Raw genomic sequence first — 72,089 nt, 5'->3', positions numbered from 1 at the left:
AAATAATATCCCTGTGACTTTTGTGTCAAAAATGTATATTCTGAATCTATTCATGAGAAAAAAAATCAGACAAACCCAAATTGAGAGACATTCTACAAAATAGCAGCACTCCTTGAAAAGTGTCAAAACCATAAAAGATAAAGACTGAAGAAATGTAATCTATTGGAGAAGGCTAAGATATCAACTAAATACCATGTGGGTTTTGGGATTGGATACTGAAAGAAAGACGGACATTAGTAGAAAACTGGTAAAATATAAATAGGGTCTACAGCATAGTTGACATTTTCTACAAATACTAATTTTTGAGTTTGAATAATTGTACTATGGTAATATAAGATGTAACATTAGGGGAAACAATGAATTATATAAGGTGCTCGCTGTTCTAGTTTTAGAAATTTTCTGAGTCTAAAATTAGTTTATAGTTATAAATTAAAACAATTAACACACATATTACAAGTAACTGAATATGTAAACTGTATAAATCTGAGGGCTTCAGTTCATGCCAACTTAAAAGCAAGTTAAAAGCATAATTAGAGGTTTATATGTCCAAAACACCATGATAGGTGCCCAAAGAGGGGCTAGAGAAGGAACAAAGATTAGTAAGGCATAAGACCTGTCTTTAAGCTGTTTAGGGTGGAGTGACACAAGAAACAGTCACATACTCCAATATTTTCATTGCAATCTCAGAAGTGATAATATAGTGGTATGCTCCAGGCATCAGGGAAGCACAGAATCAAAGCTCTTACTTTAAGCTGGGTGTCTGAAGAATACTCATTGGAATAAATGATTTTTGAGCTGAATGTTTTTGGAGAAATATGAGTTATTCTGAAAAAACATAGCATATGCTTAATTTTAAAATACTTGTCTTTATATTTGCCCATTCATTAATTAATCTCTTCATATTGTCTTATAGACTTTCAGATAATTTTATGAGTTTAGTGAAAATATCAAAATATCAAAGAAAATGTAGGTTTTTCAAGTGCTTTTGGCTTTACCTATGCAAGCTACCTACATAACCTCTGGTAAAGTAGTTGGCCCTTCTTTGTAATTGATTTCAAGTTCTGGGCTGAATTGATTAAATGGTGATCCACAAAAATCAACAACATTGTACAAACAAACATTTCAGTATTTGTGCTCTATCTGATCATACTTTTTGTCAAGGTAGAGTCAGACTACGAAATCATTTCTCTCCTAGTCAGTCTCCCACTCTCCCCCAAATTTGCCATACCAATTGCTACTTTCATATCAAGTCGCAACCAACAGTGATTTAACTCACATATCTCTTTAACTTCAATGATTATGCTTGCTTGTTAGATCAGCAGCTGTGTACACACTTTATATACTTAACACTTGCCACAAAGAGAGCCCAACAAGGTTAGCGGATAATTACCAGTCTTGTCACACATGTCAGCTCTACAATTATCTTTAATTAACTGGAACCTTGATGCAATCACCAGCAGTAATCAGCAGTAATCATTCTGAACTGTTCTCCTTTGACTCCCCCATAGAGCCAACATTGGAGTATTACTTGATTTTAAGCAAGTAACTATGAATACAAGAGTCTGGAATGCTGTTTAGTAATTGATGTAAAATAATTTCTCATCAATTGCTTTCATCAATTTTTTTCTAGTGGTTAGCATTTTTTAGAACATTTAAGTGGCCATGGTGTAGAGAGAGTGTATAAGATGCCGGAAGATGTTAGCAAAGGTTTTGACAAAGCATTTTCACTTTGTGATAAATACAGTAATCACCTATAGAAATACAAATAAAATAGTTAAAAAGTTTATGCTGTATTAGACATAACTGTACTTGAATGCTAAGTGGCTTAATTGAGGTGTTGTAGATAGACACAGTTGCTTAGAAAAGGGGCAACTGAATGACATTATTAAAAGAAAGCAGACAGAATTGATCACATGCAAGTGATAGTTCATTGTCATGGACAGAACAGAGGGTGCATTGTCAATGTAACAAAACAATGGCTAAGCAATGGATTTTGGAGAACATGGTGAGATCAAAATCAAAGATCATTGATTGCTTTAAAAATAATAAAGTGGCATGATCTTTAAAGGAGGGTCATAAGTTTAAAACAACACATGAAAACAAATATTACCTTTGTCAGGAAAATGTAAAAAGGGAGGTAGTCATGAGAAAGATTATTTCAATTATTCAAGGTCAAGGAGAACAAGAGAGAAAGACAATACTAAAGCATCAGTAAAAGGGAATAGACGAGAAACTGTAGTGCAGCCTGTGATACTGTCCTGTTCAACATCGGGAGGTGATCTGTGGGTCGCGGGATGACTGCACCAGCTAGGAGTGTGGTCAGCTCAAAGTCATGGAACCCCTCCAAACCAGTGGCTTAACAAGTAGTTTATTTCCTTTTTGTTTACCACATGTAATAATGATGATGATGATGATGATAAAAACTTGGAGTAGGCAATCAGTCTATAGCTGGTATAACTGTTCAACACTATTGTCAAGGAAATATGCTCTTTATATATGAGGGGAGACCCAAGAAACTGAATTATCTTCTGGAAGGCAGGTGCCTTGTACATGCCTTGTACATGCTTCCCCTATTACTGAGTGTTCTAGGGACCCATCCAAAACTAGCTGGTGTTGTTGTGAGAGGTTGTGTTCAACTTCGGTGAATTTATTTTGAAGACTTTTTCAACACCTTTACCCACTTCATGGTGGGTGGTTTACAAGCACACCTGCCTACACCATGCTGAGTGTTCAGCAGTTTTTGACCAAAAACAGCATGACCTCCATTCCCCACCCTTCCTACTCACCTTATCTTGCTCCAGAGCAACTTTTTTTTGTTTTCCCGACCAAAAAAAATTCTTAAAGGGAAACGTTTCGCTGATTTTGAAGAGGCAAAACAAAAACAACAACAACAAAAACAGCATAAGCACTAAAAGGCATCAACTTCGACAAGTTCAAACACTTTTGAGCTGTGGGAAAAACATCACGATAGGTGTATTGCATCAAATGGAGAGCGCTTTGAAGGTGACTAAAGATTAAACATGTAAGAATGAATGTACAGTTTGTAATAAATGAATTCTGATTTTGGGGTTCCCCATCCTATTTCTGCTGTGTTTGTTTTCCATTGCTGCTTTGACAATACCACAAATTTAATGGCTCAAAACAACACAAATCATTTATTCTCTTAGACATCCAGCTGTCCACATTCCAAAATGAAAGCTATGGAGCTAAAATCAAGTTGTTTTTTCTTTCTTTTTTCTTTTTTTTGTAGGCTCTAGGGGAGAATCTGCTTCTGGCTTCTTTGAAATTCTAGTGTCTGTTGGCATATTTTGGCCGGGGGAGGAATCCATGTTTCAAACTACCCCATCTTCTCTGCTATTCTAAACATGTACCCTTGGTCTTTGATATTGCTGCACCTTCAGGTATTGCAGGAAAATGAAGAAGGAGGTCACTAAGGAAATGGTGGTGGAGTGATTCTTAACAAAACTTTCACCAAAATTTCCTCCCAAACTTCCATTTTTATTTTACTTACCAAAACGATGTTGCATGGCTAGTCCCAGATGCAAGGAAATTGGTGAGCAAGTCAAGCAGGAGTATTTTGCATTTTGTTGGAGTCCCAACATATATGTGTATACCTGTGGGAATGTATATACACGCACACAAGGCATATTCCATCCTCAGTTTATGGCATTTTCTAGTTTTTATGTCCATAGACTAGGAAGTGAGATGAAATGGAGTTAGAAAAATGAGTCAGAAAAAATGGGTATAGAGGTGAAAACTGTCCCCGCCTTTCCTTCTAGGTTCTCAGGCTGGTCTAGTAAGCCAGCCTTAACATAAGCCAGACTCACAGAAGAAGAACATATTTTATACATACAAGAAACACATACAAACATGAGATGCCTTGATGGTCAGGCTTATATACCAGCTGAGCTAAGGAGAAGGGGTTAGGGGTCTGGGGCTTCAAAGTCAAGGGAGACAATTGACAGGGAAATGAGAGAAGCAAATATTCATTTACTGTGCAGATGAGTCTTTCCAATGTAAAAGAAAGTCTCTGGTAATAGCTCTCTATCTGGCCCAGGCCCCTACCTAAATGCTTTTAAGGCAGTTAACGGGGAGGTAAAAAGATCTTTCTGAGTTTACTGAGCCCCAACTGTCTTCTGCTAGAAACATTCCACATGCCACAACTGGCACATTGTAGGGTGGCATATTCTCCTCCCCCCTTAGAAAGTATGACTATAGTAGTAATAGGAAAAGAAGAGCCATATCAATAAATTATTAATTCGTGGGTGTGTTGCAACCATTCAAAGCTGGACAGGTTTACAGAATTCAAGCAGATGAAAGAATATCATGGAGCTGTGGGATGTCTGACATGCCTTTATTTAAGGGTGGGCCATCCTCACACCCTGCAAGCTGCTTGTCCCCCCTGCATGTTGCTGCATGTCCCCTGTCCCCCTGTGTGACAACTGTTATCCTGCATGGTGCTGTGTATCTCTTGTCCCCCCTGCATGGCACACAGCAGGTAGTCCCAGCTCCCTTGTATACTAAATGCACACAAAGCCATCAGGGTGACAACTGATATTATGCAAGAGAGCTTCATACTACATATGCAGTCCACTCAAGGCTATGAGAACTGTTTACTGGACCCAGTCTCATGGCTATGAGAACGCTGCTTATAAGGACCATTCTCAAAGTTATGGAAAACTGCTTCCCTTGGTTGCCCAGACATCTGGGTGAGGAAGCCTAACTGCCTCCATTTACCTTACAGTGGGCTGTTGAAATTCCATTGCACCCAATATCTGATATTAAAAATATTGCAAGTTCCTAAGAAATATAAATTGAGTTCTTTTGCAAAATATTTTATGTAAATTTAAAAAGAATAGCTCTTTCTCAACTTTAATATTTTGTTAGTTTTGGCTTAGAAAATTTGTCTCTAGAAAAAGCTATATTGGATAACAAACAAATACACATATTTGTTGGCCATTCATCCTACACAGTAGAAATGTTAACTAAATTACCATATAAATGCTTTTTTTCTACTTACTTTCTTCTATAAAACAAACACATTTAGGACAAAAAACAATAAAAAGTGATGATTTACTGGGATTTAGACACGAAGCTTTACACATTTAAAATTCAATGGCATAGGTAAGCTCTTAGTATTTGACTCTGGAATCATTATGTATTGAGGACAAGATCTTATTTTTCCAGCTTCAAATTTATATGTTAACAAATATATGTTTTATATCATTTTTACTCTTGTTGATTCTTGTTTAAATTTCTAGTTGAAAGGAAAATCATTTGCTCTTGTCAGCGTAGTGCAGAATCTGATTTTCTTTTTCAATATGCATTTCTGATTCTCATGGTCTCTCTAGAAAGTCAAATCATAGAAAACAAAACATGTGACAATTTAACTGTTACTGCTGGGTAACTATGAAATAGTAACTTTAGTACTTTAAAAAATTACAGCTGTCAGAAATTTGGAAAACACGGTCTATACGGAACAGCAGCTGTTTGGTAATTCTTAAGACAATTTATCTGAACGCTTAAAGCAGAAGAGAGAACTATATCATGTATTTCTTGGGAATTGGTTGATTCTTAACAAATGAAGTTTGTATATCATTATAATACCATTAACATACATCCCATTTTGTTACTCTACAATGTGGTATTATATTTATGTTAAATATAGTAGACATACTAACAAAAGGTTCTTATACTAAGAAACCAGATGATTTGATAAATCTGGGGATTTTACTGGTGTCTATGAAGACTTCTTAGCTTTCGGTCCTTATTTGAAAAGTGGCCATATATTCATGTCCCATTAAAATGTTTCCTAACCTTTTAAAGAACTTTTTATTTTCAAAAAATTTTACACCTAATTTCAGGGACTATGCAATGAATCCCTTAAGACAAGCTTCTTGCCCTAGCTGGTGTAGCTCAGTGGATTGAGCACAGGCCTGTGAAGCAAAGGGTGGCCGGTTCGATTCCCAGTCAGGGCACATGCCTGGGTTGCCGGCCAGGTTCCCAGTACAGGGCACGTGAGAGGCAACCACACATGGACGTTTCTCTATCACTCTTTCTCCTTCTCTTCCCCTGTCTCTTAAAATAAATAAATTATTTTAAAAAACACACTTCTTAAGATCCTCTTTCTCCCCATTCATTGTTTTTCAAATAGCTCTGATCTCCGGATGTCTATTAGTGCTACAATATCCGTGTTGTCAGATAAATTCTATCAGATAAATTACTGAAGCCATTGGTGCTGCCCTTTCACCTCAAGACCATTCAGAGTTATTAGACATGAAACAATTACCTCCAAATATTACCACCAAGCTGTGACTGAATTCTCAAGTTAGGCAAGAGGCTTCTTGATTTAGCCTGATGGATTTCCATGCTGGGAGAATCTGGCTCACTTAGTGTCCTCCATTAAATTCCCCACTGAAGTGGAAGTTGACAATATAAAAAACAATAGTGATTGAGCTTCTACCTTCTGCACTGCTCCCAGAGAGTCAATTAGGCCTTTTGGAAGCTGAATGACTTCTTTCAGGCCAATGAAGCAGCAACTTACCTAATGGTACCCCAGTGGCAAAGAAGAGTTCACACAGCTTCCAAAAATGCCCAGCTTTCTCCCAGGGAGTAGTTTACACACTATAAACACACTATAAAAATCTAGCTCAATCAATATGGGCCAAATACTGCATTTATAAAATGTTAAGAGATGTGGAAGCTGAGGTTGATAATAAAATGGGCTTATCTGTTTCATGTAGGTGAGTGCTGACTTCAAAGGCAACCAAAATAGAGAAATGACTGTAATACTGAATTTTGCAGTGAGTCATAAGTATAAGTTATAAACTGCATGCCTATATGAAATATTTACCATCTGGATGAATTTTATGGGAACAGGTAAAACAATACGATTTCACCAGGCTCAAGAGATAGAAATAGGCAACATTTTCCAGAACTCACAGAAGCAGTTTAGAATATCTTTGTCATTTTACATTAAATAATTCAGTTAAAATATTAGGCCATCCTTTAAAAATTTAATACTACCATAAGTATGAGAATTCTTCTCTTAAGTAGCTTTTATTTAATGGAGAATAAAAAGATCATATGCAAAAAAGTATGAGAATGAAGCTAGGTACTGCACCTACGCTATACCTTCTCATCTTAATGATCTGAATAACATAGTTGCTAAATACTCATCTGGGTATTCTCCATGGTTGTTTTAAAGATTTAGCAAATTCTACTAAATCCCCTGGATAGATATGGGTTTAAACTATTGCTCATTAGACAGCTTTCTGTCAGCTTGCTCTGAACACACAAGTCTCATTAATTTTAAACGACATTAATCACAATAAAGAGGGGCATATGTTTAAAAAACCAATCCCAACATGTTTGTCTAGCCAAAACATTCTTAATTTATTTGTAATCAGAATTAAATGTTCTCCCCTGTCTCAGCCATACGAATGCAGAGTTTCTCATCGTCCCAGGTTTAACCTGTTTTTCTTTGGATTAATTTAGATTGTAAAATTCCTGGAAAGTAGAGCAAAGTTAAACTGTGAACCTAGCTCATTATTTGAATTCTACAACAGAAATATAATAATTAATAATAACACTAAGTCTGAATTAGAATTCTGATTCAGATAGGTCGCAATGTGAGTTTTCTATTATTATACAACAAATTATCACAAATTTAGTTGCTTAAACAATATAAAATTAATATATTATAGTTTTATAAGTTAAAATTTCAACATTTATTTAACTGAGCTCAGATCAAGGTGTGAGCAAAACTGCATTTCTTTCCAGATGCTCTGAGAGATCTGTTCTTTGCTCATTTAGATTTTTGGAGGATCTCGGTTCCTTGCTGTTGTAGGACTGAGGTCATACGTCCCTTGTTGTCTGTCAGCTAATGGTGTCCCCAGCTTTCAGAGGCCATTTGTATTCCTTGGCTCTTGGTCCCCTTTCTGCATCTTCAAAGCTAATAATGGTGACCAAGTCTCTTCCCACTGAATCTCTTTTTTACTTTTGTTGTCTTATCTTTCTGACCTACATGTTTCACTTCCACTTTTGCTTTTAAGAGTTCATGTAATCACATCGGGCTCACTCAGATCTTCCAAGATAATCTCCTCACTTGAAGGTCAATAACCTTCATCACCTCTTGAAAAGTTGCCTTTCTCATGTCAGGTAACTTATTCATAAGTTCCAAGCATTCTGATGTAGACACCTTGGGGGCCCATAATTCTGCCTAGCACAAGTAAATTCAGAAGGAACTTTAAAATCTGAAATTACCTTTAATAATACCCCTTGAACATTTTATTTTTCACACATGGATCACTGCAAACTTACAGCCTGGATATGGACAATTACTTTCAAGGGGAGGGGTGATATATAGCAAAGACCTTTGAAACAACTTGTTCTAGAAAGAAATTATTCCTGAATCTGACATACAGTGCAGACATTTCAGCTTTTAAGGTAAATAATGTTGATTCTTTTATCACCTTTTTAAACAAAAAATAAATATTATTAAAGAAAAATTTACTGTTTGTATTTGGTTATTCCTAAATATAGACATGACATAATAATTATTATGATCCAGAATGAATGACAAATGCACTAATAGTACTTTTCTACTTTTTAAATTATATTTGTGCTCACAAATAGAAAGCAAATTCTTCTAGGCTTTCTCATGCTTAGCATATTGCTTCCTACTGATTTCTCATCTCCCAACCTGACTTTAAACATCTTATTAAAATAATGTAAAAAACAATAAAGTCAGGATGCCAGAGAAAGGGGGATAGAAATCAGAGATATGAAAAATTGCTTTGGTCTCTGACCTTGAACTTTTAACATTTTGAGCAGCTATAATTCAACAAAGGATTCCCTACTTAACACATAAAAACACTTGAGAGATCCATGTGTTGAAACATCTTAAGGTGGGCAAATGGGTACAAACCAGGAAGGCGAGAGAAGAAAAACGCTGAGAGGAGCCATGGACACAGTCCTTGGAGCTCATGGCAGGGTTCAGCTTGGAAAGAGAGAAATCAGGTTGTGGCAGGTACTCCCATTAGTCAAGAGGACCAGAGAGATTTAATGAGCATTCCTGTGGGATGGGCAGCTGAAGCTGTGACCAGTGACTATGGCAGGTCCAAAGCCTAGAGGTGTGACCACAGTTGTCTGGCAATCAGCATTCCATAGAGACACAAAGCCATGGAATCTGGCCACCTTCCCTTAACATTCCAGATCCCATCTCCCCTCACCTTTCATGTTGTATTGCAGGGCACGTTATCTGAAACCTGAAAACTGGCACTACAGAAACTTTTTACCTGATTAGAGGGTGTGCTCTGTGACCAGTGCCATGGCCCAGTGGATAAGTAAGGGGTACTCCGAGGAGGTATGCTGGTTGCCACTGCTGGAAGGGCAAAGCACCAAAGAAGGTGTCTGGGGTCCCCAAGCTTACCCCACTGACACACCTTTGCAGGGAACACCATAGTTTACACCAACAAACAGAAATCTGAAGAGCCAGAGAAGTGGAAGAGAGCTAAAAACCTGGCAATTCTGTGCCACCTACTTAAGAAACGATAAAAAGACTTTTTATCAATCTACTAGAGAAGTGACACTCATACATAGATGCTTACAGAGAAAAGGAATCCATGAGATAGCACAAATAACCAAGGTAACAAGGCAACTCAGAAGGAAATGGAAAAACATCCTGAAAGTAGACTTAAAGACATGAAAATGTGTGATTTAAATGACAGAGAATTCAAGTTTGCAGTTCTGAAAAAAATTCAACAAGATACAATAAAACACAGACAGCCTATATAATGATCTTAGAAACCAAATCAATGAACAAAATAAATACTTTAACAGAGATTAAATTTTTAAAAAGAGCCAAATAGAAATTCTAGAGATGAAGAACTCTATATAATAAATAGATCAAGAATGAACTATCGAACATAGGAAATAGAGTTGACCAGATGGAGGAAAGATTAGTGATATCCAAGATAGATAATCAAAGATAATCTATAAGTGACACAGAGGGAAGAAGAGCTTCAGCATAAAAAAGAAAGAACTTTAAGAGAACAATCTGACTCCATCAGAAAGAGCAATCTAAGAATAATGGGCATAGCAGAAGGACAACAGAGAGCCCATTCACACAGAGTTCATGAGAACTTCCCAAACGAATGGAAAGAGCTACATCCTCAAATCTGAGAAGCACACAGAATACCTAGTTACCTCAAGGCAAAAAGGCCTTCTGCAAGGCCAAGGTTTGTGGCCACCAAATCTGCTAAGCATTCATGACAAAGAAGGAATTGCCAAGGCAACAGGGAGAAGAAGATAGTAACTTCTAAGGGAAAGCCCATTGGGTTATGATCAGACTTCTCAGTAGAAGAAAGTGAAACCAAATATTCAAACCACTGAAAGAGAGAAAGGATCAATGAGAAATAATATATTAGCAAAGTTATCCTTCACATATGAGGGAGAAGTAGACTTTTCCAGATGTACAGAAGCTGAGAGAATTTATTACCAGAAGAACTCCACTGCCAGAAGGACTCAAGGGGGTTATTCTACCTGAAACAAAGAACAAAAAGTGACAAAATCATGTGAAAGATCACCAACAAATTTGCAGCTGAAATGAGGATACTTTGTGACCACAAAAACATAAAAGGGGAGGAGGTAAAGGTCTGAATTTGGAAAGGAGGACAAAGGTTAGATGCATTCAAAGAAAAAGGACTATTGTATTATGGAACTTTCTTTTCCATAAAACTAATGGTAAACACACACACACACACACACACACACACACACACACACACCTGAAGCTGAAATGCATACCTTAAAAAAGGAGGAAACACCTGGCTAGTGTAGCTCAGTGGATTGAGCAGGGGCTGCAAATCCAAGTGTTGCTGGTTTGATTCCCAGTCAGGGCACATGCCTGGGTTGCAGGCCAAGTCCCCACTTGGGGGCACACAAGAGGCAACCACACATTGGTGTATTTCTCCTTCCCTTCCTCTCTCTCTAAATATAAATAAAAATCAAATCTTAAAAAAAGGAGGAAACAGAGGAAAAAGTATGGAATACCACAAATAAAAACAGACAGAAATGCAGAGGAAAACACAATGGAGGCACAGAGCTTCAGGTCTCACATTAAAGCCTTTCATCCATTTTGGGTTTGCTTTTGTGTGTAACTTAAGGATCTGATTTCATTCTTCTGCATGTGGATATCCAGTTATCTCAGTACTATTTATTGAAAAAACTATTCTTTTCCAACTGCTTATTTTTGGCAACTCTGTAAAAAATAAATTCACTGTAAATGTATGTATGGCTTTATTATTATTCTCCCTCGTCTGATCCACTGACCTATGTGCCTATTTGGCTACTATTGCTTTGCAAAGTATTTTGAAATCAAGAAGTGTGAATATATAGAAGGTTTTCTTGTTTCTCAGAATTGCTTTAGCTATTTGAAGTCTTTCATAGTTTCCTATAAATTTTAGAATCACTTTGTTCTATTTCTGTAAAAATTGTCATTGGAATTTTTATAGGAATTGCATTGAATCTATATATTGCCTTGAGTAGCATGAACATTTTATCAATATTAATTCTTCCAATCCACAAACACAAGGCATATTTCCTTTTGAGTGTGTGTGTCTGCTCTAATTTCTTTCACCTGCATTTTGCAGTGTTTGGTGCACATATTTTTCATTTTCTTGGTTAATTTTACTCTTGTTTTTATTCTTCTTAAACTATTGTAAATGGGTTTTCTGAATTTCCTTTTCAGATAGTTTGTTTTTACTGCATGGAAACACAACTGATTTTTGGATATTGATTTTGTATACTGTGCATGTAAGGTGGGAAAAAGATATTCCATGCAAATAGTAACCAAAGAAGTACAGAGGTGGGTATACTTATATCAGACGAAATAGATTTTAAACCACAACTGTCACAAGAAGCAAAGAAGGTCATTACATAATGATAAAAGGGTCAATTCTGCAAGAAGATATAAAAATATAAATATATATGTGCTCAATATCAGAGCACCTAAATATATAAAGCAAACTATATATAAAGGGACTGATATAAAGTTGACTGATATAAAGGGAGAAATAAACAGCAATATAACAATAGTAGAAGACTGAATTACTCAGTTTCAGTAACAGATTGATCATCCAGACAGAAAGTTAATAAGGAAACGAACAATTTGAACAACATTGCAGACTAAATGGACCCACCAGACATAACAAAAAAATCCACACAACAGTAGCAGTATATATAATCTTCTTGAATACATATAGAGCATTCTCCGGGATAGGTCACATGTAATCCAATTTTCAGTTGACTTACATGCTCTATTATAAATACCATAGAAGCATTTTACATTATGACAGTTTTACTCTATATTGTTTGTCGAAATTACTATAGGTGGAAAAGATAAACAAGAGAGGCTAACTCATTATTGAGTATGTATGGTTGGAATTGTTAATGTAAACATCATCATATCCCTAGTATATTATAGAAATGCTGTACACTTTGCAAACTCTTCTTTAACAATGACAACATAAATCCTTCTTTCACCTTCTGTGTTATAAAATACTTTGAGTATTGCTTTCCAATAACACACCTCATTCTTCTGTTAGAACATACTATTTCATTGGTTCTAATATGTTTGTGAGTAGAAAACTTGTCTTATTTATTTTTATGTTTTAGTTTGAAGAACCAAAAAACCTAATGAGAGATTTTGTATATGGAATGTGCTCCAGAAGATAAGATGACATGAGATAAGATGAGATAAATATTGTACTGATTACATTAATTGATTAATAGATGGATGGAGAAATAAATGGAGAGATGGATAAATAGATAAAACATCAATTCAGAAAAACATGTATCAAAGTGTTAGTTAATAACTCAGAAACTTGTAGAGTGATTCAACCTTTTCATTAAACTGTTATGAATATATTATGATCATTTTATTGAATTGAACTCTGTGAGAGTTAAGTGGAATATCCATGACCTGCCTTGCTGAATTTGTCTGTCATGAAAAGGTCTTAATATTTATAATTTAGCTATTCTCTAAGACTTCTTGTTAGTGCTGCTTATAGTTAAGTAGAGCACTATGAAAACTCTTCAAGAAGTAGAATTTGATCTATGTAGTATTTTTAAGTCTCTTATTTGAATGAGAGTTTAGTGATACCAATAATTTTCTTTAAAAGCTTTTCTTGTATCTTGGATATGAGGTTGGATATGCAAAATTCGCACTTGTTGAAATCTCAGATGAAAGGCTATTGAGAAAGGCACGAGTATGAAATTCTCCAAAGAGGCCTTGAAGCAGATCTTCAAACACTGAAATGCTCGTGAAGGTGATTGGAGCAGGATAAAGGCTAATATTCCAGTCTCAAATACAGTTCTGCCAACACACATCTACTTCTGAAAGGTCTTTTACTGACCATAATTCATGGGAGTAGATGTTATAATAGGCAGACAGAGCTGAATATGTTCTTGCTAGTGTAGTGCTACTACTAGTGATATCATGTCAAAAGCTATGATCATGACAACAATAAGGACTGCTATACCAATATTAATACTACTGTGCTATATTAGTATTGGCACTAATATTACTAATAGTAATTATATATTCATCATCTATGGAGCATTTATACTATACCAAGCACAGTGTTAAGCATTTTACCTGCAAAATCACTTCTTATCCTAATAACTTTGTGAAGCAGTTATTATTCATTATTAACCTTTGTTACTTACAAGGACACTGAAGGTTAGAAAACCTAATTTTTTAAAAGATTTTATTTATTTATCTTTAGAGAGGAAGGGAAGAAGAGAAGGAGAGAAATATCAATGTATGGTTGCCTCTCGTGAGTCCCCTGTTGGGAACTGGCCTGCAACCCAGGCATGTGCCCTGACTGGGAATTGAACCGAGATTGTGTGGTTCGCAGGCCCATGTTCAATCTACTGAGCCACACCAGCCAGGGCTAGAAAACCTAATTTTTAAAAAATATCACAGATAGTACATGACAATTCTGTTGGACATTAAGCTCAAAATTCTAAGTAAGTTAGTCCAGAGCCAGTTTTATTCTTTTAAGTTGTAAGTACACATATAAGTCTTATTGATTACAGTAATTTTACTTCCAAAGGGCCAGGTAATAAGGTCAGTATTAAATAATTATAAACACTCAATGTGATGTTAACATACTACCCAAAACCAGACACTTATAAAAAAGCATAGAAATCTGTGTTAAGCTAATTTATTTTATTCCATTTTTTTCTCCCAAAATGCATTTCTAAATTTTAACTTAATATATAAATACATAGTTATGTGAGAATTAAAATAAGATAAAGATACATAAAGTAAAAGTAAAGCATTTCTTGTTGATCTTTTCAATGTGTACTACCTATGTAATTGTCAACAAATTATATATATTCTTCATTCATTTTACATAGTACTAAAAATCATATAAATTTTTTTTAGCAAAATTAGGTCACCTCATGCACATTTTATTGTAATTTTTAAACTGTATATGTACATATCATGGATGTCTCACTCTGTGTGTATATATATAAATAATTTGTTTCAATAAGTAAATAAATAGCATTCCATACTACTGATGTACCATCATTTATTCCATAATTATCTCACTGATGATCATCTAGGATAGATAGAATATTTTTGCCATTATAGATAATGTTGTAATTAACACCTTTGGGCTTAAGTACTTGAGCTTTCCTTTCTGCGGAATACAGTCCTAGAATTAAGATTGCTTGTTCAAAATATATGTATTTTGTTTATTTTTAAAAACATTTTATTTATCTATCTTTAGAAAGAGGGGAAGGGAGGGAGAAAGAGAGGGAGAGAAACATCAATGTTTGTTTGCCTTTTGCATGCTCCCTAAGGGGTCTTGGCCTATAACTGAGGCATGTGCCCTGACTGGGAATCAAACCAGTGACCCTTCGGTTTTCAGGCCAGCACTCAATCCCCTAAGCCACACCAGCCAAGGCTAAAGTATGTGCATTTTAAAGTTTAGTAGAGACTACCCTATCCCCTACCCAATTAACATTACTATGTAATTACAATTAGCATGTTTCCCAATAACATGCGATTTCTGATTTCTCCACATGTCCACAAGCATTTGATGTTATCAACCTCTATTTTCTTGGCCAATCTGATTTCATTTTCTTAACCAGAAAATATGTAGGAATCATCATGATCTGTGGTAACTGTTTGCCTTAAATTGATTACAATTTAATGCCAGAAAAAAATGCTTATAAACTATTGAGTTGTAGTGCTTGTGGTAGAAGTACTGCTATGGCGGAAGGCCAGGGTTACATTGCCATAGAGGTGGATTCGTGAGGCTCATGTTATTCATCTCAGGCTCTCAGCAAGAAAATGACATACAGGATTACACTGAACAATCAAACTTCCCATTCTAAAAGGATTAGATAAATACTCAGTGTGAGATTTCAGAAACAAAATCAATAAGCATTCTATGATCTGCACAAAGCGAATGATGATTCTGACACTCCATGTTTTATAGTAAGAGTTATTCTTTTTCATGCTTCTGTACCACATAGTGCCTGAGATTTCTTGCACATTTAACAGTGGAATAATGAGGCTAGCAGATCAGAATCTTGCTGGCTTTCGCACAGTTAGATGCATCACTTTGGGCAAGTCAAGTCACTTTATCTTAGCTTTGAGCAAGTCACTTCATCTCATTTGTCTTAAATTTTCTCATTTGGCCTTCTTAATCATGTTAAGTACACCTTTATTTTAGTAGAGATATATAGATATAGATTAATATGTATCTATGTACATATAATCAGTTGTGCATATACATATATATTATACTCACCTTCAAATCCTTGTATCTCTTAAATGGTAAGTGATCATGACATTGTAGATGCAATTGAACAATCAATCATTGTAAAGGAGTTCTAAATGAATGACTTGATGGCCATAGAAAATTAGCACAAATACAATGCATTTGTTTAGAGTGTGTGATACATGATTATCACAAAGCAAGTAGTTCATGTTCCTGGAAATTTTACATAACTGAAAATATAAAGTTTGCTCTTAGGAATATGAAGTTAGGTAAATATTGCATTAGTATAGATTCTTCCCCTTTCAAGAATCAGAAAGCCTAACTCTAACTGGCTTAAGAAAGACATATTGGCTCATGATGACTGAGTAGTTCAATAGTAGGAATAGCTGCTTTAATGGCTTGATTCAGTGTCCACATAATTTTACCAGCATGGGATGTTCTTTCCATTTCTTGACTCTACTTAAATATTAACTATATCCTCTTAGTACCACATGGTCACAAGATGGCTGCCACAAATATAAATGATCTGCAGTATTTCTTTAACATCTAACTGAAAAAATTAAATTTTCTTTTTTTGTTATTATTTTTTTTTAATTTTTATTTTTACTTAATTCTTGTTCAAATACAGTTTTCTGTCTTTTACTCCCACCCCAGCCCACCCCCCCTGTGCTCCCCACCTTCCTCCCATTTCCACCCCCCTTAGTTGTTGCCCATGTGTCCTTTATACTAGTTCCTGTAAATCCTTCCCCCTTTCCCCTGAAATTCCCTCCCCTCTCCCCTCTCCTCTCTCCCTTCTGGTCACTGTCCTCCTGTTCTCTATATCAGTGTCTTTGTTTTTTATTTTTGCTTGCTTGTTTTGTTGTTTAGCTTCCTGTTAAAGGTGAGATCATATGGTATTTGCCTTTCAACATCTGGCTTATTTCACTTAGCATAATGCCCTCCAGTTCCATCCATGCTGTTGAAAAAAATCTGGGATTGATTCCTACTGTTTTAACTTGTATCATGTACCGAGCCCTTGGGTAAGAATTTTAGTTGAGGGAAAAGGAAAATACTAGTTAGATCACTTGGATCATACTTTGCATACGTGAAGCCTGGGTGAAGATGCAATTTGTCGAAAACACATTTAAGCTGAGAGTGAGAGAAGGATTATTATCTAAAACTGAAATAAGCATAGCATTGGTCCCTAAAATGAAGAGGGTATATGAAGGCAAGGAAAAAATGTGCCCAAGTTATTAGACGACTAGTTTTCTATTGCTGTTGTAACAAACTACTGCAAACTTAGTGGCGTTATACAAGACAAATCATTATGTTATACCTCTGGAAGTCAGAAGCCAGAAATAAATCTGACTGAAAACAAATGCAAGTGTCAGCAGTACTGCATTCCTTCCCAGCTGCTAGATGGGGCCTGCTTTCCTTGGCTCATGACTCTCTTCCACCTTTCAAGCTAGCAATTCTAACTCTAGTCCTCCACATGTTGCCATCTCTCTAATACTGATTCCCATACTTTGCCATGTATAATGCATACTTTTGGCCCAAAGTTTGGAGGGAAAAGTAATGGTGCACATTATACATGGGTGGTACTAATTCTGTATCTATATAAATGCTTTTAGCCCTGGCTGGTGTGGCCCAGTGGTTTGCGTGCGGGCCTGTGAACCACATGATTGTGGTTCGATTCCCAGTCAGGGCACGTGCCTGGGTTGCAGGCCAGTTCCAAGCAGGGGACTCACAAGAGGCAACCATACATTGATATTTCTCTCCTTCTCTCCTTCCCTTCCCTTCCCTTCTAAGGATAAATAAATAAAATCTTTAAAAAAATAAATGCTTTTAATTCTTTTATTTATGCTTATGCACTAAAAGTATAACTCTAGAAAGCCATCACAATATCTGTATGCAAAATAATGCCCTGGAATATGATAGTTGGTTTTGTTTCTAAATATAAATAAATAATTGAATTAAATAATTAAAACAAAATATTTTTCCCTGAAAATTTGGGCCAAAACATAGGTGCACACTTGTGCACAACAGTGCATTGTACAAAGCAAAATACTTTGCTTATACAAAGCAAAGTATTTTGCTTTGCTATTCCCAGCATGGAGAACTTTGTGATCACATTGGATCCACCTCCATAATACAGGATAATCTCTTTTATCTTAAAGTCAGCAGATTATCAATCTTTGTTTAATTTGCAAATTTAATTCTCCCTTATCATTTGACAACATATTAGGTTGGCCAAAAGTTTCATTTTTTTTATACGATGGCTCTAGTAGCGCTTAGTTGTCTTTAACTTCATTCCAAATAGTTTTGTTAGATTGTATTGTGACAGCTGTCATATCAGTGTGCATCAAAAAACTCACCAAAATTGGTGAATTTTTTGTGTAGCCATTTAATATTGAAGATGGAAGAAAATAGGCAAGAGTTTTAGCATATTATGCTTTATTATTTTAAGAAAGACAAAAACAAAATTGAAACACACACACCACAAGGACTTATGAGCATATGGAGAAGATGCTGTGACTGATCAAATGTGTCAAAAGTAGTTTGTGAGGTTTTGTGCTAGAGATTTTTCACTGGATGATGCTCCATGGTCGGGTAGACTAGTTAAAAGTTGATAGTGATCAGATCTAGACATTAGCTGAGAACAATCAACATTATATCACATGGGAGAGAACCGACATACTCAAAATATCCAAATCAATAGTTATTGGTGAAGATGAAAAACGTATCTTTTATTTTATGGAAAAAAACTGAATAGACTTTTTGGCCAGCCCAATATTTTACAGGTCAATCATTCTGCCTACATCAAATCATCTAAACTATTTAAGCTTTATTTTACTATCTCCAAAGTAGATTAATAGTACTTGTCAAAGTCTCCTTTATGAAAGCATGTATGAAAAAAGCTAAGCATAAGGCATGTCATATCATGTACTCATATGATAACATCATTGCCAATGTTGTTAATATTATTGAGAGTAGCATTATCTCTAGGCACATCACATTAACATACAGTAATCTCTCAATACATGTGTAACCTGTCCCTTAGGATATACCTTAATTTGCAAGTACAAAGTCCATTTGAAACCAGAAAGCTGAGTAACGACTTCTATTCATTATCTGGATGCGTCATGCCTTATCTTGGTTCTGAGGTTAGCAGTGTAAGATGGTATGAATGCACTTCCACTTGCTTTTCCCAAAGAACAGTGGAGATGAAGTAGAACTAGAGGTGAGGAGTCAAATGCCCGGAAAAGAACAAGAATATTTTGGGGACAGTATTCTAAAAATTAGAAGTGACTCTATGGCAGGCATACACACAATTAATTTTCTTAACCTTCTCTCTATTGTTGCTTGTATGTATTAATGATTCATTATTAATAATTATGAACTAATTACTATTGTTACCATTTCTGAGGGACCTGTTTTCAATTCCAACTTTATTCCTTTGCCTTTGGCAGCTGCTTACTTATGCAATGAGCTTGTTTCTTAACACATTTCTGGCCATGACAGTAGAATTTAAAATGTTGCACAAGGGTGCTTAAAGCATTTTGTACTTGATTTCTCTTATGTCCTGTGAGTTTCAAAGTGACTAAGAGAGAGACAGTGAAGGGTGAGATTTTAGCATTTTTGAAATGTTACTTTATCACGATCTGGTAATTGCTAAATTTCAAAAATTAAAAAAAAACCTTCCATTGTAAAGACTAATGCGAAAACATAAGTTTAGGTGTAGTAAGAGACTACTTGGGAAGACACCCGTTTTTATGTAGTTTCATTCACACAAGATGTCATAACCTCTACACTCAGAGTCATGTATAGGTTGAAAATAAAAGAAAGGTTTTAACGTGAGATTTGTAAAGTCAGAGAGGCTCTGGAGAGGGCTCTGCATAATGGGTGATCAAGAAGGCATGGGATGCCATGCGGAAGGCATTGGGTGATGCATTTTTTGACTTTCCAAAGTAGAAAAGAAAGGGAGACTACACAGCATCATTCATCCAAAGCCTGTCATATGCTTTAAGGCCACTCAGGAAAACACAGAGCATCTCTGAATTACAGAACTCATACATAATTTGTCACTGGCATAAAAGAATGTGTCAGATGCAATGTCCATTATTTTTTCCCATAATAGTCTGTAATTCAAAATTTACTAAATAGAAATAATATCACCCAGTCTCATATCAAATATCAAATATCATCAACTGTGAGGATTTTAGTGTAATCCTGTGAGAATAACTAAGTAGCAAAAACAGACTGAAATAACTTTTAAACTTTCTTGTATTTAGCATTTTTCTGAAGAACTATAAGTTTCTAGCAAACACTTCACTTTGACATATGTCCATTTATTTAGATGTTTTAGTAGATGAATAGTTCCAAGGCCAGTGGCTAATAAGAATTTGTCAATGTTGACAGAAATGCAATTCTTAGAGTTATTAAATAATAAAAACATAATTTACATTCCAGTTAGCTTCACACTGCCATTTTTGATAGAGTGTTGAAAGGAGGTAAAGACAAATGCTCGTGGAATTCAAAAATGTGACAGCATAGTATAAAACAAACAAAGATGACACAAAATTCAAGAGTTGGTTATTTATTTCAAAAACAAGAACCATATCAGTAAGAAAACATGAAAACAGAGCCTTTAACCTTCAGCAGATAAAATCCTATTGGAAGTGTAAGGACTTTATTATTTTTCACTTTCTTACAAAAATGAGAATGAAATAAGATATTTTGTTTTAAACACTGACAGACATGGGTCAAATTCTTTTATTAAATATAAATTTACCCTTGTCCCTGAAGTCCCTGTTGTACAGCAATACTTTTTCTCTGCTTGGTCGCCAGTTCTTGGAGAAATTAATCACAACTCATGTGAAAGGTCCAATAAAAACTATTAAAGCACTGGGTGGTATAACAACTCCTTATAGCTAATTGTCATGTACCTCTGTGTAAACCCAGTCACTGGCGAGAGGAATGGACTTTTCTAAGTCAATACTCATCTCCTGGCACTAACTGGAAAGCTGTCAGCTTCCATGAGCACAATGGAAAGATACAGTCATAAAAGCAGGATAAAAACCATATTTGCTGTAACACATATTTAGTAACTCAATATATCAACCTGGGGGGAGTGCCTTAGAGAAATTAGTAATTATAAGATAATGACTAGAAATTGGAGCCCTAAATGATATCAAAGTGAATTTGTAGAAACCCAATATAGGAATGTATTTGAACTAGCAGATATTGACAGAGGTGTATGTAATATAGAATAAGTATGCAGTGATTAATAAAACACAACTAAGTTATTGTCACACTATGTCTGTTTGAGGCAGATTTTTATCTACTCTTGATAAGTGCCAGTAATTTTTATTTTTCTTTAAGATGGAAATTCAGAGCTAAATTGAGAAAAAAACACTAACTCACGGAAAAGGGAAACATATGCTATTTTCCACAAACAAAGGCAAAAGTATCAGTATAAAGCATATCAAAATATTACAGTTGATTAAATCTATAGAATAGAATTTCTAAATATTATTCTAATGTATAATATTTTTCTTTGTAGCTGAACTTAAAAGGAGTTAGACTTAACGGTTTCTACTAAAAGTTTATGAGACTATGCCTGATCTCTGACATCCAGGTTGAATCTTGTATTTTTAACAAGAATAACAATAAGAAGTAAATGAAAAAAAATTACTATAAATATGAGGAGCTTCTTTAGTATTCAGTTAAAAGCAAAACCAAATATGTGTGAATATGTCTACATACAACAGCTCTTTGCTTTTTGAAAGCATGACAAGGAAATTTCATTTCAGAAGGATATCATAAAAGTATACATCCATAAATATAGAATCCTGCTAAAAATATATTTCTTATCTATGTAAGGTTATTAAGCATATAAATAAACTTTAAAATGGTACAGACATACTTGGAAACAGTGGACTATTGATCAGTCATTTTGAATTATTTCAGAGACAAATATAGAGGTGGTAGATTCTGACTATCCATATAGAATCTATAGAGTTTGATTTGCTCCAGTTCAGGCTTCTAACTAAAGAAAAGTTAAATGTTAGAAAAAGTTAAAATGTAGGCTATATTTAAAAAAACATGATTATTAATAATAAATTTTTCATTGGGAAATATAATTTAAAAGTTATGAAGAAATCTTTATGACCAACATGACAGGTGATATGTAGATGGCAAACTCACAGTCCTTGCCTTAAGGAGTTCAATATCTAAGAGAGAGATTAAGACATGTTCATAAATTGCTATAATACAGGACAGAGTGTAGTCAATGTCATATAAAAGGCACAAATAAACTGCTGTGAAAGTAAATGGGTAGTGGACTAGGGGCGGATTTTTTTTTAAGATTTCATTTATTTATCTTTAGAGGGGAAGGGAAGGAGAGAGGGAGAGAAATATCAATGTGTGGTTGCCTCTCGTGTGTCCACTGCTGGGAACTAGCCTGCAATACAGGCATATGCCCTGACTGGGAATCGACCCGTGATCCTTTGGTTCGCAGGCCCATGCTCAATCCACTGAGCTACGCCAGCCAGGGCGGGGGCGAATTTTTGACTTTCTTTGTCCTTATCAATAAAAACAGAGTAGCTGGGACAGAAAAACACAAAATCACACAGAGAAAAATACCCATAAATCTATGTGGCAAGTTATTACTGACAACCGCCAACACCGGAGTGGATGGGAATGGATAGTTAGTGGGTAGGACTTGTTGCCAGCAGCAATTGTGAAGGATGAAGTCGGGAAAAGGCAGAGGATCTTCTGAAAATGCTGACAGCAAGAGAACCTAAAAATCCACAACACACATTCTTGGGAAAGCTCAGCTGATAATGAATATAAGGAAGCTAATCTTATTTAAACACCAAGAAAAGAAAAATAAAGGGGCCTAATTCCACATAAACTTATTATCAGGAAAATGAAAGAATAGAAACAAATTGATATATTTACAAACAAAGAAACAAAGAAACAAAGAAAGTGTGCTAGAAATAAACACTGCCACCTAATATTATCAGGGAAGTGAAGGAAAATTAAGATTGGCTAAAATGAAAAATCTGGCTTTGTAGTGTCTTTAAAATACAGATCTACATTAATAAGATTTTTAAAGGTTATAGATTAAAAATAGACAAAGGTACATTGTGATAATTTAAATACAAAAAAATGTGATTACACAAGTATAAAAGACACACGGACAGATTTCCAAACTTTACATTTAAATTTTAAAAATATAAAATTTACAATAAAGAAGTAATTATTTGTACCTGTGCGCCAAATAACACAGCAATAATTTTCCAAGCCAAAAATAGAAGATGTAACAAAAAATGGGGAAAATCATGTTGATAGATTTTAATTTTCTTTTCTCAATCTTAAACTAATTAAGCAGAAGGGGCCCTGGCTGGTGTAGCTCAGTGGATTGAGTGCGGGCCTGCGAACCACACAATCACGGTTCAATTCCCAGTCAGGACACCTACCTGGGTTGCAGGCCAGTTCCCAGCAGGGGACTCATGAGAAGCAACCATACATTGATGTTTCTCTCCTTCTCTCCTTCCCTTCCCCTCTAAAGATAAATAAATAAAATCTTTAAAAATAATAATAATTAAGCAGAAGGTAAACATATTAGGAAGGGTATGGAGGATCTAAATAATATAATTAATGAGAAAAAATGCAAAACTTAGTGATACAGAATAGACTTCTTTTAACTTTGCCTGAAACAATCATGAAAATTAATCATAACTTACACTTAAACAATAAATTCCTCCCTAAAAGAAACCAAGGCAGAAGCATTATCTGACCACAATGTAATAACTCCAGAAGTCATTAATAAAGTTGCTTTAAAAGCCCTTCCACTACTAGCCCTGGCTGCTGTGGGTCAGTGGATTGAGTGCTGGCCTGTGAACAAAAGGGTTAAAGGTTTGATTCCTGGTCAGGGCATATGACTGGATTGTGGGCCAGGTCCCCAGTGGGGGGCACGCAATAGGCAACCACACACTGATGTTTCTTTCCTTCTCTTTCTCCCTCCCTCCCCTCTGTCTAAAATAAAATGAAATAAAAGCCCTTCCACTACTAAATTACACACATATACACACTGAAAATTAAACAACTATAGGGACCAAAGGAGTAATTAAAATTAAATTTTAGAATTTCTTAAAAATTTACAATTGCATCAAAAATCATAAATATGTAAGAATAAATTTAACCACAGAGGAGAAAGACCTGCACTCTGAAAACTGTAAGACATTGGAGAAATTAAAAATGCAAATACAGGGAAAGATACGCTCCAAGATGGATGGGGTTATATTGTTAAGCTCTGCTTACTACCTTAAGCAATATACAGATTCAATGAAATGTTTGTTGCAATATCCGTGGTAGTTTTCTTAGAATTAAAATAACTAATCTTAAAATTTATATGAAACAAAAGATCCCAAATAGCAAAATAAATGCTTAAAAAGTAGAAAGTTAGAAATATATGCTCCCTCAGAACAAACTCCAGTATAAATCTATGATAATCAAAATACTGTGATACAGCCCTGGCTGGGTAGCTCAGTTGGTTGGAGCATTGTCCTGATACACCAAGGCTGCATGTTGGATCCCTGGTCAGGGTACATGGAAGAAGCAAACAATGAATGCATCAATAAGTATATAAATAGGTGGTGGAATGAGAAACCAATGGTTCTCTGCTGCTTGCTCTCTGTGTCTTTCTCGGTCTCTCTCTCAAACAATCAATACATTTAAAAAATTAAAAAAAACACTGGTACAATAAAACAGATATATAGAATAAAAAGAGAGCCTATAAATAAATCCTTGCTTAAATGGTCAATTAATCTACAGCAAAGTGGGCAAGAATATAAATGGGGTAAAGACAATCTCCAAGAACTGATGTTGGCAGAACTGGAAAAATACATTCCAAAAACTGAAATTGAACCACTTTCTTATACCATTTACCAAAAAAAATGGATTAAAGACTTAAATGTAAGACCTGAAACTATGAAACTCCTGGAAGAAAATACAGGTAGTAAGCTCTTTGGCATTGCTCTTAGCAGTGTCATTTTGGACATGTCTTTTTGGTCAAGGAAAACAAGAAACAGAAACAAACAAGACTACATCAACTAAAAAGTTTTTTACAATTAAGGAAACCGTCAACAAAATGAAAAGACAATCTATTGGGTGGGAGAAAATATTTACAAAAGATACATCTGATAAAGGGTACATATTGGTAAATGACTGGATCAAAAAACTATGGTACATTTACACAATGGAATTCTATGCTGCAGAAAGAAAGAAGGAACTCCTACCCTTTGCCATATCATGGATGGAACTGGAAAGCATTATGCTGAGTGAAATAAGCCAGGCGGTGAAAGACAAATACCATATGATCTCACCGTTAACAGGAATCTAAACAAACCAAACAAGCAAGCAAAATACGACCAATGACACTCAAATATGGAACAGGCTGTCAGGGTCCAGAGGGGAGAGGGGAGAGGATCATAGGGGAAAAGGGAATGGACTCACATGAACAAGTATAAAAGACACACGGACAATAACTAAGGGTGGGGGGTGGAAAGGGGAGGGAGGCAGGGAGCATGGGGTGGGGGGCGGGCAGGGTTGGGAATATAAGACAGAAACCTGTACTTGAACAAGAATTAAATAAAAATTATATTAAAAAAATAAAATATATATTTCATAAACCTTACCATCACAAAATTAAACAATCCAATTAAAAATGGTTAGAGGACTTGAAAAGCACTTCTCTTAAGAGGACACACAGATGACCAATGGATATCTGAAAACATGCGTAACATCACTAATCATCGGAGAGATGGAAATTAAAATCACAACGAGATATCACCTCACACTGATCAGAATGGCCATCATCAATAAATCAACAAATATTAAGTGCTGGAGAGGCTGTAGAGATGAGGGGAACCCTAATGCACTGTTTGTGGAATTGTAAATTGGTTCAGCCACTATGGAAATTAGTTAGGAGATTCCTCAAAAAGTGTTTAAAATAGAGCTGACATACATTCAGCAATTCTATATCTGGGTAAAATGCTAATTTGAAAAGATATGTGCAACCTTATGTCTATTGTAGCCTTACTTGTAATAGCCAAGATCTGGAAGCACTTTAACTTGCTACCTAAAATAAAGGACAAAAAAAAAAAAGAAACACAGTACATTTTGATTTATAAGTGGAATATAAAAAAAGAAAAGAGATGAGTAAACAAAACAAAATAAAAAATGAGACATAGATATAGAGAACAATCTGACATTTACCAAAGGAGAGGAGTTTAGAGATGGGAATTAAAAAATGGGCCAGCCAAGATGGAGGCATTGGTAGACACCCTATACCTCCTTGCACAACCAAAAGGAGAACAACACATTTAAAAACATACAAACAAACAAAAAACAATCAGAGCTGCCAGAAAATTGAACTGTATGGAAGTCCGACAACCAAGGAGTTAAAGAAGAAACATTCATGCAGACCAGTAGGAGGGGCAGAGATGGGCAGCCAGGGCAAAGAGGACTCACAGCCAGGCAGCAGCTGGCAGAGCAGATGATCCCACATTTGCATGCAGAGCTGGGAGGAAAAACTGGGAGCAAGAGAGATTGCACAACCCATGTTTCCAGCACAGGGAAATAAAGCCTCAAAACCTCTGACTGAAAAAACTTGTGGGGATTGAAGCAGTGGGAGAAACTCCCACCCTCACAGGAGAGATCATTGGAGAGACCACAGGGTCCTAGAACGTACACAAGCTCACTCACCTGGGAACCAGCACCAGGAGGGCCCAATTTGCTCGTGGGGAGTGGTGAAAGTGACTGAAAGCCAACAGAGAGCTGAATAAGTGGCATTGTTCCATCTCGGACAGCTCCCCTACATACAGCACAACAAAACAGTGATGTGGGTTGCCTCCCTGGCAAATACCTAAGGCTCCTCCCATTACTATGTAGTAGGTACTCCAAGATGAAAAAAAATGACCCAAATGAAAGAACGGATCAAAGCTCCAGAAAAAATACAACCAAGCGATCAAGCGATGAAGAGAGAGCCAACCTATCAGATGTGCAGTTCAAAACACTGGTAATCAGGGTGCTCACAAAATTGGCTGAGCATGGTTGAAAATAGAGAAAAAAGTGAAGGCTATGCAAAGTGAAATAAAGGGAAATGTACAGGAAACCAACAGCAACAAGAAGGAAAATGGTACTCAAATCAACGGTTTGGACCAGAAGGAAGAGATAAACATTCAACCGAAACAGAATGAAGAAACAGGAGTTCAAAAAAAAAAATGAAGAGAGGCTTACCAACCTTCAGGACAACTTTAAACATTCCAACATCTGAATCATTGGGGTACCAGAAGGAGAAGAGGAAGAGCAACAATTTGAAAACTTATTCAAAAACATAATGAAGGAGAACATCCACAACCTGGCAAAGGAAATAGACTTCCAGGAAATCCAGGAAGCTCAGAGAGTCCCAAAAAAGGTGGATCCAAGCAGGAACACATCAAAATATATCATAATTACATTACTCAAGATTAAAATGAAGGAGAGAATCTTAAAAGCAGCAAGAGCAAACAAGACAGTTACCTGCAAAGGAGTTCCCATGAGACTGTCAGCTGATTTCTCAAAAGAAACCTTGCAGGCAAGAAGGGGCTGGAAAGAAATATTCAAAGTCATGAAAGGCAAGGACCTACATCCAAGATGACTCTATCCAGCAAATCTATCATTTAGAATGGAAGGACAGATGAAGTGCTTCCCAGATAAGGTCAAGTTAAAGGAATTTATCATCACCAAACCCTTATTATAAGAATGTTAAAGGGACTTATCTAAGAAAAAGATTAAACTATCAACAGTAAAATGATAACAAACTCACAACTGTCAACAACTGCACCTAAAAATAACAAAAACAAAAACCAACTAAACAAACAGCTAGAACAGGAACAGAATCACAGAAATGGAGATCACATGGAGGGGTATCAGTGGGGAGGAGGAGAATGAGGGGAAAGGTACAGGGAATAAGAAGCCTAAATGGTAGGTAGAAAATAGACAGGGGGAGGTTAAGAACAGTATAGGAAGTGGAGAAGCCAAAGAACTTATATGTACGACCCATGGACATGATCTAAAGTGTGGGAATATGGGTGGGAGGGGGTGTGCAGGGCAGAGGGGAATAAATGGGTGAAAATGGAACAACTTTAATAGCAAATTCAATAAAATATATTAAAAAAGCAAAAAGAAAAAATGGTGGAGGCATTAAAAATGTACTTATGGAAAGTGATTTTACATGTTTCTTTATGTTGTTTTCTGTCTTCCAAATACAAGAGTTTGTTTTTTAAAAAAAGCATATAACAAAAAAGTGCTGTTATATTGTAAAATAACTTTAAATTTTTTTTTCACTTTCTGATTTAAAGTAAAAAGAATCTACTCAGCAGTCAGGTAGAAGAAAGGAAACTATAACTATCAGATTTTATACGTAAAACACGTTGCTGTAGAAACCCTGATTCCTGAAGGTATTTGATTGTTTGAAATCAAAACAGGTGATCTGTAAGCTATTTTAGAAAACAGAATCGGAAACAGCTTTTTTCTTGCATTTTTATTATGTTCAGAAACAGCAAGTAAAGTTAGTATCACTTTCTGATATCACGATTTGAGAAAGCATGCATTGCTGTGATCTTGTTACTTTCCAAATGATTGCTTCATCTTTTAAATAATAATGAAACTCATAAGGGAGGAATCTGACTCATCTTATTCTACTGATAAATCACAGCATATCTCCAGATTTAGGAGATGAGGAGAAACCCACTACTTTGCCAGCTTTAGCAGAACATCAACCGAGTCCACATCTTTGGGAACTTGAATCATGATGAATAAGAGAAACCGATCAAAGAGGATGGAAAGAAAGCAAGTGCTCATTTAAAACAACAATCATGACTACAGCCTCAGCAGTAAATCAAAAGAAAACTTTCAGTATGTCTTAATGGAGTTTAAGAAAACATGTAGTAACAAAGCAGAAATTTGATGAATATATAACAAAAAATCCTTAGGGCATAAATGCAATGATTAGAAATAACATTAAAGTGAGACATCTGTTCGAATCCTTTGTGTGGCACCTTACCCACCCACTGCATATATAAATGAGTCTCAGTTTACTAATGCTGCTCTTTTAAGACTAAACATAGCATAATTTGCATTCAAAGAAGATACAAACTAAATATGCCAAAAGTATAAAATTAGGAAATCATAGTGGTGCTGCTCTGTGGGTTCAAGGGGAATATGTAAACAGGTGTGTGTACAAAGTGAATAAATGTTCATTATGAAGAATTTCCCATGAGATGTCAGTTTGACATTACTAGATGGAAATAGAAAAGCATTGTTTTCAATTAAACAGAGAGAATAGAGAATGGGAAATGGCAGGGGTGTCAATTTATATAACCTATCACAACAAAAATTACTAATGTAATAAAACTTGATATAAAAGAGACATAACCTTAGGCATGGTATTGAAACCAGAAAAGACACCGGTGTTTGGGCTGCCTTTCACTACCAATCCCAATAAGCAATGACAGCAATGGAATCTTTATGGGCTCTTTATTCAGATGGCTGGAGATCTGAGAAGATGGCAGGTTCATACCCTAACAGACCATCTTGTCTTTTCTTTCCAGGCCAGACCTTTTATAAACGGTGGGAGTGGGGGCAGTGAGGGCTTTGAGATTCAGAAGCTGCAACATTCCTGTCCTGGGCAGTTCGCTGTTCCCAGGGGCGGTGGTCCTCTATCTGTCCCTGGCACACAAAGGCCCAGATGCCTCCAGTTGTCCCCAGGTAGTAATCTTTAACAGTGCCCCAGGGTATTGGCTGTTTCCCAGGAGTCAGGATCTGCCTTATTTATCTGTAGTTTCTGAAGCAAAAGCTTTAACATACACATTATGTGCTAGACTTGTAACTATTTACCTTAAACTAAAAATTTCTAACTTTTGAGTCCCCTATCAGTATTTCCAGGATTGTGGTATTTCTTTTCAGTATAAATCTGGTGTTTCACTTAATGATGGTCCAATCTTCACACACCTGTAACTCATCTTAAGTAGACGAAGTACTCCAGAGCAGAGAGAGCTAAAGGAGCTGGTTGCTGTACTGCTTTACCCCTTTTAGGACAAGGATCTGCCTAAAATGCAAGCATGGATCATTGGAGGTGTTGTTAGAATCATTCATATGCAACAATCTATTCTTTTCATCAGGCAGAAATATTTATTTAAAATACATTTTGTTGCTGGCTCTCAAATTTTTGTTTATATCAGCTTTTGTGTGCAGATGTAGACTCAGACTATCCTAAAACTCAAGAGGTTCCTTCCACGTGACTGATAACTAAAAATGACAAAGACGAGGAAAATTCAAATGTGCTAGATAGTGATATTCAGCCAAAATTTTTTATTAATCAAGTATGAGCATTGTAGATGTAATGAGAGTAAAGTAGCCCTTCACATTATATATGTTCCTGGATAAGGAATCATTTGGTTTGAAGGATGGGGACAGGGCTGGGTGGAAGTGGGCAAAGTGGGGGGAAATGGGGACATCTGCAATAGGGTCCATGATAAAAATTGTTAAAAAAGAAAAAATGGTGTTACATAGTTTTAATTTACAAAAGAGGGGAAATGCTTGTAATTACATCAACCTAATAAAATCATTGTTAGTTTTTTTGTCTTTGCATATTTCTCTTGTCTTTCAGTTATGGCAAACACCTTTACATGACCAAACTTTGGTTAGGTTACTGAAACTTCTAGGTGTTTTCTTATGAAATCCAGTTTTGGCGAAGAATCCTAAGTCGATTTACCCAGAAACTTTCACCCTTAATATCTAAGCATGCTCAATATATGATGTGGTTCCTCATCCTTCACTATCTCCCTAGTTAATGTCTTCATCACCCTGGCCCACCTTCAGTGAGAATCCTGTTGGATTGGGTTGGCCTGAACCCTTCTTACTCCAGATATTTTCTCATTAACTTTCTATCCACTGACCCGCACCCTATTGCTTGGCTATAAATTTCTACCCACCCATTTGCAGTGGAGCCCAATATCTCTCTTCCACTATGAAACCACATGGCAGTAGTCTCTGTAGATATTGTGATATCCCTGAATAAAGTCTGCTTTACCATCTTTAATGTGTCACTGAACATTTTAATTCACATAATACCTGCAATTCTGTAATCTATTTTTTGATAGAATAGATAAACTAAACACAATATTTTACTACCTTCTTTTTTCTTAAGATACTAGTTTTTACATATTCTACCATGCGAATTGACCATATGCTTAACCATTAGTTCTACTACTATTGAATATTTGAGTGCTGTGCTTCATTTTTTAAAAGATTTTTTGTTTATCTATTTTTAGAGAGGGGAAAGGAGGGAGAAAGACAAGGAGAGAAACATCAATGTGTGGTTGCCTCTTCTATGCCCCCTACTGGGGATGTGGCCTGCAATCCAGGCATGAGCCCTGACTGGGAATCAAACCAGTGATCCTTTGGTTCACAGTATGGCACTTAATCCACTGAGCCACACCAGTCAGGGCTCAAGTAATCAAAATCTTTTCACTTAATAAATAATTTCTAACGTATTCAATAGGATCACCAACCCTGGGAGACTGAACTCCTCTCCCTTGTCCATTGAGTCAATGGTATACAATTATGTTATTTAGGATTCCAAATTATGGTTTAGGTTTGGAAACAGTGACATAGATAAATAGAGTGTAGAAGGACTAATGTGTTAAGTGGTATCTTTGTGTTTTCTCACTCCATGTTTCATCATTCCCTGTTTTACCATTATTAGCAACATGATTCCTCTGATTTCTAGTAGTTCTTGACATTCCCAGTTATTTCCTTCCTGAGCTTCAGACTATCCCTGGAAAAACTAAGCCATTTATCCTATTAATTTTTAAAACATGCTTCTACCCCATAAAGAAGAATTTTGTTCATGAAGTATTTAGTTGTCCAGAAATATATGTTTACAAAAGTTAGGATAACCATGTAACTTCTGTAATTAAAGAAATGTTTTTATCAAATTTATTTGGGTGACATTGGTTGATAAAATTATACAAGTTTCAGGTATGCATTTCCACTATACATTATCTGCATATTGTATTGTGTGTTAACCACCCTAAGTCAAGTCTCCCTAACTTCCTTTTCAATTATAAAAAATATTCTACAGCAGCCTACCAAGAGGACAAATTATTTTTAAAGTGTATTTGTGATACATACATTTCGTGTATTTGATAGTTTAAAAAGCAAACTGAAGCATATTAATTTTTTTCAGTGTTTATTTGAGCATATATTCAATTGGGCATTTGAATTGTACAGCACCAAACCAAACGTGGTTAGAAGAACTAAAGTTAAATATGTGGGGGAATGTCTCTCTCAGGTAGCGCACAGGCCTCATCAGGGAGTAAAGGGTGCAGATGTGTGAGGCTCACTCTCCAGGGCATCTGTGTCCATAGAAAGAGAGGGAGAGTGAGCTCAGGAACGAGAATGGCGGGGAGAGAGATTAGCACAAAGCCAGGGGAGAAAGCGTTCATGGAGGTGAGTCTAGGTGAATGAGGGGTGTGGGAATTCATGCAACCAATGGCTCCTCTGCATTCAGGTGACTCTCGGCGGGGTGGTGGTGGTGGTGGTGGTACCTGAGACCCAACTAACCAGGGCAGGTTGCCCATGGTGGGCCAGCCAGGGAACCTGGGCTCCTTCCACCCCCACCCCCTTCACCTTCCCATAACCTCTCATCCTACCTCCCCGTCATTCCCCTCCTTGGTCCCACCCCCCATTCCCCTCGGTGGTTCTACCCACCTTCCAGCTTCTCTATTCCCTCTCATTCCTCTCCATGGACCCTCCCACCCTCCATTCCCCTGCATGGTCTCTACTGCCTTCCACCACTCCATTCATCTCCATGGGCCTTCCTGCTCTTCCAGAGCCTTGCATTCCCCCTCCATGGCCCCTCCTGCTCTCCACCCTCCTATTCCCCTCTCCCCATTTTGCTCCATGGCCCTTCCCACCCTTCCTCCCCCGCACCCATTCTCCTCCATGGTCTCTCCTTCCCTCTACCCTGTCTCATTCAGGCCCACTATCTCCCTTGGCCCTGCCTCCACTGACTTGCTGACATCACCAACAGGCCTTCGTGAAGTCACAGAATGTATCCCCTCCTATCTCCAGGCACCCAGTGTGCTTGGCAGGGCCAACAGCAGAGGCAGGTGAGCGGGCAGGAGCCATTGATCATGTTACGGGGTGGTGGTGTGTCCCAGCAGCACAGCCTCGGGGCTCAGGGTCTGAGCCGCAGACCCAGTGATGGAGGAGGAAGAGGTGGGGGAGCCACAGATGGAGGAACCAGGGATAGAGCAGGCAGAGAAGGAGGAGCCAGGGACCAGCGGGACACAGGTAAGCAGTAGCCCTTCAAGTTCAGCCAAGTCCCCAACTCTCCCTTCCTCCCCCCTAACCGTCCCTGTCCCCTGACACCCCACAGTCCAGCTCCAGCCTTCTTACCCACCGACCTGGGGCTGGCTGCACGTCTAACCCTGGCCCCCCTAAGCCACACCCACCCTAACCCATGGTACCCCCCCATAACCCGTGGTTCCCCCTTGGCTCTATCAGAATGCCCAGACACGGCCAGTTCCTGTGGACTCGTCCACAGCTCTAAAACGCCTGAAGAAGGAACTGATGGACATTACTAAGGACACCCCTCTCCTGTGCTCTGCGGGGCTGGTGGGGAATGACATGTTCACATGGAGCGGGGTCATCATGGGTCCCCCCAACAGCCCCTATGAGGGAGGGGTCTTCTTCCTAAATATACACTTCTCACATGATTACCCCTTTCAACCTCCATGGATCTACTTCACAACCCGGATTTTCCATCCCAATATTGACAAAAGAGAACATATCCATGTAGGTATTTTTCAGTCCCAGTGGTGGCCTGTGCTTACCATATCCAAAGTATTGTCATCCATCAGCTCCATGCTATGCAACCCCAACCTCGATTACACCTTAGTTCCATCCATTGCCAGAATGTACTTAAAGAATAGGGTCAAATATAATACTATAGCGCAAGCTTGGACAAGGAAATATGCCATGTGAGTGAGAAGTAAATGATAAACCACCACCTTAATAAAACACCTGGCTGTTGAATAGGCTGTCTTTTGACTGCTTTCTGGGAGGCATCCTTTCCCCATCTTTGTGGGCACATGGTGAACTGGTGAACACCTGCCACATCAGGGGTGTGTGGAGGGGGTGAGGAGGCATTAAGGTGGGGGAGGCATGGGGGTGGGGCAAGGTTGGGGGATGGGGGAGGCATGGGGTGGGGAAGCATGGGGGTGTGTGTAGGGGATGGGTTTGTCTTGGCTTGGAAAATGTGACTCAGCTCTGTATGGAAAATCTACAGATGCAAAGTGGTGGGCAGGAGCCAGACCTTCAAACTGAGTTTTTCCGTGGGAATCGGGCCTAGAAAATACTTACAGATTGTTATGGCTTGCTCTTGCTAAAACTCCCTCACCCTACTCTAAAGCAACAGATGTGTATTGTCTATCTCCAAGGTAATTTCCAAAGCCTGTGTGAGCTCTCCCAAGGACAGAGCTAATCAGCTCATTGCCATCCCCCTTTGCATGTTATTTTCATTTTTTTTGATTATATCTAAAACGTAGAGAGTAATATTCTATGTAATAGATGATAAATCTTTCTATGGTATAGACCCCAAGAAAACAATAAAAGCCTGTCTAGTCTAGTCAAGAGTTGGGGCACCCCCCTCTTTAGGGAGTGGCCGAAGCATCCATAGGCATTCTCCCCTTGAGAGAATAGCCGTGCCTGTTCCCTTTTTCCACACAGGATTGTTGTCGCCTGTGCATTGATTTTCATTGTCAGCCACAACAGGCAGACTCTGCTGGACAGGGTCTGCTACAGGTGGGGAAGCATGGGGGTTGTACACCTCCATATGGAGGTATGTGTGGAGTGGATGAGGGAGGCATGTGGGTGGGCCACGCTGGGGGTTGTGATGTGCTAAAGAGATTTCATGACCCACTAATAAATCATTGAGACACGATTCTTCAGGTGTGTCTCATGTTTGCATGAGCACTAGCATTGTCTTAGGGTCTTCAGGCTGCTCTCACAAAATACCACAGAAAAGGTAACTTATGACCACAGAAATTCATTTCTCCCAGTTTCGCAGGCTAGGAAGTCCAAGTCAGAAGTGTCAGCAGATTCAGTGTCTGGTAAGAACCCTCTTCTTTATAAACAATCTTCTCACTGTAACATTACATGGTGGAATGGGCAATCGGCTTTTTCAGGCTTCTTTTGCATGGGCACTAATCCCATTCATGAGCACACCATTTTTGTAGTATAATCACCTCCCAAAGACCCTGCTTCCTACTACCCTCACCTTGGGAGTTAATATTTAAACATGAAATTGAGATGACTAAATTCAGACCATAGATAGCACTAATGGACTTGGTTATAAAGTATCTTTTGATGTGTGATTGTGTAGCAAGAAGTCTTGCATGATGTAATAGAATCTCCCTTCTGGGCAGAGGGCAGGTTTGTTTCTTGACTGGTATAGTAAAGCTAATGTCTTACTCTGGGGTAAACACGGGATAAGCTTTCTAGCAATCCTCCCTGTAATACCTGGGAGTTTCCTATGGTCCTGGATTGTCAGTTTTGACACAAACCTACTTGTATGCAGCATTCACCTGCACTGCTCTGCATGTGTTCTGCAGGACTTGGCAACAAGGGAGCTGACACAAACATGAAGTTCATGTTGCCTACTGTGAGTTAAAGTTCTTTGTCTCTGACCCAGAAATCTGTTCTATTCTGCCATTGTCTGTGAACTATGGTGGGCAAAATAGCTTACAAATAGAATATGTATAATCTCTGATTCTTCACAAAATATGGAAACGAACCCACATTTTGAAAGACATTGCTCTAGGATTTCCCCAGCAGCTAGTGACATACTTCTTTCATATATGAATACATATATAGATATTGCTATTAGTTTCTACCAACTGGGCTAATAATGATGGCAGTAATGGCAGAGAAAGATTTTGGAATAAAAAGAACAATAGCAACAAAAAATTTTGATTTTTATATTCCATTTCTTCTGTCCATTATACACTGTGTTGCTATATAGGTTATTTTCAAAGTTTGGACAAACTTTGGGATTTGCTCACAGTAGTTGTTGAAGATATCCACAGATTTACACATACAAAGATCCATAATATAGTGATATTCAGAGTGGTTAAATAAAATGCACTGAATGTACACCATGGAGTCTCATGCTCCAGGTAGAAGGAACAGGCAGAAGTATACGTGGAAACATAGATGTTTTTTTTTTTTTTACCTATAGCACTGACAACCGAGTTCCATTGCAGGATAAAGAGTTAGAAGAAGCATTGCTCCCAGTCTGAGCTATGTTAGCTTCAAATTCATGACTCTTTGCAAACTCTGAAGGAACATACTGAAGCAGGAAGTTGAAGCTGCCAATGAACCAACCAGGCCAAATCAAAGACCTAAATATAAGGTCTGACACAGTTTATTATGTACAAGAAAAACGTAGGTACTAAGCTTGTGGGTCTGGATTGTAGAGAACATTTTGTTAATTGGACCCAATGGCAAGGCAAGTAGAGGCAAAAAAGAAAAAAGAAAAAAGAATGGGATTATATCAAACTCAAAAGCTTCTGTATAGCCAAAGAAACAACCAACAAAACAAAAAGGCAACCAACAAAATGGGAGATGATATTTAAACACAACAGCTCCAATAAAGGATAATCTCCAAAATATATAGATAACTCATAGAACTCAACAACAAACAAACAAACAATCTAATTAGAAAACAAGCAGAGGACGTGAACAGACACCTCTCCTAAGAAGGCGATCTAATTGTCAACAGATCTATGAAAAGATGCTCAACTTCACTAACTGTTAGGGAAATGCAAATCAAAACTGCAATGAGATACCATCTCTGACAATGGTTGTTATCTACAAGACAAGTAATAACAATATTGGAGAGGTTGTGGGGGAAAAGGAACCCTTACTCACTGCTGTTGGGAATGCAACTTGGTACAATCACTATAGAAAACAGTATGGAGGTTCCTCAAAAAATTAAGAACAGAGCTACCACATGAGCCAGCAGTCCCTCTTCTGGGTATCTACCCAAAAACGTGGAAACACTTATTACCAAAGATTTATGCATTCCTATGTTCACTGCAGCATTATTCATGGTGGCCAAGAGGGAGACCACCAAGGTATCCTTCGATGCCTTGATTGGATAATTGAATGGAGAAGATGAGGTCCATATATACTGAATAGTATTCCATATACACCATGAAATACTACTCAGCCATCAGAAGAGATGAAACACCACCATTTGTGACATGAATGGACCTTGAGAATATCATGCTGAGCAAAATAAGTCAGATAGAAAAAGTTAGGAAAATAAATAAATTCAATACAGTAAATAAACTTAAGACTAGTTTAGTACTCCGCAACACCCCCCTAGATTGTGTTTTTTAAAACAGTCTTGGACTTTGCCCTACCTGGTGTGGCTCAGTGGATTGAGTCCTGGCCTGTGAACCAAAAGGTCACCGGTTTGATTCCCAGTCAGGGCACACGCCTGGGTTGTGAGCCAGGTCCCCAGTAGGGGGCATAGGAGAGGCAACCACACATTAGTGTTCCTTTCCCTGTCTTTCTCCCTCCCTTCCCCTCTCTCTAAAAATAAATAAATGAAATCTTTAAAAAATCTTGAACTCAATTTTATTCTATTTTATATTATATGGGATGGAGCTCTTTATATTCTAAACCACAAGCCAGAAGCTTTATAAGGCATTTCAATAATAATATATATCTCTCCAAAGAATTTAAAAAAAATTGTATTGATTTACTTTTAGAGAGAGAGGAAGGGAGAGAGACAGAGAGAAAAAGCCATTCATTTCTTGCTGCACTTATTTATGCATTCCTTGGTTGATTCTTGTATGTGCCCCTACAGGAGACTGAACCCAAGACTTTGGTGTATCACAAGGGCATTGAAACCAATGGAGCTACCTGGCCGAGGTGCCAAGAGTGTGATTTAGTAATGAGGTACAACTGTTACTTGAGTCCTTTAGGATGAAATCTTATGTAGAAAACAATGTGAGTTACTTAGGTAGGAGTAAGAGGTTTTCAGAATTTGACAGTGCCTTTTATTACACTGAGGCCCTAAGAACACATTTACAGAATTGCACATGCTGTTAATGATCCCAGTGTGATTCAATGTGGGAATTGACAAAATGGCCTCAGGCTCTATGCCTCCAAATAAAATGTTTCTTAATCTTTACCCTGTTGGCTACTCATTCTGATTTACATTTCTCTCAATTTAAATTTTGAGTTACTAATACTGAGTAATTATGACTGCAAATTTTTAACATTCATTATAATTTATAAATATTTCTAGGACTTGTTTTTTGTGTGGTATTATGGATACATATATGGATATATGTATTCAGAATATAGCTTAATTTTCATTTAGACTTTGTACATTGCATGAAAAAAATAATTCTCATCTTTATAGGAGTACTATTCTTACTAGATTTTGGCGAAGCAGAATTATCTTTTCATCACCCTGGTAACTGCCACATGCTAACTTGTAAAGGCCATTGTCACATATAAATGCCTAAAACCAAATAATGCATAATTCCAGATTGCTATATATTTATCCTTAATTTAGCCTGTAGTCAAAGAAAAGTCATTTAACCTGCTTGTTATTATGCTTCAGTGAGTTTGAGCAGATTCATTTATTAACTTTTCAGAGCTGGGGTCTTGGATTTTTGTCTTTCAAAGTTGAAGGTTTAAATTAAAGCAATACTCCTCATGTACAAGGCTTAACATAAAGTATCTTTATATTATAAATACATTAATATTTTGCTATGGCATATAAGCACCAGTTTCTGGAGTGATATTGCATATTTTTGCTGATTGGTAGCATCCAGCAAGTTTGAATGGATCACAAATATACATTATAAATCACCCTGCATCTAAAAGGAAAGACTTAATTGTTTTCACGATTAGACACTAAAATTTTAATCTGTTCAGCTAATAACGTTCTCATAATATACACAGTTAGTGAGGTTACCAATAACCCAAATACACTGTAGCCACTATGTATTTTTTTCTGATAATACTCTTAATTTTTCTTATTTCTTTTAGATCTAACAATTTGGGGGGGATTATATTCCTTCATATGTACATTAAATAAAGGAAGTCATTATTCAAACATGATATGCCTGCATTGCATCCCAAGTATAACACCTTCTTTGTGTTAATTATATTCTTCCAGTAAATGGGTGGCCAACATATGAGTTTTGTTAGCAAAGGGAGTTACATCATGGACACATCATGCATTTTTCCTTTCAGTCCTCAAACAGATAAGCAGCAAAGGTAATGAGCTTTTCCTTCAAATAGCTCCTTACTCATCTTGGGAAAGTTGTTCCACAATATATGCATGATTGATTTTAGTTTTAATTAGTTTTGATCAGAAGTTGTCAAAGTTACCTAATGGCCCAGCTAATAAATTTAGGATGATCAATTTCTTTTACAAATGGATCATTTGATGTAGAATGAGGTCTTACAAAGCATATACCTCTACTTACTGTGAGCTCTTAAAATACAAAAATTACTTTATTTTTAGTGAACTTTTTTCTCATCCAAGCCCCATGCTAATAATAATTTTGTAATTAATTTAACAACCATCAGTGTCAAGAGGAAATTGCAATTAAAACAAGGTTTGATCTGAGAGGTATGTAGGTAAAAATTGTCATAACAAAATATAACTTATTTCTTCACATGTTTTCTTAGTAACAAGACAGTAAATTCATTAGTGTTTTTTTCTTCCTATTATGTGTTTTTAGTTTGTTTTAAAAGTAAAACTTGTTGAGTTTAATATTTAAAACATATTTTAGTTTTAGATTGAAAACTTTAAATTCCAAATCCTAGACCTAATATTTTATCTAAGTCAATAAGCTAAATATATTATACTATTTACATTCATACTCTAGTGTTTAATGATATGGAAATTTCTGAAAAAAATTTTTACATGCTCAGCACATGTCCACTATCTTTTCTAATATTGTATCTAAGAGACGGAATAATTTCAAGTCCTTGATGAAGTCAAAGCCGAGTTAGAGATGTTTTGGTAATTTCTAATTTCCAGTGGATCAATATGTAAGAGAAAAAAATAAGAAGAAAAATCCACCTAATTGTTTAAAATATTTTTAAAATGTTAGTTACATATTTTGTAATGTACACAAGGTGGGGAGGGACACAAGAAAAATGCAATTACCTTCTGGAGTGTGGGCCTCTTGTAGTATTAAGGGGGACTTAATGTAGTAAGTCCTGCTCCATTTAATGGCAGAATTCCACCATTATTATGTACAAATTACTATCTTATTTTAGAAATTTAGTTTCCATTTTAGGAAAATATTTGTTCAAAAGAATAATTTGATTTTTTTATTTTTACTTCAGGCATTTAACAATAAAAATTTATTCATGCAAGAAGATAGTTGTATTATTGTACAAAGTTAAACTGCTATTTTTTAAAAAACATTTTTACCCTGGCTGGTGTAGCTCAGTGGATTGAGTGTGGGCCTGAGAACTAAGGGATCTTGGTTCGATTCCCAGTCGAGGGTACATGCCTGGGTTGCAGGCCAGTTCCCAGAGGGGGACACATGAGCGGCAACCACATGTGGATGTTTCTTTCTCTCTCTCTCCTTCCCTTCCCCTCTAAAGTTAAATGAATAAAATCTTTTAAAATTTTATTTATTTATCTATTTATCTATTTATTTATTTATTTTTAGGCAGAGGGAAAGGGTGGGAGAAAGAGAGGGAGAGAAACATCCATGTGTGGTTGCTTCTCACGTGACCCCTACTGGGGACCTGGCCCACAACCCAGGCAGGTGCCTTGACTGGGAATCCATCCAGTGACCCCTTGGTTTGCAGGCTGGCCACTGAGCTACACCAGCCAGGGCAGTTACACCATTTTTTTAATCGAGTAATCTGATCTTTTATAGTCACATAGATTTTCTGGTTTAATTTTTTAAAAATGCAAACAAGTTATAGAGGGAAAAGAATTTGTGGCCTATTTAACACAGAATTATATTAAATATTTTTATCTACCAAGGCTATGTATGCATATATCTAGTTCAAGTACTTTGATGGCCATGTAGAGAATCAGTAAAAAAAAATTAATTATATTTGAACATTCACCAGTATCACTTATGCATTGCATATTTTAGTGTAACTTAAAATATCCATCATTATTCTCCAACTCTGTGTTACAAATACCTAGTTATTTATACATTTATAGCTGATGTGGACCCCAGCTTGTAAGGTCTGCCACATTGTGGATGAGATATGAGACATTCACAGGGACTACTGAGTCCTGTGGAGGGAAAGGGCGGGCATGGCTTTTCTCTCAAGGGAAGAAAAAGCCTTGGCCTCCACCATGACAGGCCTTTATTTTTTTTTTCTGGGGGTATTACATGATGGTCCCCATTTACTATGCACAGGTTCACTTTAGGAGTTTACCTTTTTGTAGAAAGCAAAGGAGCTGATGAATACTAATCACATCACAGAAGGAGGATATTAGCAAATGAGAAGGGAAAAGTGGCTGAATCAGTTACACTCCATACTGGGGAGTTTTAGCATGGATTTTAGGAAGTTACATTAAGCACTTGCTATCTCAATTCAGGCTGAGGGAGTTTTAGCAAAAGCAAGTCTCAAAGTGGCCTAGGTACATTGCAGGCCTGATTCCCTATGGGAGATCCATCCATGGGCGTGGGTCCTGTGCATCAGACCTTGCTTTCCACTGGGAGCTAAGCCCACACCACGCAGAATGGTCTCCTACATATATCTCAACTGGTGTCTGTATACTTGGCTAATATTATATAACTGTGTGATTTATATTTGTTGATATTAATGCTAAACACTTAATGATACCTTCAGAAATGGCCACAATCTCTCTTCATCTGTTACATGGTCAGATACTTAAATGCTGCTTTCTCTACTGTCTTATACTCTGTCAACAAACTTTCCCCTGTTTTCCTCTGCTGTAGACACTAAGCCTCCTCATCAAACTCCATTCCTGATAAAATGTCATCATCTAGTTTTACTCAATGATGAATAACTTTGAGAGAGAAAACTAGATATCTGAGCCAGTTGGGATCACTAAAAATGATATTCTAATTTGGAACACCTACTGTGTTTTCTTCATTGAGTAAACTTGCTGGCTTTCTCAAATCATTTTCTAGGTGCTTAAGCAACTAGTTCTCCACTAAAAACTAATTCTCCACTTAGAGAATTCTTCTTTAAGAACACTTACCATGTATACATCAATATAATAATTTACAATATATAATATCAAAGCTTTATGACAGTCGTAATTATTCAGCAAGAGCTCTTCTCTTCAGAATATACCATCTCCACAGCAATCATCTCATTCCTGTAGATTTCAAGGAAGGTATACCCTTTCCAGACTGGTTCTTCTGAAAACATCTATGCGACTCTCTTCTGAGACTTCATCCTATGCCCCTCTCTTTCCTCTTTTTAATTAAAATTATTGTATGAATTGGTTAATAAAATTTTATAGGTTTCAAGTGTACATTTCTATGATACATCATCTATACATACCATTGTGTGCCCGCCACCTGAAGTCAAATCTCCTTCCATCACCACATATTTGACCCCCTTTATCCTTTACTACCCCCACCCCCCTTCTCTCTGGTTACCACATGCTGTCATCTGTGCTTATGATTTCTTTTTGTTAACTAAGTCAGAAACACAAAGTTAAGTAAAATATGATTTCACTCATGTGTGATATATAAAATTATCTCTTTATCTACTAAATCTTGAAAGACTATTAAGGACTAGGGTTCATAGAATAACCTCCCCAAAAGATGCCCATATCCCAGTTGTAAAACCTGTGCATATAATGGCAAAGGGTCTTTGCAGATGTGATTAAGTTTAAGAATCTTAAAATAACATTATACCAGATTATATGGGTGAGCCCAACATAATCACATGGTACTTAGAAATAAAATATGAAGGCAAGAGGATCTATTAATAATTAGAGAATTACAAGAGTTATAAATTTTTTTTCTAAGAAAACTCCCATGTATTGTGTTTCTAGTCAAAGTATTGAAAAGTGGAATGTCCTTAGCATGGGACTATATATTTTATTGTAGCAAGGAGGAAAGCTTAGTGACTATAAAGAGATGTACTACATTAGTGGATATGATTGGAAGGTATGGCAATGCTCACCTGACTGCTTTAACTTTCTTAGTGAATAATGAAGTGAACTCATAAACTGAAGGTTTCAGTGGAAAATAGAAATGGAGAGAGAAAAGAAAAACAACGCTTACTTCATAAGTCTTTGGAGGGAGAGGGGAGTTCCCTTAAGTAACACCTTTCAAGTAAATCAGGTAAGTAAGGAAGTTTAAAGAGAAGATTATGGGTTAATAAGAGAGATGTGGTACCAACAGTGTCCCAGAGGGCATAATTGAAAGGCCTAGAAGGATGGCAGTTTGGGCTACTTTAGGGAATATACAGAGAGAACAGTATGGAGATGGTTTGGAAGTGGGGCTTCCAGTTACCACTAAGATAAAAGGGATATGTGGTATGATAGGAGTAGTCCTGATACATCTTAGGGAAGATGAGTAAAATGTGGAAGTTACAGCCCACATTTTTGTGAGTGGGAGAAGGCCTTATCAAGTGATGATATCTTTAGAAGCTTGCTGAACTGTGGGAGCGACTTTCCTTGCAAGTCCCCCCATGTATCATGGATGAGAGTAAACATGACTGAGACATGATCTGCTTGGGGAGGAGAGGTGGCCAGTTTCCCAGAGGAAAAAGGCCTTGAGCAGTGGCCAGTTTCTCAGGGGAAAAGGCATTGAGCCCCTTCCTCCAACGGCTTTTATTGGGTTGCAATACACAGAAATACAGTGCAGCAAGGATCAAACAGTAGATAACATTTCAAAGAAATCTGAGCGCTTAGTCTGAGTCTGAGTCTGAGTCTGAGTCTGTCAGGAAGAGAGTTTTAGAGTTTCCTGCTCTAACCCTTAACATTTGAATAAAAGCACTCTTAGCAGAGCAGATTTCACAGGTTTATCAGAAAGTCTTTGTGATACTTGATTTTCCCCCAGGACACTCTCTAGCAAGGCAAGGAGCTTCACCCCTCCCCAGCAGGTATTCAGGCTTAAGGGGATTAGAGCCAGGAAGTGCTTCTCCCAGAGAACAAGGGGACTCAGGCTTTGTCAAAGCCTGGGTGGGGGGCAAGAGTCCATTGCTCTTTGTTGCAGCCCCCTGAGTCCTTCCATGATGGCCTCCCACATGATCGAGTCTGGCTTAGGATGCCCCTCTCTGTGAGGGGCCTTACTCGTCAAGGACTTCTGACCATGATTTGGGAGCAGGGAGGAAATTGAGGCAGCATTTGCTACCAGAGACAAGCTTTGTCTCCTGCAGCTCACATTCCAGAGGTCATTGCTCGCTCATCCTTAGCCACAGGAGGCAGAGTTACAATTCCTGAAACCAGGCAGAGCGGTCCCCAACACTGAACAATGACAATCTGGGGAAGGGGTTGTCAAAGAGCATCTATATGTTCCATTGTGTTCACCACCCAGGTTAAGTCTCCTTCCTTCACCATTTATGCCCCTTTGTTCTCTTCTACCTCTCCCACCCACCTCTCCTTCTGGCAATCACCATGCTGCTGTCTTGTCTATGAGTTTTTGTGGGGTTTTTTGCTTAACCCCTTCATCTTTTTTACTCAACCCTTGAAACACCCTCCACTCTGACAGTTGTATGTCTGTTCTCTGTATCTATGAGTCTGTTCTATTTTCTTATTTTGTTCATCACATTCCACATATAAGTGAGATCATATGATATTTGTATTTCTCTGACTGGTTTGTCTACCTTAGCATAATAGTCTTCAGGTCCATCCATGCTGTCATAAGAAGTAAGATTTCCTTCTTTATGCAAGGCCAAGTAGTATTGCATTGTGTGAATGTACTACAGCTTTTTTTATCCACTCGTCTACTGATGGGCACTTGGGCTGCTTCCACATCTTGTCTATTGTAAATATGTCGCTATGAACAAAGTATATAACACAAAACATATATTTGTGTTGCAGCCTGTCAAGAACTGGCAGGTCCACACTAGATTCTGGGAGATGGAAGAACATGTGTGGAGCTGTGGGGATGCTTGACATACCTTTATTCATGGGTAGGTGAGCCATGTATCCTGCAATGTGTATGTCTCTCTACAAGTCTCTGTGTGGCACACTGCATGTCACTTGTCTCCTTGTGTGGCACATGTTGTGGCCCTTGTTACCCAGCGTGGCACCCAGCGAGAAGTCCCTACCTGTATAAGTACTAGAAGCAAACAAAGCTGGCTCAAGCCAGAAAATTATATAACATAGCATGATTCTTCTCATGCAAGCCCACTCAAGGCTATGGGAACTGTTGATCGGACCCTGCATGTGCCTCTGCAGGTCCCCTTTGGAGAAGTGTTTATTCAGGTCCTTGGCCTGTTTTCTTGTTGACCCCTTTTTTTTTGGTGTTGGTTTTTTAAGTTTTTTATACATTTTTAATATTAACTCCTTATCAGATATGCCATTGGCAATACAAGAAGGGGGAAAAGTAGGTTTATAGTTATTTGTATGGAAAACAATACAATCATTAAATAATAATACAAAAATAAACTCTTGTGTTCCACCTGGTCACAAATGAAAACATACTTTTGACCTGCCCTGCATGTCCTCTCATTCAGTAGCTTGTCTCCTCATTTTGTTGATGATTTCCTTTGTTGTTCCCAGTTATCTTTTTTCTTCTTTTTTTTTCCTTTCCCATGGGAATATATCAGCAAATAATATTGCTACCAAGAAGTCCAACTTTTTACTACCTGTTTTCCTGAAGAATTTTTATGGTTTCAAGTCTTATGTTTAAATCTTTAATTCATCTTGAGCTTATTCTTATGTATGGCATACAAAGGTGGTCTGGTTTCTTTTCTTTTTTTGCATGTATTTGTCCAGTTTTCCCAACATTATTTATCAAAAAGACTATCTTTACTCTATTGTACTTTTTTGTATCCTTGACTATCACTTTATTTTTCTGGTGTATAAGCTATTTATTAACAGACACGTGCTAGAGATTTATTTCTTCTTGGGCACACCTACAGTCCTATCCCTGCAGCCTGTGGTCTTGGTGTGCTGACCTCGAACACGAAGACCCCAGAAGTGACATAGCCCTCTGTGGCCCAACTTTTCTTCAGCTGATAACAGGTATTCATGAAGCTCATTGTCCAGGCCATTGGCCAGGATCTGGCTGTAGTAGTTTCCATCCTTCACATCTTTTTGTCTGTGCAAGAACCAGTCTGGCATCTTGTACTGGCATGAGTTCTGCATCGTGGTGATCACTCATTTCACCTCATCCTCTGTGAGCCCTCCTGCCCTTTTTGGTGAGCTCGATGTTTGCTTCCCTCAACACCATATGAGCAGGACCTTCACCTCACATCCTTCACTGCAGTGATGGCAAACACTATTTTCCATCAGCCATCACAACTGGTGTTGAGTCCCCACAAAACATTCTGGAACTTGTCAGGAATCACCAGAGACATGGCTGCATGTAGCCCTCCTGGGGAAGAGCTCACTTTTTAAATATAATTATATGTTTTCTTGACTTTTCTCAGTCTTCATTTAGAAGAGTTATGTGTGGATGTGTTGTATAACTCTCACTTACTTGCCAAGAAATGAAACTTCACAAGTTTATGACTGCTTTTACATACTTTTGTCTTTTTCCTCAGAAGTTGTTACTTTTATTATTGCTGAATCTCACACTGCTGGGTGGTAGAAATAATAGAATAATCTGATTAACATTTTACTAACATAAATAGATATTGTATTACTTTTTAAAATCTCTGACTCCTGGGATAAAAGTAGAAAAGTTCCGAGAGAAAAATAGAGCGTTTTGAAACTGAAGAGTTAATTAAAGAATCAGTTCAACTATTAGCTGGAAACATTGTCAAGTGTTTCTCTGACAGAATGTGTAATTCTCTCTATATTAGGAATGTATTTTTGAGCCCTGGCTGCTATGGCTCAGTGGATTGAGTGCAGGCCTGTAAACCAAGGGACACCATTCAATTCCCATTCAGGGCACATGCCTGGGCTGTGGGCCAGATGCCCCATAGGGGGTGTGTGAGAGGCAACTGCACATTGATGTTTCTCTCCCTCTTTTTCCCTCTTTTCTCCTCTCTAAAAATAGATAGGTAAATAATTTTAAAATTTTACCTTTCACACTGTGGAAAAAATAAAAGTTCATGCTAGAAATCACATGCAAATAGTGAATCAAATGTTTTTCGAAGTTTTATAATTATCATAGAATTCTAATAACCAAGATTTTACTTAAATGCTTTTTTTGTTGGCATAGAAAGATGAAGAAGATACATTATTATCAAGGCAGTTTGTTGGTAATAGCAGAATCGGATTTTCACTGATTTATTCATGATTCTTATTACTGGCATGTCAGCCAATTAGCAGTATCCATCTGCAAAACAGCTTATTGAAGCTTGGAGTGACTCCTACAGCTAGGGAAGGATGCACACCTAACTGGATCATGCAGAAATCAAAGCAAATCAAAGCATTATCAGAGCCAACTCTCATTAAGCTTGTACTATGTGCTGGAGAAAATTCTAACTGGAAAGCAACAACTCATTTAATCTTCAAAAACACCTTATGTTGCTATTAGTAATCATCCTTATTTTGCAAATGAAAAAAAAAGCAAGTGATGAAGAAAGGGATAATAAGTAGCCTATGTTGACCCATCTGGTCAAGGGTACAGTGGGGTTGTAAATGCAGGAAGCTCATACCTGAGATTAAATAAGTACTTTGGGAAACATTAGACTAACACTTTAGGGAAATAAATTACAAATAGGGTTTCACTTCACTTTTTACTCCTGATTATTGACTTTTGAATTTTTCTTATTGCAGGACTGAGAAAACTAACTGTGGTAAGTGGGAATGCAGGTGGGATCCAGTTGGGTATGTTCCTTTGTTTCAAATTTTTAAGTTAATATTACTGCTTACTTATACACTTAATCAAGAGATGAGCAGGTGTTGGTTTGACATGTGGTTGTCATTGGTTTGGACATGGAAATGGTCCCTGAAGAGGTTTATGCTATGTTTGAACACTGATTACAGAGCCCAAACAATTGAAATGACAAGAGAAGTCTCCTGTGTATTTGTTCTTACTGACAGTGAGTTTACTGTTTAATTCCTTGTCTGATTGTTATAAATAGCCTTTAAAACAAATACGCATTCTCTCCTAAAACCTCCAATTATATTACAAAGTCAGGCTGAAACTGGTTTCTTTTTTTTTAATTTTAATTTTTATTTAATTCTTGTTCAAGTACAGTTTTCTGTCTTATATTCCCGGCCCTGCCCCCACCCAGTGCTCCCCACCTCCCACCCATTCCCGCCCCCCCCACATTAGTTATTGTCCATGTGTTCTTTATACTTGTTCATGTGAGTCCATCCCCTTTCCCCCTATGATTCTCTCCCCTCTCCCCTCTGGACCCTGTCAGCCTGTTCTGTATTTGAGTGTCATTGGTCATATTTTGCTTGCTTATTTGTTTTGTTGTTTAGATTCCTGTCAATGGTGATATCATATGGTATTTGTCTTTCACCACCTGGCTTATTTCGCTCAGCATAATGTTTTCCAGTTCCATTCCTGATGTTGCAAAGGGTAGGAGTTCCTTATTCCTTCCTGCAGCATAGAATTCCATTGTATAAATGTATCATAGCTTTTTGATCCAGTCATTTACTGATGGGCATCTAGGTTGCTTCCAACTCTTGGCTATTGTAAATTGTGCTGCTATGAACATTGGGGTGCATAGGTTCTTTTGGATTGGTGTTTCAGGGTTCTTAGGATATACTCCTAACAGTGGAATTGCTGGGTCAAAAGGCACATTCATTTTTAGTTTTCTTAGAAAATTCCATACTGTTTTCCATAATGGTTGTACCAGTCTGCAATCCCACCAACAGTGAACTAGGGTCCCCTTTTCCCCACAAACTCTCCAGCACTTGTTGTTTGGTTCTTTGGTTATGATAGCCATTCTGACTGGTGTTAAGTGGTATCTCATTGTGGTTTTAATTTGCATCTCTCTGATAGCTAGCAATATCAAGCATCTTTTCATGTGTCTCTGGATCCTCTGTATGTCCTCCTTGGTGAAGTGTCTGTTCAAGTCCTTTGCCCATTTTTTAATTGGGTTGCTCACCTCTTTTTGAATGGAGTCAAGTGAGTTCTTTGTATATTTTGGAGATTAAACCTTTGTCTGAAGTGTCATTGGCAAATATGTTTTCCCAAGCTGTTGCTTCTCTTTTTATCTTGATACTGTTTTCCTTAGCCATACAGAAGCTTTTAAGTTTGATGAGATCCCATTTGTTTATTCTTTCCTTTATGTGCCTTGCTCTAGGGGACGTATCAGTAAAAATATTGCTGCATGGAATATCTGAGATTTTCCTGCCAATGTTCTCCTCTAGGGCTTTAATGGTTTCATGACTTATATTTAAGTCTTTTATCCACCTTGAATTAATTTTGGTGTATGGTGTAAGTGGGTGCTCAGGTTTCTTTTTTTTTTTTTTTTTGCATGTAGCTGTCCAGTTCTCCCAACACCATTTGTTGAAAAGGCTATCTTTACTCCATTTTATGTTATTGCCCCTTTTGTCAAATATTAATTGACTATAGAGAGTTGGGTTTATTTCTGGGCTCTCCGTTCTATTCCATTGGTCTATGTACCTGTTTTTATGCCAGTACCAGGCTGTTTTGATTACAGTGGCCTTGTAATACAGTTTGATATCAGGTATTGTGATCCCTCCTACTTTGTTCTTCTTTCTCAAAATTGCAGCTGCTATTCGGGGTCGTTTATGGTTCCATATAAATTTTTGAAGTGTTTGTTCTATGTCTGTAAAATATGCCATTGGTCCTTTAATAGGTATTGCATTTAATCTGTAAATTGCCTTGGGTAGTATGGACATTTTGATGATGTTAATTCTTCCAATCCATGAATGCGGTATATGTTTCCATTTGTTTGTGTCTTCTTTGATTTCTGTTTTCAGTGTTGTGTAGTTTTCTGCATACAGGTCTTTAACCTCCTTGGTTAGGTTTATTCCCAGATATTTTATTTTTGTTTTTGCTATATCGAATGGGATTTTTTCTTGATTTCTGCTTCCGCTGTTTCATTGTTGGTATACAAATATGCCTTTGATTTCTGGATATTGACTTTGTATCCCACTGTTTTGCCAAATTCATTTATTAGTTCAAGCATTTTTTTGGTAGAGTTTATAGTATTTTCCATGTACACTATCATGTCATCTGCAAACAATGCCAATTTTGTTTTCTCCTTTCCGATTTGGATGCCTTTTATTTCCTTTTCTTCTCTGATTGCCATGGCTAGAACTTCTAATACTATATTCAATAGAAGTGGTGAATGTGGGAAACCTTGTCTTGTTCCTGATCTTACTGGAAAAGCTTTTAGTTTTTGCCCATTGAGTATGATGTTGGCTGTAGGTCTTTCACATATGGTCTTTATTATATTGAGGAATGCTCCCTCTATTCCCATTTTTCTGAGTACCTTTATCATAAATGAGTGTTGTACCTTATCAAAAGCTTTTTCTGCATCTTTTGATATGACCATGTGGTTTTTGTCTTTGCTTTTGTTTATGTGATATGTTACATTTACTGATTTACGAATATTGAACCATCCTTGCATCCCTGGGATGAATCCCACTTGGTTGTGGTGTATGATCTTTTTGATGTATTGTTGGATGTGATTTGCCAATATTTTGTTGAGGATTTTAGCATCTATGTTCCTCAGCGATATTGGCCTGAAGTTTTCTTTCTTTGTTGTGTCTCTATCTCGTTTTGGAATGAGGATGATGCTGGCTTCATAAAAAGAGTTGGGTAGTTTTCCCTCCTTTTGTGTTTTTTTGGAATAGTCTGTGAAGAATAGGGGTTAGCTCTTCCTTAAAAGCTTTGTAGAATTCTCCTGTGAAACCATCTGGTCCAGGGCTTTTGTGTGATGGGAGTTTTTTGATTACTTCTTCAATTTCATCTGCTGTTATTGTCCTGTTCAGGTTTTCTGCTTCTTTTTCATTGAGTTTTGGAAGATTACATTTTTCTAGAAAAAAATATGGAATGCTTCATGAATTTGTATGTCATCCTTGTGCAGGGGCCATGCTAATCTTCTCTGTATCATTCCAATTTTAGTATATGTGCTGCCGAAGCTAGCAATGAAACTGGTTTCTTAAGAGATTTTCTATATCTTCCTAAAAATGGGCAATGGAAAATTAATTGAAGGAATTTTATTGAAAAGTATATAATTACAGGTTTCTTAATACTTGCTCCAATCATTCAAAATAATTATATTAGCAGCCCAAGTGTCTATCAGTAGATGAGTGGATAAGACAGCTACATTGCATTTACACAATAGAATACCACTTGGGTATAAAAAGAAAATTTTACTCTTTTTCTGTGATAGCATGGGTGAACATTATGCTAAGTGAAAGAGGCCAATCAGAGAAAGACAAATACCATGATCTCACTCATAAATGGAATCTAATGAACTGATTGAACTAGCAAGCAAAACATAGACTCATAGATGCAGAGGTCAGACTGACAGCTATAGAGGGAGAGGTTGGGGGTTAGACAAATTGAACAAAAAAGGAAAAGGACCTATGGGTAGACAGCAGTGTGATGATTATAGGGCATGGCTGGAGGTGTAAGAGCGTATAACAGAAATAAATAGTAATGGAAAAAAACAATACAAAATAAGCTTTTCAAATGATTTTATTCAACACATTGTTAATCTTAAGATCTGTTCTTTTAAAATGTTTTATTTAAAAAAATTATTTATTTATATTTACAGAGAAAGGATGGGGGGAGAGAGAAAGGGGAATATCTATGTACTAGAGAAACGTCTATTAGCTGCCTCTCACTCATCCCCAAGGGGACCCAGCCTGCAACCCAGGCACATGCCTAAACCAGAATTGAATCGGTGACCTTTCAGTTTGTGGACAACTCCAAACCCACTGAGCCACACCATGCAGGGCTCATCTCTTAAAAATACAATATTGGGAATGCAGGAGCCTGTACAAGATGTCTTTAAACAGGGACATGGAGTTTTAAAGAGGCAGTTTTAATTTAAAAATGGAGTAGTAGTGTTCTCAATGGTCATTATTTTGAGGACTACTAGTACAAAGGCCCTTTTCCATCTATAGTCTTTCTCAGCAAAACATGTTTACTCAATTTGCATTCAGGTACAACAACAATTCTAGCAGTTGATTTAACTGGAGCTCAGAAATAATTAAGAATTCAGAAGAAATATAAAATATAGCGTATGTGGTCTCAGGGAATAGTAGAATAGATACGTTTCAGTTAAACAAAGTAAGCAAGTATTTCCACTTTAAACACGATAAAATATTTACAACCAGCAAAAAACGTGACTTCCATAGAGGGTGGGTGACAATGAGCTTCTTTTCCTATACTTCAGTCTAGCAAAAGCCAACTTTTAGCAGAAGTCATGTGGTAGAAGATTTGGGATGTGCTATCCTTTCACTTGACACCACGGCAGCCTATCAGCTATTTGCTGGCCACCCCACCATGCTCTATCCAAGAAAGTTGCCTTTCATAAATGAAGGTGAGATAAGGATTTTCTCAAACAGAAGAAGAGGGAGTTAATTGTTATTGGACCTGTCTTTGTCTTACAATAAAATGCTAGAAAGAGTCTTTCAAGCTAAAATGAAAGGATGCTAACTATTAATGTAAAGACATATGAAAGTACCATAGTTTTTGGATCCACTCATTTACTGACAAGCACTTAGGTTGCTTCTAGCATGTGGCTATTGTAAACTGTGCTGCTATGAACATTGGGGTGCATAGGTTCTTTTGGATTGCTCTTTCAGGATTCTTACAGTATATGGTCCATTTACACAATGTAATACTGTGCAGCAGAAAGAAAGGAGTTCCTACCCTGCACAATAGCATGGATGGAACTGGAGAGCATTATGCTAAGTGAAATGAGCCAGGTGGCGAAAGACAAATACCATATGATATCACTTACATGTGGAGTCCAGTGAACAAACAAACAAGGGAGCAAAACAGAACCAGATAAATGGAAATAAGGAACAAACTGACAGTGACCAGATGGGAAGCACATGGGGGATAATGGGGGGAAGAAGGGGAAGGGTCATCAAGGAACATGTATAAAGAGCCCATGGACAAGGACAGTGGGGTGGGTACTGAATGGGGGAGCAAGAGGCTGAGTGGGGTAGGGGAGAGCAACTTGGGGAAAATTGGGACAACTGTCATTGAACAACAGTAGAAAAGGACCCCTCCAAAAAAAGAAGAAGAAACCAAGATATTGCAGTATCCTAAACCAAGGGTAAAGTTCCAATAGCAGAAGTAACAGTTAACATAAAATGCTATAGAGAGATTAAGGTAAGGCATGAGAAAATACTATGGAAAGAACAATTAAAAAGTCCAATTTTATCTTAAGAGAACAGTATTTAAAAACATAGAATACAGAGTGCAAGAATTTGAGGAATGAGTGGTTAGGAAGGAAGTAGAAGTAATGAGACTGGAATGCTCTTCCGCAGAGTGTGGCATTAAGAGAAGGATGTTGGATGAAGCAGCATGAGGAAGAGATGTGATGCTGGAAGTACATTTTGGGGAAAAATGTGATATGTGGGCATTTTTAAGCCAAGGTAAAGAAGACAAAAATGAGGCATTGAAAATAGACAAAGACAGAGAAATAATAATTAGATGTTAGAAGGAGAGATCCATAACCAGGAATAATAATGTTATAGCTGAAGCAGTGTTATGATACATTTTCCTCTTGACACAGGAAATAGCAAGAATGGTAGTTGTTGTCACAGGGAAAATATAGGACAAAATGTAGGTAAGGTGAAGAAATGTTCATCTGACTGCATTCATTCATGGTAGACTGTAAGTGAGACTTTACTCTTGTCCGGGCCATTTGCTTTTTTGCATACAGGAATCCTAGTTGGCATAATGCACAATGGAACTAGCATAAATTGATACATCACTTAGATGAAATTAAGGTGCAAATACCAGAAAATCTACAGTAAAAATTAAAGTGTTTATTCTCTCACATAAAATAAATCTGGATGAAGACAATTGAGTGTTAAAAAGTCTTTTAGCCTGGCTAGTGTAGCTCAGTGGATTGAGTGCAGGCCTGTGAACCAAAGGATTGCAGTTCAATTCCCAGTTAGGGCACATGCCTGGTTGCAGACCAGTTCCCAGCAGGGGATACATGAGAAGCAACCATGCATTGATATTTCTCTCCCTCTCTCCTTCGCTTCCCCTCTAAAGATAAATAAATAAAATATTTTAAAAAATAGTCTTCTGGGAGCCAGATGACTCTAACACTTCTTTCCTACTATTCTCACAGTATAAATTTTATCCATGAATTCACACCATGGTCCAAGATGGCTCCTCAAACTTCAGTCCTATTGGCAGTAATAAGGGAAAAAAAATGGAAAGAACAGAATGTCCTCTTCTTAGTTCAGTCAGCTTCTTTCAAGCAGGCTTGTAAATGCTTCCACAACATGAGTTGCACAGCAATAGTGAGTGTAACACAGACCAGAGGTATGTTCCATTTGATTGCATTACCTCCCTACACAGTCCTGGATTTTGTCTCTAAGGAAAAAGGGACAAATAGATACCAAGTGGCAAACAGTAATCACTACACAAACAACCACTTACCATCCACACGACCTCTCCAAGCTAAGCAAGCAGCAGTAGTCTTTCCTTTGTTGGAAAGTGGATAAAGTAAGCTGTACAAAGTCTCAGGAAATACAGAGTAATCATCTGGAGACTGGGCAGTTTCTTCCTGTTCTGTTTTCAAAAAAATTTAAGTTTGTAGGAGATCTTTCAACATGGCGTGGGCCCAGCCCCCAGTGGCAAACATTTACTACAAAGTAACTTCCTAAAATCCATGCCAAACCTTCCAAGGACCAGTGTAACCAGTCCAACCACTTTTGCCTTTTCATTTGCTAATATCTTTCTTCTGTGATGTGATTAGCAGCATAGGCTCCTTTGTTTTCTGTTAAAGGTAACAACCTAAAGCAAACTGCTCATGGTAAATGAGGACCATCTTGTAATGTGCCCAGAAAACCGAAAAAGGCCAGTCACAGCAAGGGCTGTGGCTTTTGCTCCCCTTGACAGAAAAGCCATGTTGTCCCTTTTCCTCCACTGGACTCGGTAGTCTGTGTGAATGTCTCATTTCATCCAAAATGATGCGGATACTGTGGGCTGGTGTCTACAACATAAATTTTTTTTAAGATTTTATTTATTTATTTTTAGAGAGCAGAAGGGAGGGAGAAAGAGAGGAAGAGAAACATCAATGTGTAGTTGCCTCCTGTGTGCCCCCTACTGTCACAGAACAACAGGTCCAAGGCGGGGGGTGGGGGGGAGGGCAATATCTGGCCCACCCAGAGATGCCAAAAATTGTTACAGAAAACAGGGGCTCCTCCCAAGGACGATATACTAATACCTACTGGGTTTGTCTGTCCGCCCTCAGAGGAAAGACATCACTCAATGCCAGAGATTTGTGAAGAGAAAAGGAGAGGTTTATTTAAAGCTATACAGACTTAAAGTAGTGACCCAATGCCCCATTAATATATCAAAGTCTTTTAGGATAACCACAGATGCCCACAGCGCTTCCTTCCCCCTTGCCCTAATTTGGGGTACCGTATCTCAGGAAAAGAAGCACACACCCATGTTTCCAAGCCACTGGCACTGTCAGCTGTGTTGCTGTCCAGGCAGGACCTCCAATTAATCCAAAGTCATGTGGCACCTTCTCATGGCTTAGTGGCAAAGAGCCCTTTCACTCTTCTCCAGGCAAAGTCTCTCCGGCTTCCCAAACCACGCGGCCAAAGGGAACATCCCAAACCTGCATGGGCCTCTTTTACCAAAGTGGCAGGGGTCCACACTCTGACAAAAAACACAAGGTTCTTTCTCAACCTGGCTGCAGAAAGGGTAGGGTCACCACTCGGGCAAAGCCAAGTGGCGGTTCTGCTAAAGCTGCGTGGCTTTCTTCTTCACCTGGCTACAGGTGTCTCCATTCTGGAAAAGCCGCATGGATCTCTCTCTCCAATGGCTGCCATGTCTGCCTTGAAATCCCCGTGCCAGTCCTCCTTTGCAGCCCCATTTCCTACTCCTCCCACAATTGGTTACACCTGCCAGGACCCCTGTATCCTCCTACCTTTGCTGGGCTACCATAGTGAGTCTGGGCAGGTGTGGCCCATGTCAGAATGGGTGGGATAGGATTAAATGGCAGCCAGACTACAATCCGAATGGCGCCTGGACTACAATAAAAATGGTGGATGGACTATAATCAAAATGGCAGACAGACTACAATCCAGAAAGATGGCTGACGTCAAACCAGAGAGCCGAAAGGGCAGGCTTTGCCAAAACGGATATTCGCGTAGCAACCTAAGTCTGAGGAAAAAAAACACGAATGATGTATTACTGCTTTGTTAAGAGGGGACCAATCCCCAGCTCCCACAGGGAGCCAACAAAAATAAAACCCTGCCATTTTCCCTATTCATGTGGAAACTTCCCTGACCCCACTCAGTGGACCAGGGGAACCTCGCCTGGGTGCACAAACCCCAATAAAACTCTATATTGCCTAACTTTGTGACTGATTGGCATTTCTTCCTCAGCGGAGCCTAGAAAACCTTTCATTTGGTGCCAAAACCTAGGAGGAGTTGTTTGCTGAAGACCACTCCTCTCCCCACTCCCTGAGGAGGCCTCAAAGCCGCCCCACCAGTCCAGGCAAAGAACCAGGGTAAATGCCATTGCCCTTAAGTTTCTGGTCCCTGAACACTGATTCTGGGCCCCTGTTTGCTGGCAGAGATTGCTCTCACACCAAAACTGCAGTGCTGTGTTGGGGTGACCCTTCTGGAAGAGGCTGCTCTCCCTCTGCTGAGAGGTTCAGGGCACCAGAGATGTCCCTGGACCCAGACCCCCATTTTTACCGACCAGATCATCAGGTTGGGTTGAGAGACACCAATTCCCATCTGCTGATCCTCGTGGGACTAGGAATGGGGGGGGGGGCAGGAGTCCAAGCCAGATCCTAAGTCACCTCTAGGGTTCCTTCTGAAAAATTTGCCAGCAATTGACGTTGGCCTCAAGTGAAAATAGCTGATTTTTCTATCCACTGTGGCCTGGCTGTTATATCAGCTTGATAATTGTGAAACCTGGCCTCCTGAAGGCATTTTCAATTTTGTTACCCTTACTGACTTACATAATTTTTGCAGATGGACTGGCAAATGGTCTGAGGTCCCCTACATTCAGGGCTTTTAGGGCTTACATTCTCACCCGGATCTGTACACTCAATGTTCCACAGCCCAAGTTCTCCTTGCCCGAGGGAACCCTGAACCCATCCAGCCTCCTAAGCCTGCTGCCCCAGAACTTCCCTCCTCCTTTTCTGATTTCCCTGAAGACCTTGCTTCCCCTCCTTCTCCCCCTCCTTATCAGCTCCCGCCAACGGCTACTCCAGCCCTAGCCCTCCCCTCTCAACCAGATTCTCCCCTTCCCTCTGAAAACCGTTCTTCCCCGGTCAGCTTACATACTCACTCCCACCTGAATCTAGAGCCCTTAGACTCCCGCATTTGCCTCCTCCAGGAAGTGGTGGGAGCAGAAGGTGTCATTTCAGTCCATGTCCCTTTTTCACTAGCTGATCTCTCTTCAATTGAAAAACGCCTAGGCTCATTCTCCACCAACCCTACCAATTTTATTAGGGAATTCCAGTACCTAGCCCAGGCTTATGACTTCACATGGCATGACCTGCACATCATTTTAACTTCCACTATGACCCCGGACAAGCGCAACTGGGTCCGGACTGCAGCTAGGGCTCATGCAGACCAAACCCATGCCACCAATCCTCTCCTGCCAGTAGGGGCTGAAGCTGTCCCAGAGGCGGAACCAGACTGGGGCTACCAGGTAGGACAGGCGGGTCGGAGGCTCCACGACCAAATGGTCAAGTGCCTGATAGCAGATATGCACCAATCTTCCCAGAAAGCAGTCAATTACAATAAGTTCAGAGAGGTCACTGAAGGCCCTGGAGAAAATCCGGAACTCTTTCTCAACAGACTAACCGAGGCAATGATGCTCCATACCCACCTTTACCAGGTTTCTAATGCTGGGGCCACTGTCTTAGCTATTCACTTTATCTCCCAGTTGGACCGAGATATTAGAAAGAAACTGAAAAAGGCCTAGGATGGCCCCCGAAGCCCTCATCCAAGATCTGGTAAGTGTGGCATTTAAGGTTTTCAATAACCAGGAAGCAGAGGCTAAGGCTGCCCGCCAAACTCGCCTACAGCAAAGGGTAGCCCTACAAACCCAAGCTATGCTAGTGGCCCTGCAGCCAGCAGCAAACACCAGCACAGGGGCAAAGCCTAAGTCTGTGTCCTCAACCAATGAAACTTTGCCCTGATTGCCAACAGCTTGGCCACTAAAGGGATGCCTGTCTCCTTAGAGGCTCGTCCCTGGCGCCTCCAATCGGGGGACCAGCCGATCAAGGTGTGGACTCTTCCCTGGCAGTGCTGGAACTTCTAGGACTCCTAGGTGATTGAAGCTACCCAGACTCGAAGACCCCCATCACCCTCGCAAAACCCAGGGTAACACAGCAGGTAGTGGGTAAGTCCATCTCTTTCCTAGTGGACACGGGGGCTACCTATTCTGTTTTACCAACTTTTTTAGGACCTCTTACTCCTTCCCAGATCTTGGTCATGGGGGTTGACAGGACCCCATCTTGCCTGTGGCAACACCCCCACCCCTCAGCTTAGCTGCAGTCTGGATGGCTTTCCCTTTACCCATTCACTCCTTGTCATACTCTCCTGCCCTATTCCACTCCTAGGATGGGATGTTCTCCAATTATTAGGCACCACTCTTCAGATCATGCAAACCCCCTTCCTCCCCCCTTATCCTCCTGCTGTTGGAAAACCCAACTTCTCCTCCAGCTTCGCCCATTTCCCCCTCCCTGGTCAACCCACAAGTATGGGATACTTCTATTCCAACCATGGCTTCACATCACCCCCCCACCCCGGTCGTCATCCGCCTGAAACAGCCTGAAGTTTTCTTAACTCGACTCCAATTCCCTATTTCCCACATGAACTTAAAAGGATTACAGCCTATCATCGCCCACCTCCTAGACCAGAAACTTCTTGTCCCTTTTAATTCTCCCTGCAACACTCCCATTCTCCCGGTCAAAAACCCATCCGGAGCCTACCACCTGGTCCAGGACCTTAGACTCATCAGCGAAGCAGTCATCCCTATCTACCCATCCCGTCTCTAACCCCTGTATGATTCTCTCTAACATTCCTCCTAATACAACCCACTTCTCAGTCCTAGACCTCAAAAATGCCTTCTTCACTACACCCCTACACCCAGAGTCTCAGTTTCTTTTCACCTTCACATGGACAGACCCTGCCACTGCTCTGTCACAACAGCTCACGTGGACAGCCTTGCCACAAGGGCTAAAAATAACCCCATTTATTAGGTCAGGCTTTAGCTCAGGACTTAGCCTCCTGTGACCTAGGCTCCAGCAAAGTCCTCCAATATGTACATGACCTCCTTCTCTGCAGCCTCACTTTGAAAGATTCCAGACAACATACTGCAACTCTCCTTAACTTCCTTGTCCAAAAAGGATACCGAGTCTCCCCTGACAAGGCTCAGTCGTGAAGCCAGCAAGTCACCTACCTACTCTGATCTCTCTCTCTCTCCTACCTCACGCAGCCTTACAGCGGACTGCACTCAACTGCTCCACAATCTCCTACTGCCTACGAGAGGAGATCAAATTTTATCTTTCTTGGGGCTAGTTGGATTTTTCAGACATTGGGTCCCCAACTTTGCCCTACTCATTAAGCCGCTGTAGGAAGCGGCCAAAGAGACTCCTACTGGCCCCCTCACATCCCCCAAGCTAGTGCAATAAGCCTTTACTGTTCTGTGGGACTCGCTGTTACAGGCCCCCTCCCTGAGCCTTCCCAATCCCTCCCGTCCTTTCCATTCATTTACAGGCGAGAGACAGGGAATTGCGGTTGGAGTCTTAGCTCAACCAGTAGGCCCAACATACCACCCAGTTGCCTACTTATCAAAACAGCTTCACCCTACTTGGATGGTAGCCGTGCCTCTGGGCATTAGGGAGTGCGGCAAAACTCGGGAAGGAAGCCCTCAAACTCACTCTATGCCAACCTGTTACTGTATTTTCCTCTCATCGCCTTGTGGACCTTCTATCCCACTGAGCTCTCTCTCTTTTGAGCCCTTCCCCTCTACAGGAATTCCACCCCCTTTCGTCAAGGGGATAGCCCTGTCTCTCCGGCTCTTACTGCGCCTCAACCCAGCTACCCTCCTTCCCACCCCCACTACAGACATAGAGCCTCCCCACTCCTGCCAAGAAGTACTAGACTTCCTTGGTCAGCCTCTAGAATGTATATCTGACAAGCCCCTCCCCGAGGCAGATCTCACTCTTTGTAGATGGAAGTTCAGTGCTTGAAGCTGATGGCCGAAGATAAGCGGCCTATGCGGTAGCAACTTCAACTGAAACCCTTGAAGCCAATGAGCTCCCTGAAGGTACCACCTCTCAGAAAGCTGAACTCATAGCTCTCACCCGGGCACTTACTCTAGCCCGGGGTAAGAAGGTTACTATCTACACAGACTCCAAATATGCTTTCTTGATTGTTCATAGCCACTCGGCTTTGTGGAAGGAATGGGGCTTCCTCACTACTAAAGGTTCACCTGTTGTTAATGCCTCCCTCATTTCCAAACTCCTCCAGGCCACAGACCTGCCCACTGCCATAGCGGTGGTCCACTGTAAGGGTCACCAGGCCTCACAGGACCCTGTTTCCTGGGGCAATACCCGGGAAGATACTGTGGCTTGAGAACTCAACACACACGCCCCACCATACCCCATCCTCTTTCGGACCACCGATATTCGCCCCGCCTATACCCCCTGACAGTACTCCACCTTCCTCTGGCAGGGTGGGCACCCAGAAAAGGAGGGATGTGTTCCTCAATGGAAAAATAGCCCTACCCTAAAAACAGGCCATTGCACTTCTCTCTGCAATTCACCAATCTTTACACATTGGTCCAAAAGCTGTGATAAGGTTTCTAGACTCCTTGTTTATTCATCCCACTCTATTTCAAGCCATCAAGAAAGTCCAGTCTAAATGTGCCATTTGCTCCAAGACATCTGCCCAGGGAGGAATGAAGCCTCAGGTCCCAGGCCATCAACTACATGGACACCTCCCGGGACAGGATTGGAAGGTCGTCTTTATGCATATACCTCCACATAAAAAATTCCACTACCTTTTAACCTTTGTTGACACGTTTTCAGGTTGGATTGAGGCCTATCCCACAACAAGAGAAACAGCGGATATGGTAGCCAACTCCCTCCTCAACCACATCATCCCACAATCTGGGCTGCCCTCCTCTATCCAGTCGGACAACAGCCCAGGCTTCATCTCCCAAATCATCCAGCAGGTCTCCACCTCCCTTGGCATCACCTGGAAGCTGCACATCCCTTATCATCCCCTGTCTTCCGGTAAAGTAGAACAGGCTAACAGTATCCTGAAAGCCCACCTAACCAAACATACCATAGAAACCAGAAATTCCTGGCTTTCTCTGCTTCCTCTGGCCCTCACTCGAATATGGGCAGCCCCACCGAAACGAAAAGGACTCAGCCCTTTTGAACTACTGTACGGCTGCCCTTTCCTTATTAACCATAACCTGCCAGTATATACTTTCCCCCTGGCCTCCTATCTGCCCTATCTCTCTCTCCTCTGGCATCTTCTCCATAAACACACAGACAGAGTTCTTCCTCCTGTAGGGAGGGGTGTCCGGAGACAGGCCCAGTCACTCTCCTACAGCCTGGAGACCAGGTATTACTCAAAGAGCTCCGATCTGGACCATTCCAGCCCAAGTGGATGGGACTGCATACTGTTATTCTAACCACCCCCACAGCAGCAAAACTGGTGGGTCAGCCAGTGTGGATCCACCTCTCCCACCTTAAGCTGGCTCCTGTCTCAAGAAAGTGGTCAGCACAGCTCATAGGAGATGCCCAAGTTTGCTTTACCCCAACACCAGGTTCTCCCAATGAAGTCTCTACAAATCCTCCTTCTCCTCCTCCTTGCTTACCCATACCTGTCAAAAAACCCTCCTAACCTACAAAGCAAATACATTTGGAGGTTCTTTGTCTGTGAAATATATGACAAAGGCGGACACGTACATTTCCACCCTGTCACTTCTGCGGACTGCCCTCCCTCTGGTTGCTCTACATCCGTCCTTCTCTCTGCTCCCAAAAGTAGCTTTAGAGGGCTAGACAGCTGGACTGCCCAGTACAGATAGCAAGCTTTCTGCTTCCTCTATGATCAGATGGATGGTAATTGTAAACTCTGGCCAGACACATATGGAGGCTGCCCCTACTACTATTGCAAATACCATAAATGAAGTACTCTCCAGCCATGGCGCTTTACCATTTATGACCCATGGGACTCCAAATGGGAGCAGGGAGTGAAGGGAAAACTATACCAAAGCCTCTCATATTCGCATCCCCAGAGTTCCATTGAAATATACCAAGCTCTTGTTCCAGGACCATGGAATACAACCCTATTGACTAATACCATATTAACACATGAATAATTCCTGCAAACACAGATCTGACAAGGAAAACAGGAGAGTGCCCCTTTTTCTTGGCTAAGCCTCATATTCCAGGGAATTCAACTCTTCAATATCACTGACATAGGAAACGTCACTGACTCTTTCCTATGTGCTTTTCTTGACTGCTCCCCTATTGCAGCAGTTCCCATACCCATTCCCCTCAAGGTCACGAGCTCCCCAACACCTGTTTTTTTCTAAAGGATGTACCTCTCTTTCAAAACATAATGAATACTCCCAAAGTATGTTACACTACTGCAGGCACTTCCTCATGCAACCAGACTGTGAAAATATTGGAAACTGCCACTAGCCCCCCAGGTATGTTTTTCTGGTGCAGTGGAACGCTGCTGCAGACCATTAACTCCTCCTCGGCCTTCCCCTGCTTCCCAACCATGCTGACCCCACAGCTTATGCATTATGGAGAAGGAGAGCTCAGGGACAAACTAACCAGGCATAAAGAAAACAAGCTGTCTTCCTGCCCATACTAGTAGGTCTAACCTTCACCACAACTCTGGTAGCAGCTGAGATAGGCAGTGCTAGGCTAACACACAGTCTCCAAGCCACTCGCCAGTTACGGACTGAGTTGGAGCAGGCCTTTGATGCCTCAGCCACCTCTCTAGCACCTTTGTGGAGACAGATAACTTCGGTAGCCCAGGTTGCCCTCCAGAACGACAGAGCTCTAGACCTACTAACAGCAGAAATAGGGGGAACATGTCTCTTCCTGCAAGAACAGTGCTGCTTCGGTGTGAATGAGAGCAGCATACTAGAAGAGAATGTTAATACCTTACAAAACCTCAGGGAAAAATTATGCCAAGACCCCACCACTCTTGAAATAACCCTGTGGTAGCATTCCCTATTTTTTACCACCCTGGCCCCAGTCCTAGGGCCAGTCCTAATAATCTGCATACTATTAATGCTTGGCTCCTCTTTCCTGAGATTCCTCCAGGAAAGAATTTACAAAGCCTCCAGGATTACCTTTAACCAGATATTGCTTCAGAGCCAAATCTCCTCGCCCCTCCCTGATTAATCAGAAAGGCTGACCTCTAGCCTTTCCCCTCTATGCCTCCCTGACAGCAGGAAGTAGCTGGATGGAACACGTCACCCTTTATTCCATCAAAGAGGTCAGAATGTCAGGATGGGCGTGATAGGATAAAATGGCTGCCAGACTACAATAAAAATGGCAGGCAATCATAATGGTGCCCAGACTACAACCAAAATGGCGGACAATCAAAATGGCGAACAGCCTACAATCTAGTGAAGATTGCTCATGTCAAACCAGAGAGCGGAAAGGGTGTGCTTTGCCAAAACGGATATCCACATAGTAACCTGAGTCTGAGGAAAAAGCCACCAATGATGTATTGCCGCTTTGTTCAGAGGGCACCTATTCCCAGCTTCCATGGGGAGCCAACGAAAATAAAACCCTGCCATTTTCCCTATTCATGCAGCAACTTCATCGACCCCACTATGGGGACTGAGGAACCTCACCTGGGTGCACAAACCCCAATAAAGCTCTGTATTGCCTAACTTTGTGGCTAATTGGTATTTCTTCCTTGGCAGAACCCAAAAAAACCTTTCAGCCCCATGTTGTGGAGCCAATCAACTCCAAGCTCTCACACAAGCACTGTAACTTGGGGGACCAGCCCCTAGTTACATCCAGGGTAGAAGTCACTCCCTTCTCCTTGGCTCAAAGTATGGCCACAGCTATTTAACATATCTATGAAACCAGTTAGAGGTTATAGATATGTTAAATGATCATTCCAGAGGTTAGCTGCAAAACTGTTGCTATGCAAAACAGCTCTCAATGGCCTTGGCTCCATTTGTCCCTTCCCTCAACTGACACCTGTTGGGTGGGGTGAGGACATGTTAATATTTCCTGGACACCTTGAGTTCTGGACCCCATTCCAAATCCTTTTTTGCCCCCCCCCTCGGCTTCACCCTGTATCACTACTGGAGTCCCATCCTGAAACCCAGGCACCTGCCCTGAGTGGGAATCAAACTGGCAACCTTTTGGTACACAGGCTGGTGCTCAATCCACACAGGCACACCAGCCAGGGCTATATTTAAGTTTTCAAAGAGGGGTTAATTAGCTGTCTTTGTCAGTCTATTTCTCTTCTTAATCAGCACTATAGATTCGTCTCTGAACTAAACATCTTGTATTTAGGGTTTAATCCTGAACCTTATGATGCTTTTCAGGGGGACTGGGCACTAGGGGGATGTTGGATTTTGTATGAAAGTACTAATATGAAAATTTTATAATAAATACATTTTAAATGGAAGATTTCCTACTAATGAAAAATATCAGCTCTGCTGTACCTAGAATAAAAATTAAATTTTATATTACATAATCAAAATAATAAATAGTGCATATATTATAATATTTCAACATGTGGAACATAATAAGTAATATATACATGTTGTATTTTACTGAAGCAAATTAAGATCTAAATTGATGTATGAGTATGTTTAAACATAATAAATGCTAACTCTTAGCTTATAGTAAATGAGATGCATGGTGCAGAAGACTGGAATACATACTTGCAATTTGTTGTCACAAAATATGAATAAATCTCCCAAATTGCATCACATCTACTGAAGACAATCAATGAAACAGACAACATAAAATGGCTTATTGTCATTAAGCAATATAATCCATTAAGCAATGGATTAGCAATATAAGCAGACACAGAAAACAGAATCTTCCTCCCAAATTAGTAGTGGAGTGGATCTAGTCTTGAACATATACATTGAAAGACTGTCACACATGTGTTGGACAAATGGCTTGTGTTAGTGATCATATCTATGGCAACAGAATGAAGGACAAGTAGGCGGATACAAGCCAGCTCTCACTGTGTTAGTATCATAAACTAACTTAGTCCTTTTCAAATTTGCCTGCTTATGAGAACCACTCAGTAAGCTTATTAAACATGGATTTTCTGACTGCTCCCTGGAGATTCTGATTTAGCAGCTCCCTGATGGTTTGTAGGCTATCAGCAGGGAGCTCTAGGAAATGCAGCTCCCTGCTGTAAAAAAAAAAAAAAAAAACAGCAGTTTTCAGATATGACTGTGTCCATCAGCTTAGGGCTTCGGAAAATTTGAACAGGGTAGGAAATTGAGATGTCAGTCTCCATACTTCTTTTAGCTTCTAACGTAACCTTTTGTGCTCTTCCATGAGTGACCCGGTCACCTGTGGGAATTGGCATTGGGGTGGGTTATTTTGATAAGCTCCATAAACACTTCTGCAGGTGGAAATCCCCAAACTCATGTATAGAAATAATTTCACTCTAAAAAACATCAAACATGCACAGAAGCTAAAAAAACAAACTAGATTGTACAGAGACTAAGGTGTAAGAATATACAGAATAATTTTTGTATATTTTAGACAACAGATACTCATGGAAATATAAAAGAAAACAATATAAAAGAAATATAAACAATATAAAAGAAAACAACAACCTTCTGTAGGACCATTTCTTTTCCTGATGGTTTTCCAATCAAACTAAAGCAGAAGCAAAGGAAAACAGAATAAAAGAAAACTCAAAAATGAAAAAAATCAAAAAGTTATTTCAAAGCAAGCAAATTATTACTGTGGGTATAAATAATTTTGTTTTCTGAGTGTTTTTGGTTTTTCACAAAAATTCAAATTGGAAGTAGAAAATACACTTTAAGAAAACATATTTTCTGAGACTTTTTCATGAGCAAAGGTAGAAAAGTGGCCTTTGTCCTACAAGATGAGAAAACTCACTTTCTAACACTTAGATCAGAAAGTCACTCCCTGCCTCCACCTGCTGTTGGTTTTGTAGCCAGTCCACCTATAAACACATTTTTGAACTACCACAATTGAGGGCTGGCCTGCGAACCAAAAGGTCACCAGTTGGATTCCCTATCAGGGCATATGCCTGGGTTGTGGGCCAGGTCCCCAGTAGGGGGCGTGAGAGAGGCAACCACACATTCATGTTTCTCTCCCTTTCTTTCTCCCTCCCTTCCCCTTTCTCTAAACATAAATAAATAAAATCTTTTAAAAAAAAAGATAGAAAATTTAAAATGTAAGTGTTTCTTCCAAAGAGAAAGTTTACAGTATTTTTTATTACTTTCTTTCCTGAATATTACCCCCAAGTTTCCCATGCCTTTAGTAAGGCATTTGCAGTTAGTGTTAGAACTATTGTATATACTCATGTCTATACTTTATCATGCATGTCTTGTTATATTGGCATTTATATGGGTGAGTAAAAAAAAGCAACATTATTATTGCATTTGATGGCATGTAAACTGTACATGGACTTCTTACCCCACAAGACAATATTTAAACTCTTTATCAGTTCTAAGCCTTGGGCATCAATATCTCAGACCCCCTATAAAGAAAAAAATAAGATAGTTAAAAAAAAGGCAGTCATTACCCTGAGTTTTATAGAAGCTGCAGCATCAAAGAGAATATTGATGAAATCAGTGAATAGTAACCTCGTTGTCTTTCCAGCCCCAATAGCATTTGTTAAGAAAAAAAATGTTTAGAACTCCTTTAATGTAGGATTTGACTTTTTGGGAGTGAATAAAAATTCTGTTCTTTTAAAATGATAAATAAGACTTCCGCCAAGATGGAGGCATAGGTGGAAACACTGTGCCTTCTCCCACAACCAACTTTGAATACGACTAAGGTTTGGAGAACAAAGACACAGCCAAAGGACAGAAAATTGAATTATACAGAAGTCCAACAACAACGAACCTTTCAACGGGGATGGTAAGAGGGGCAGAGCCAGCAGCGAGCAGGGTCGGGCAGAAAAGATCCCGAGCAGCGCAGGTAGCCCAGACCCATTCAGGGTGTGGGGCAGACTGACCACGGTCGCACATTCGCGCACAGTGAGACAGACCACAAAGGCCCAAGGGGGAGAGGGCTGAGGGTGGTGACACACTCACGTGCAGTGGGACCAAACGCATGGACCCGGTGATGGTGGCAACTGTAGCACCGGTGGGGGCCGCGGCGGCAGGCGGCAGACGGGATGCCATTGTTCCTCTTTGACCCCGCCCCTACATACAATGTCACAGCCCAGCGACTTAGTTGCCCTGCTCTAGTGAACACCTTAGGGCTTCGATCCTGCTACGGAACAGGCACGAACAGCCCAAAAGATGGCGCAAGAAGAACTCAGAGTTCCAGAGCCTATAACTCTCAGTGACCGAGAAATTGCCAGCCTCTCAGAAGCACAATTCAAGACACTGTTTATCAGGATGCTCACAGAACTGGTAGATTATAGTCACAAATTAGAGGAACATAGTCACAAATTAGAGGAACATATGAAGGCTAAACTAATTGAAATGAAGGGAGATGTCCAGGAAACCAATAGCGATGGAAAGGAAACTGGGACTCAAATCAATGGAATGGACCAGAAGGAAGAACAAAACATCCCACCAGAAAGGAATGAAGAAATGAGAATTCAAAAAAATGAGGAGAGGCTTAGGAACCTCCAGGACATCTTTAAACGTTCCAACATCCGGATTATAGGGGTACCAGAAGGGGGAAAGAAACAGCCACAACTGGAAAACGTATTTGAACAAATAATAAAGAAGAACTTCCCCAGTCTGGCAAAGGAAATAGACTTCCAGGAAATCCAGGAAGCTCAGAGAGTGCCAAAGAAGTTGGACCCAAGAAGAAACACACCAAGGCACATCATCATTACATTAGCCAAGACTAAAATGAAGGAGAGAATCCTAGAAGCAGCAAGAGATAAGGGGACAGTCACCTACAAAGGAATACCCATCAGACTGTCAGCGGATTTCTCAAAAGAGACCTTCCAGGCAAGAAGGGGCTGGAAAGAAGTATTCCAAGTCATGAAATCCAAAGACCTACAGCCAAGATTGCTTTATCCAGCAAAACTTTCATTTAGAATGGAAGGACAGATAAAATGCTTCTCAGATAAGGTCAAGTTCAAGGAGTTCATCATCACCAAGCCCTTATTATATGAAATGCTAAAGGGACTTATATAAGAAAAAGAAGATGAAAAATATGAACAGTGAAAGGACAGCACACTCACAGTTATTAACAACCACACCTAAAACAAAAGCAAACCAAGAGGACAGCTAGATCAGGAGTGGAACCATAGAAATGAAGAACACATGGAGGGTTAGGAACAGGGGGGTGGGAGGAGGAGAAGGGGGGAGAAGGCACAGAACATAGCATAGATGGTAGGTAGAAAATAGATGGGGGGAGGGCAAGAATAGTATGGGAAATATAGAATCTAAAGAAGTTGAGACACGTGGTTATAAACTAAGGGGGGAGAATGGTGGGGGAGGGAGTGTGCAGGTGGAGGGGAATAAAGGGGGGAATAGAACAACTGTAATGGTATAATCAATAAAATATATTTAAAAAATAAAATAAAAAATGATAAATGTTTTGTGTATGCTGGACTTGCAATATAGTATTGGGCAAAAGTAGTTTTACAGTTGTGAGTAAAAAAACAGGTTTATTCTTGTATTATTATTTATCAATTATTGTATAATTTGATTTACAAACAATAGTAAACCTACTTTTGCACCACCCTATACATTATATGGCACTGTATAGAATTTTTCTTAATATATCATGTAAGAAAGCATAATGATGAATAGCATGGACAGTGCCTTATGGAAAATTTAGTTTATATCTTTGTCAGTTACTTGCTATGTGATGTTGATGAAATTTTTACCTAAGCTTAGCCCTACTTTCCTTTGTGAAATGAGTATAATAATATTTCTTATCTCATAGGGTTGTTGTAGAGACATAAAAAGGAGATAATGCATGTACAATCCCCAATCCAGTATCTTGTCTTTACTGGAGCCACTTTTGTTCATAAGTATAAACTCTGATATTTCAAATCTGGATGCTTTCCCCGGCCATTATGATATTTACTCTACTTTAAATAAGAAGTCTTTCTCGGCATGGATAATGTTCTGCACCTATTTCTATTACAGTGCTTATTAATAGTTGCTGATTTTCTTATCCCTTTTAAGTTTCTATGGGTTTATTGATAGCAGAGTGTGTTTTCGAGTCCTATTTTGAATCCCTAGCAGCCTATACAATGCTTGATACTTAGTAGACATTTAGAATCTATTTTATTGCTTGCAAGAATGGATTTTTATAAAATAAGCCTTTGATGAACATGTTTTATATAAATTTACCTAGAGAAATACCAGAAGGGCTTGTATATAGCACAATCTCACCTCTTTAATTCTTTGTCATTGGGAATACAAAGACATAAAGACTTTGACCTGGGGTTGAGCAAAACAAAAGAACTCATGGACATGAACAATAGTGTGGTGTATGCAGGGGTAGGGGAGACAGTGGACAAGAGCATAGGGGGATAAATGGTAACAGAAAAATACAATATAAATGAAATATTCAAAAAAATAAAATAAAGACATGGTCCTTGATCTCAAAGAATACGTTAACTTGTAGGAGAAATAGACATACAAGTAAATCATTTTAAAGATGTGTGATGAACTACTGCGAGGGCTAAAAAATGTTAATACTTTCCCTTCCACCTTTTAAGTTCTTCTGGCTGGGCTACTAACCAAATTGATAGAGACAGATTGACAGGAGGAAGTCCATGTTTAATTCATGCTCATGGGGAACTCACACAGTCACGCTACCTCCATGAAAATTCCAAAGACAGTGAGGAAACATTCGGTGTCTAGGACATTTTGGACAAAGAAGAAAAGGGCAGGTAACATGGCATTAGAATTGCAGGAGTGAGAATGGGTGGTTTACAAGCAGTTGAGGAAGAGCCAAACACACAGGCCAGGACAATTGTGACTCAAGAACAATGGGACACAGTGGGCATCTAGCTATGCGCACTTGACTGAAGCATGCTACTCAGGACACTTAATTCTATTAGGCTCAGGTGACATCTTCAGCAGTTTCTCTGTCTGAACCTCTTGGGCAGGAAAGGGAGGAGAGTCCAAGGTTCTGAGTACTTTGGTTCTTGCTAAACAGCTTACAATTAATACCCCAGAAGGCAGAATCAGGGTTGCAGGATCTTGTCCCTTCACTATAGTGGTCATAAACGGAAGATCTGGCCTGGGAGATCTTACCAAGTATGGTGAGCTCAGCTGTGGCAGGGTTATCCAGGTGCGTGATCGAGGTGGAAGAAGGAACCTCAGGCAGAAGAACAGAGTCCGCAGATACACAGAGCAGAGGAAGAATGCTAGATCCTCAGAGCTTGCCTGACACCTGAGAAAGCTTTAAGGAGAGTTTGGTAACAGTTCAGTTGAGAAAAAATGAGCTACTGTACCTGACCTAGTGGGCTCTGCTGCCTGCCACAAAGAAAACCAATCTCATGAGGTGGGTGCTGGTGCAAAAGGAGGGGTTTATTCAGGTGCTAAGACCTGGGAGAATGGGGCAGACCTGTCCCAAAGACCACCCCCACTTCCTGCTCTGGCCCTTGGTTCTTATTGGGACAGGGAAGGGAAGGGATTTTTCTCTCCATTTATCTTGCTAGCCATTGCTGTGCTCAGGTCCTGTCCATTCATCTTTCTGGCTTTTGGTGCACTCAGTGTAAGAACTGCCCCTGTGCCATCTTGGTCAATGAGGGAGAATCCCAGGTACTGGAGTCTCTAATGGGAGTACACTAATTTAAAATAACCATACATATTCAATAGATTATTGTGCAATTTAATTGAGATATCTATAAAGCATAGCATATGCCCCCTAGTGGGCATTTAATAAATTATATTTGAATGAATGAACCAACTTGAGTGTTGAACAGAGAGAAATGCTTAGAGTCATGATCAATATTAATAGTATACATTTCTATGAAATAAGATATGGGAATTACCCTGAATAAAACATAGATTAAAGGACTTTAGGAAGGAGGTGGATATGCAAAATAATGGATCTGTTGAGTCCTCTCAGGAGTCAATAAATGATGAAATAGAATCAATTAACATAAAACAAAGACTATAGACAGATCTGATTATCCCTCCAAAATTACACTATGGCGGTGCCTGGTAATATAGAGACTGAAGGAATCTAAAGGCTTGAAGAAGTCAAAAGTAAAAACCCGAGTTACCTGCAGAACACTTTTCGACCAGCATCTTGCTTATCAATCTATTGGAAAAGCATGTTCATTGCCAGGAACACATGACCACTGACACAACAGCCAGTGTTAAGCACTGAGAATATCTTCAATTTCTCATTCAGCAACTTCAATTTAAAAAATATTTTATTTCTTGAAATCCAAAATTGAAAGTTTACATAGTCCAAAATCAAAGTGGACATACTTGTGTTTACTGTGGGGATTTGATAAAGTTTTCATAAATAGGACCCCCAGCAGGTGGTAGACTATTGCAATAGGAGGTTTTCTTCACTTTTACAGTGTTTCATGTATGGGAAAAGAATAAAATGTAGGTTCTTTACCATTGCATGTTTGCTACACTCTATTTTTTAGAAATACTTTATTTATTTTCAGAGAGGGGAAGAGCGGGAGAGAAACATCCATGTGTGGTTGCCTCTCACACACCCCCTACTGGGGACCTGGCCCACAACCCAGGCATGTGCCCTGACTGGGAATCGAACCAGTGACCC

At 39.1% G+C, this 72,089-nt stretch overlaps 1 protein-coding gene, 1 non-coding gene and 1 pseudogene across 2 annotated transcripts; 1 reads left to right on the top strand and 2 right to left on the bottom strand.

Moving 5' to 3' along the window:
- Nucleotides 1-33,449: 33,449 nt before the first annotated feature.
- Nucleotides 33,450-33,884, top strand: LOC118997965 (ubiquitin-conjugating enzyme E2-17 kDa-like). The gene has a single exon (XM_037061866.1). The coding sequence runs from the start codon at nucleotides 33,471-33,473 to the stop codon at nucleotides 33,882-33,884; it is 414 nt and encodes a 137-aa protein (XP_036917761.1). The 5' UTR covers nucleotides 33,450-33,470.
- Nucleotides 33,885-45,961: 12,077 nt separating this feature from the next.
- Nucleotides 45,962-46,427, bottom strand: LOC118997964 (40S ribosomal protein S18-like; annotated as a pseudogene).
- A 4,563-nt stretch (nucleotides 46,428-50,990) lies between these two features.
- LOC118997975 (U6 spliceosomal RNA) lies at nucleotides 50,991-51,097 on the bottom strand. Its single transcript, XR_005068779.1, has one exon. It is a non-coding gene; the product is annotated as a U6 spliceosomal RNA (small nuclear RNA).
- Between the last annotated feature and the right edge of the window lie 20,992 nt (nucleotides 51,098-72,089).

The sequence above is a fragment of the Sturnira hondurensis genome, unplaced genomic scaffold, assembly GCF_014824575.4.
Source record: "Sturnira hondurensis isolate 20B ecotype Veracruz unplaced genomic scaffold, ASM1482457v3 Scaffold0013541, whole genome shotgun sequence".
Lineage (NCBI taxonomy): Eukaryota > Metazoa > Chordata > Mammalia > Chiroptera > Phyllostomidae > Sturnira > Sturnira hondurensis.
The sequence above is the reverse complement of the archived record's forward strand: the minus strand, read 5'-3'. Positions and strand labels throughout refer to the sequence as shown.

Excerpts from the sequence above, each read along its gene's own strand:
- LOC118997965 (XM_037061866.1), top strand. The coding sequence starts at position 33,471 with ATGGACATTACTAAGGACACCCCTCTCCTGTGCTCTGCGGGGCTGGTG.